Source organism: Dendrobates tinctorius, unplaced genomic scaffold (assembly GCF_039654945.1).
Source record: "Dendrobates tinctorius isolate UK_male_01 unplaced genomic scaffold, ASM3965494v1 ptg000060l, whole genome shotgun sequence".
In the NCBI taxonomy this organism is placed as follows: domain Eukaryota; kingdom Metazoa; phylum Chordata; class Amphibia; order Anura; family Dendrobatidae; genus Dendrobates; species Dendrobates tinctorius.
In genome coordinates, this window is record NW_027361728.1 from 79,699,303 (window position 1) to 79,771,391 (window position 72,089).

General features: G+C 44.7%; 1 long non-coding RNA gene across 1 annotated transcript; it reads left to right on the plus strand.

The window, feature by feature from the left end:
* Positions 1–17,469: 17,469 nt before the first annotated feature.
* On the plus strand, positions 17,470–45,506 carry LOC141092801 (uncharacterized). Its single transcript, XR_012232927.1, has 2 exons — positions 17,470–17,555; positions 44,571–45,506. It is a non-coding gene; the product is annotated as an uncharacterized lncRNA (long non-coding RNA).
* The last annotated feature ends 26,583 nt before the right edge of the window (positions 45,507–72,089 follow it).

Sequence of the window (72,089 nt, forward strand, 5' to 3'; positions counted from 1 at the left end):
TGCCAAAATCCAGTAGGCCCCAGCCTGCTCCTCGCCTAATCCTGAGCTCCAACAACGTCAGTTGGTGTTCAGAAGTGTCGTCTCCACAGAGCCAAACACATTCGTTCAAGTGTTAGTGGGGTTCAGCACTGCCAGCTGTTCCCCTGCTGTGGAGATGGCAAGTCTCCTGCTGCATTCACCTGCCAAAATCCAGTAGGCCCCAGCCTGCTCCTCGCCTAATCCTGGGCTCCAACAACGTCAGTTGGTGTTCAGAAGTGTCGTCTCCACAGAGCCAAACACATTCGTTCAAGTGTTAGTGGGGTTCAGCACTGCCAGCTGTTCCCCTGCTGTGGAGATGGCAAGTCTCCTGCTGCATTCACCTGCCAAAATCCAGTAGGCCCCAGCCTGCTCCTCGCCTAATCCTGGGCTCCAACAACGTCAGTTGGTGTTCAGAAGTGTCGTCTCCACAGAGCCAAACACATTCGTTCAAGTGTTAGTGGGGTTCAGCACTGTCAGCTGTTCCCCTGCTGTGGAGATGGCAAGTCTCCTGCTGCATTCACCTGCCAAAATCCAGTAGGCCCCAGCCTGCTCCTCGCCTAATCCTGAGCTCCAACAACGTCAGTTGGTGTTCAGAAGTGTCGTCTCCACAGAGCCAAACACATTCGTTCAAGTGTTAGTGGGGTTCAGCACTGCCAGCTGTTCCCCTGCTGTGGAGATGGCAAGTCTCCTGCTGCATTCACCTGCCAAAATCCAGTAGGCCCCAGCCTGCTCCTCGCCTAATCCTGGGCTCCAACAACGTCAGTTGGTGTTCAGAAGTGTCGTCTCCACAGAGCCAAACACATTCGTTCAAGTGTTAGTGGGGTTCAGCACTGCCAGCTGTTCCCCTGCTGTGGAGATGGCAAGTCTCCTGCTGCATTCACCTGCCAAAATCCAGTAGGCCCCAGCCTGCTCCTCGCCTAATCCTGGGCTCCAACAACGTCAGTTGGTGTTCAGAAGTGTCGTCTCCACAGAGCCAAACACATTCGTTCAAGTGTTAGTGGGGTTCAGCACTGCCAGCTGTTCCCCTGCTGTGGAGATGGCAAGTCTCCTGCTGCATTCACCTGCCAAAATCCAGTAGGCCCCAGCCTGCTCCTCGCCTAATCCTGGGCTCCAACAACGTCAGTTGGTGTTCAGAAGTGTCGTCTCCACAGAGCCAAACACATTCGTTCAAGTGTTAGTGGGGTTCAGCACTGTCAGCTGTTCCCCTGCTGTGGAGATGGCAAGTCTCCTGCTGCATTCACCTGCCAAAATCCAGTAGGCCCCAGCCTGCTCCTCGCCTAATCCTGAGCTCCAACAACGTCAGTTGGTGTTCAGAAGTGTCGTCTCCACAGAGCCAAACACATTCGTTCAAGTGTTAGTGGGGTTCAGCACTGCCAGCTGTTCCCCTGCTGTGGAGATGGCAAGTCTCCTGCTGCATTCACCTGCCAAAATCCAGTAGGCCCCAGCCTGCTCCTCGCCTAATCCTGGGCTCCAACAACGTCAGTTGGTGTTCAGAAGTGTCGTCTCCACAGAGCCAAACACATTCGTTCAAGTGTTAGTGGGGTTCAGCACTGCCAGCTGTTCCCCTGCTGTGGAGATGGCAAGTCTCCTGCTGCATTCACCTGCCAAAATCCAGTAGGCCCCAGCCTGCTCCTCGCCTAATCCTGGGCTCCAACAACGTCAGTTGGTGTTCAGAAGTGTCGTCTCCACAGAGCCAAACACATTCGTTCAAGTGTTAGTGGGGTTCAGCACTGTCAGCTGTTCCCCTGCTGTGGAGATGGCAAGTCTCCTGCTGCATTCACCTGCCAAAATCCAGTAGGCCCCAGCCTGCTCCTCGCCTAATCCTGGGCTCCAACAACGTCAGTTGGTGTTCAGAAGTGTCGTCTCCACAGAGCCAAACACATTCGTTCAAGTGTTAGTGGGGTTCAGCACTGCCAGCTGTTCCCCTGCTGTGGAGATGGCAGTCTCTCCTGCTGTCACCTCATTCAAAATTCAGTAGGCCTCTGCCTACACCCTCCTATTTCCTGGGCTTCAACACAGCCAGTTGTAGTTCGGAAGTGCCGTCCACACGGAAAGAGATACTTGCTCCCGTGTCTCAGTGGGGTTCAGTAACGTCAGCTGATCCCCTGCTGTGTGGATGGCAGTCTCTCCTGCTGTCACCTCATTCAAAATACAGTAGGCCTCTGCCTACACCCTCCTATTTCCTGGGCTTCAACACAGCCAGTTGTAGTTCGGAAGTGCCGTCCACACGGAAAGAGATACTTGCTCCCGTGTCTCAGTGGGGTTCAGTAACGTCAGCTGATCCCCTGCTGTGTGGATGGCAGTCTCTCCTGCTGTCACCTCATTCAAAATACAGTAGGCCTCTGCCTACACCCTCCTATTTCCTGGGCTTCAACACAGCCAGTTGTAGTTCGGAAGTGCCGTCCACACGGAAAGAGATACTTGCTCCCGTGTCTCAGTGGGGTTCAGTAACGTCAGCTGATCCCCTGCTGTGTGGATGGCAGTCTCTCCTGCTGTCACCTCATTCAAAATACAGTAGGCCTCTGCCTACACCCTCCTATTTCCTGGGCTTCAACACAGCCAGTTGTAGTTCGGAAGTGCCGTCCACACGGAAAGAGATACTTGCTCCCGTGTCTCAGTGGGGTTCAGTAACGTCAGCTGATCCCCTGCTGTGTGGATGGCAGTCTCTCCTGCTGTCACCTCATTCAAAATACAGTAGGCCTCTGCCTACACCCTCCTATTTCCTGGGCTTCAACACAGCCAGTTGTAGTTCGGAAGTGCCGTCCACACGGAAAGAGACACTTGCTCCCGTGTCTCAGTGGGGTTCAGTAACGTCAGCTGATCCCCTGCTTTGTGGATGGCAGTCTCTCCTGCTGTCACCTCTTTCAAAATACAGTAGGCCTCTGCCTACACCCTCCTATTTCCTGGGCTTCAACACAGCCAGTTGTAGTTCGGAAGTGCCGTCCACACGGAAAGAGACACTTGCTCCCGTGTCTCAGTGGGGTTCAGTAATGTCAGCTGATCCCCTGCTGTGTGGATGGCAAAGTCTCCTGCTGCCTACACAGTCGTACCACTACTGATTTTTAACCGTGCTCCAATTAGGCCTGTGGCTCCACTGTCTCTCGTATTTCCCCTGTCCTCCAACCCCGCCAGTTACAGCTCCGAAGTGGCGTCTGCACAATCCACACTTGTTCCTGTGTTACAGGTGTTCAGTCCGGTCAGTTAATCCCCTGATGTGTGTCCGGCAATGTCGCCTGCTCTGTCCACATTCCCATTATCGGAATGTGGACAGAGCAGGCGACATTGCCGGACACACATCAGGGGATTAACTGACCGGACTGAACACCTGTAACACAGGAACAAGTGTGGATTGTGCAGACGCCACTTCGGAGCTGTAACTGGCGGGGTTGGAGGACAGGGGAAATACGAAAATCAGTGAAGCCACAGGCCTAAGTGGAGCTTGGTTCAAATTAGTAGTCTACAACCGATCTTAAAATTTCTTCAATGCAGCCTAAGCCTGCTCCGTGCTTGTCCCTGGGCTTCAACACAGCCAGTTGTTGCTCGGAAGTGCCGTCTTCACAGAGTAAAACACTAGCTCCTGTGTTTGTGGGGTTCAGTAACGTCAGCTGTTCCCCTGCTGTTTTGATGGCAATCTGTCCTGCTGCCTCCCAATTGACAGCACATCAGGCCTCAGCCTGCTAAGTGCTTGTCCTGGGCTCCAACATCGCCAGTTGCTGCTCATAACTGACTTTGGCACGGGTACTCCCTCCTGCCCAGCTTGGTTCCAGCCCTGCCTGCTGTTTCCGGGAAGTGTCAATGTCAGTTTGCCACCCCAAGTTGCCATGTCGTGTTGCGGTTGGGTTAGCCGAGGCTAGGGTGCCAGCAGTTTAGGTGCTTCCTATGTGGACTGCGGGTTCTGGTAAGAAAGGTTTGTTCCATAGTGCCAGTAGGACAAGCACCCCCTGTAGGACTGTGTGATTCGGTAACTGCGGCCAGCTTGCGGCATGCCAACTTTGCTTTTCAGGGGTAACTTCTGATACCCCTCCGGGTTCCAGCACCGTCAGCTGGTTCTCATCAGAGCCTTTGGCCTAGGTGCCTCCATCTCGGTATCCGAGTTCCGGCAACGTCTGCTGGTCCTTGGTAGTGCTTTGTAGCACAGGTACCTCCTGCTTAGTAACCGGGTTCCAGCACCGTCAGCTGGTCCTCGGTTGTGCCATTGGCTCTTATTCCTTCTGCTGCCCCTCCGGGTGCCAGCACTGTCAGCTGGTCCTCGCTATTTCCATTTGCTCTTGCAGCTTATGCTACCCCTCCGGGTTCCAGCACCGTCAGCTGGTTCTCGTCAGAGCCTTTGGCCTAGGTGCCTCCATCTCGGTATCCGAGTTCCGGCAACGTCTGCTGGTCCTTGGTAGTGCTTTGTAGCACAGGTACCTCCTGCTTAGTAACCGGGTTCCAGCACCGTCAGCTGGTCCTCGGTTGTGCCATTGGCTCTTATTCCTTCTGCTGCCCCTCTGGGTGCCAGCACTGTCAGCTGGTCCTCGCTATTTCCATTTGCTCTTGCAGCTTATGCTACCCCTCCGGGTTCCAGCACCGTCAGCTGGTTCTCGTCAGAGCCTTTGGCCTAGGTGCCTCCATCTCGGTATCCGAGTTCCGGCAACGTCTGCTGGTCCTTGGTAGTGCTTTGTAGCACAGGTACCTCCTGCTTAGTAACCGGGTTCCAGCACCGTCAGCTGGTCCTCGGTAGTGCCATTGGCTCTTGTTCCTTCTGCTGCCCCTCCGGGTGCCAGTACCGTCAGCTGGTTCAAGAGGACAAAGAACAGGAAGACAACCACCAAGATGCAGAACAACAAGAGAGAGAAGACAAAGAAGCATAAAAAAAACAAAGCAGAAGAACATTAAGCATAAGACTAATACTCTGAGCAAATGATATTATCTTATTTATAAGCAGAAGAAGACTAAGCAGTGTATGGGGGTGAGTCCGTTCCTCCTCGTGGTGCCCCTGGAAAAGGCCTGCTTCTGCAGGCCAAACTGAACGCGGACAAATCCTGTTGTAAATCTTTTGTGACAGGCAGAACGGAAGGTGTAAACTTCTAACTTTTCTAGATAACAACTACAGGAATGCCTGACACAAACAAGAATATGATGAAGAAGAATAGGAAGAAGATGAAGAAGCTGAATATGTAGAATAATAATTGTTGAATAAGAAGAATATGAAGAATGTAAGAAAAGGAAGAAGAAGAAGAAGAAGAAGAAGAAGAAGAGGAAGAAGAAGAAGAAGAAGAATGTAAAAAAAGGAAGTAGAAGAAGAAGAAGAAGAAGAATGTAAAAAAAGGAATAAGAAGAAGAATGTAAAAAAAGGAAGTAGAAGAAGAAGAAGAAGAATGTAAAAAAAGGAAGTAGAAGAAGAAGAAGAAGAATGTAAAAAAAGGAAGTAGAAGAACAAGAAGAAGAATGTAAAAAAAGGAAGTAGAAGAAGAAGAAGAAGAATGTAAAAAAAGGAAGTAGAAGAAGAAGAAGAAGAATGTAAAAAAAGGAATAAGAAGAAGAATGTAAAAAAAGGAAGTAGAAGAAGAAGAAGAAGAATGTAAAAAAAGGAAGTAGAAGAAGAAGAAGAAGAATGTAAAAAAAGGAAGTAGAAGAAGAAGAAGAAGAATGTAAAAAAAGGAAGTAGAAGAAGAAGACATACATGTCTGGCAAAATATAAATGAGGCTAACATAGTCAATATCTTTGTAACTCCTAACATCTTTAAAAAAAAAAGTTTAATTCCTGCTATTCCATTTGATTGGGCTAAACCTCTATGGCTTTAATGTCTCCTCCACCTCCCACAATACATTCTACATTATTCTTAGTTGTTTTTCTTCATGTAGAATTAACCTACAAGGAAAGAAAGGGTTTTTTTTAATTCCGATATTTTGGCCCCATTGACTTGCATTGGTTCCCGGTATCGGAATCGGCGATACCGATACTTTTTTTAAAGATCGGCCGATCCATTCCGATCCGATATTTTCAAGTATCGGCTGGTATCGCTCAACTCTAGTTGGTACACAAAATGAGAATGCTGTGTAAATGGGTAAATAACTGGCTTAGTGATAGAAAGCAGAGGGTGGTTATAAATGGTATATTCTCTAACTGGGTCGCTGTGACAAGTGGGATACCTCAGGGGTTGGAGTTGGAACTTATTCTCTTCAACATATTTATTAATGATTTGGTAGAAGATTTACACAGTAAAATATTGATATTTGCAGATGATACAAAACTATGTAAAGCAGTCAATACAAGAGAAGATAGTATACTGCTACAGATGGATCTGGATAAGTTGGAAACTTGGGCCGAAAGGTGGCAGATGCGGTTTGTTCTGCCCTCTGAATAGGGCAAATATGTTTGTATTATGTGCTGGTTTAGTTATAGCACCATCTAGTGGTGGCTGAATTTATAGCTGTGTCTTAAATAGCATTTACAGCCTGTGTCTTTAACAGAAGTGTTGCACTGTGGGATTGAAGCAATGCATTGTGCCATTTTATTCTGTGTATTTCATAAGGACACACATGTTTATCTGTCCTCCTGTAACTCCCCTACTTGAGTTCGTTATCCGGGTAAAGCATATCTGGTAAGATTAATATATTTCTTGCATTGCAGTTTTGTTCAGAGATGTTATTAACTGTATGGCAGCCAGTGCACAGCAGATGTAATTAGACACCTGTGTATTTATTTCTATGTAAACTTGTATCACACTGTATACTTCCTGTAATTGTGTTAGCTGTGTGATCATCTACCCAATACTTACTTATGTTGTTTGTATTCTTTATAGTTTTACCGCATGTTCTATACTCTTCACCAATAAACAAGTTAGACTACAGAAAACCGTCTTCTTATTTTGGTAGATAGAAGGTGGTTTATGTTGTTTGCTAGAGTGCACACCATGTCAAGGTGTATTAACGCAGAACACGGTTTAACAATGTTAAATGTAATTTTATACACAAGGGAAGAAGGAATCAATATCACCATTGCACACTGAATTGGAAACCACTGGGTAACTCTGACATGGAGAAGGGCTTGGGGATCCTAGTTAATGATAATCTTACCCCCAGCAGCCAGTGCCAGGCAGCGGCTGCCAAGGGAAACAGGATCATGGGGTGCATTAAAAGAGGTCTGGATACACATGATGAGAGCATTATACTGCCTCTGTTCAAATTCCTGGTTAGACCGCACATGGAGTACTGTGTACAGTTTTGGGCAACGGTGCTCAGGAAGGATATAATGGAACTAGAGCGAGTACAAAGGAGGGCAATTAAAATTAATAAAGGGGATGGGGGAACAACAATACCCAAAGAGATTGGCAAAGACGACTGAGGAGCGATCTAATAACCATATATAAGTATATAAGGGGACAATACAAATAACTCTAATAGGATCTGTTTACACCAAGAAAGGTGACAGTCACAAAGGGGCATTCTCTGCGTCTGGAGGAGAGAAGGTTTTCCACCAACATAGAAGAGGTTCTTTACTGTTAGGGCAGTGAGAATCTGCAATTCCTTGCCTGAGGAGGTGGTGATTGCAAACTCAGTCGAGGGATTCAAGAGAAGCCTGGATGTCTTCCTGGAGCATAACAATATTGTATCACACAGTTATTAAGTTCTTTAGAAAGACGTAGATCTGGAAATTTATTCTGACAGAATATAGGCTGAACTGGATGGACAAATGTCTTTTTTCGGCCTTGCTAATTATGTTACAATGTTACCATGAACAATAGGCAGCGAGTAATAGAATGGTATTTAACAGGGAGAAATGCAAGATTCCAGATCTAGGCAAGAAAAATGAAAATTACATCTACAGAATGGGAGGAATAGAATTAAACAATACATGTGAAAAAGACTTGGTTATACTAATAGATCACAGACTGCACATGAGTCAACAATGTCATGCAGCAGCAAAAAAAGACAAAATGTTTAGCTTGAAAAAAAAGGTTAAGAGGAGACTTAATAGCTGTCTACAAATCTCTGAAGGGATGTCACAGTGTAGAGGGATCATCCTTATTCTTATTTGCACAAGGAAACATGAGAAACAATGGAAAGAAATTAAAAGGGAGAAGGTACAGATTAGATATTAGAAAAATCTTTTTGTCAGTGAGAGTGATCAATGAGTGGAACAGGCTGCCACGAGAGGTGGTGAGTTCTCCTTCAATGGAAGTCTTCAGAGGCTGGACAGACATCTGAGTTGGCTTAGTGAATCCTGCATTGAGTAGGGAGTTGGACACGATGACCCTCGAGGTCTCTTCAAACTCTAACATTCTATGGTTCAATGAATAATAACTGTAGAGTGCAACAGTATACTATTATGTAATTGGCCCAATAAACAAGATATACATATAATATACAAATTGGACAATTAGAGTCTGCCCATCATACGCAACAAGATGTACCGTTCTTTGATAGGACCATAACCATATCTATCTCATATGCCTCTCTCAGGCCAGAAGCTTATATATTTAAATGGTAATGCTAATTAAGCCCTTAATGACCCTGATACACCTTTTAACGGTGGCAATTAAGGGTACATATTTCTCAGCACCACTTTTTAATGGCACTGAGAAATAAGATTGTAGCGCCCCCAGCATTGAAATCATGTTCTACGAGGGTCAGTTTTTATCATCCCCAGTCTCGTGATCGCCGTTATTCATGAAATAACGGCAATCGCAAAAAAAAAGTCTGATTTCCCATTTATTTCTCTCTCCTCTGATATGATCTAGCATACCAGAAGAGAGAGAAATGGGGTCCCCCAAGCCCCCCCCAGTACTTCCGGTGTTATTGGACCCTCCGGCTCTGTCCCCCGGCGTCTTCTTCCTGGAAGAAAATGGCGGCACATGTACAGTTCACCCGCTGAGATCTGCCGGCTGGCGCCCGGCAACAATAGGAGATTTTTCCTATTGGTTCATTTGACATGGCGCCCCCACTCAACATTGGCTCTCCCTTATGACCCTGAAGGGAGAAACTAACAGAAAAATATCACCAACACCAATACTAATAAAGTGCTATAGTTAGAGTTGAGCGATACCGTCCGATACTTCAAAGTATCGGATCGGAATGGATCGGCCGATCTTAAAAAAAAGTATCGGTATCGCCGATTCCGATACCGGAAGTCCCATTCAAGTCTATAGGACTTCCGGTATCGGAATAAGAAAAATCCTGTTTTTCCCTTGTACAGCCTCTCTGGGGTCTGTACGGGCCTTTCGGGGGGCTGTGCCGGCCTGCCAGGGGGTCTGTGCAGGCTCCGGTGGGCTGTGCCGGCCTGCCGGGGGGCTGTGCCGGCCTGCCGGGGGGCTGTGCAGGCTCCGGTGGTCTGTGCCGGCCTGCCGGGGGGCTGTGCAGGCTCCGGTGGGCTGTGCCGGCCTGCCGGGGGGCTGTGCCGGCCTGCCGGGGGGCTGTGCAGGCTTCGGGGGTCTGTGCAGGCATCGTCCGATGGGACTACAAGTCCCATCGGGTGATGCCTGCTACCATGACAGTGATTGACACATTAGCCAATGATGGGACAGTAGTAGTCCCATCATCCGGCTAATGTGTTGAATGTAAAAAAAAAAAAAAAATTACATGCTACATACATACAACATGCATACTACATACATGCTACATTCATACTACATGCTACATTCATACTACATATATACTACATGCAACATACATACTACATATATACTACATGCAACATACATACTACATATATACTACATGCATGCAACATGCATACTACATATATACTACATGCTACATACATACTACATATATGCTACATACATACTACATATATACTACATGCATGCTACATACATACTACATACATACTACATATATGCTACATACATACTACATGCATGCTATATACATACTACATGCTACATACATACCACATATATACTACATACATACTACATGCATGCTACATGCTACATACATACCACATACATACTACATACATACTACATACATACTACATGCTACATACATACTACATATATACTACATGCAACATACATACTACATATATACTACATGCATGCAACATGCATACTACATATATACTATATGCTACATACATACTACATATATGCTACATACATACTACATATATACTACATGCATGCTACATACATACTGCATGCTACATACATACTACATACATACTACATATATGCTACATACATACTACATATATACTACATGCAACATACATACTGCATGCTACATACATACTACATGCTACATACATACCACATATATACTACATACATACTACATGCATGCTACATGCTACATACATACCACATACATACTACATATATACTACATGCTACATACATACTACATATATACTACATGCATGCTACATACATACTACATGCTACATACATACTACATATATACTACATGCATGCTACATACATACTACATGCTACATACATACCACATATATACTACATACATACTACATACTACATATATACTACATGCATGCTACATACATACTGCATGCTACATGCATGCTACATACATACTACATGCTACATACATACCACATATATACTACATACATACTACGACGATCTTGGGTAGAGAACTGCAGCAATGGCATAAAGTGAGACTAGGGACTTTTTTTTTTTTAAGTGGCGGAGGAATACAGTGCGGAAGGATACCTACCTTCCGTCATTGGATTCCTGCAGCCCGTAGAGAACGGCAGCAACAGCTGATGCTGCAGTTCTCTACCCAAGATCGTCGTGGGACACACTCGTGGACTGCTTCGGATCGTGGGTGAGTATTTTTGTGGTTTGTTATGTTAATATTTATTCCGTAAAAGACAATGGCTTCGGGGAACAATGTGACAAGTATTGGTAAGTATGTTACTCTATGTTATATGTACTGTATGTCTATGTATGTATTGTATTAATGTATTGTATGTAGTATGTATGTAGTATATATGTGGTATGTATGTAGCATGTAGTATGTATGTAGTATGTATGTAGCATGCATGTAGCATGCAGTATGTATGTAGCATGCATGTAGTATATATGTAGTATGTATGTAGCATGTAGTATGTATGTAGTATGTATGTAGTATGTATGTAGTATGTATGTAGCATGCATGTAGTATATATGTAGTATGTATGTAGTATGTATGTGGTATGTATGTAGCATGCATGTAGTATGTATGTAGTATGTATGTGGTATGTATCTAGCATGCATGTAGTATGTATGTAGTATGTATGTAGTATGTATGTAGTATGTATGTAGCATGCAGTATGTATGTAGCATGTATGTAGCATGTATGTAGTATGTATGTAGTATATATGTAGTATGTATGTAGCATGTAGTATGTATGTAGCATGCATGTAGTATATATGTAGTATGTATGTAGCATGTAGTATGTATGTAGTATGTATGTAGTATGTATGTAGCATGTAGTATGTATGTAGTATATATGTGTTATGTATGTAGTATGTATGTAGTATGTATGTAGTATGTATGTGGTATATATGTGGTATGTATGTGGTATGTATGTAGTATGTATGTAGTATGTATGTAGCATGTAGTATGTATGTAGCATGCATGTAGTATGTATGTAGTATGTATGTAGTATTTTTTTTTTTAACATTTAACACATTAGCCAGGTGATGGGACTACTACTGTCCCATCATTGGCTAATGTGTCAATCACTGTCATGGTAGCAGGCATCGCCAGATGGGACTTGTAGTCCCATCGGACGATGCTTGCACAGACCCCCGGACATCAGCACAGCCCCCCGGCAGGCCGGCACAGCCCCCCGGCAGGCCGGCACAGACCCCCACAGGGTGCACAGACCACCGGCAGGCCGGCACAGCCCCCCGGCAGGCCGGTACAGACCCCCACAGGGTGCACAGACCACCGGCAGGCCGGCACAGCCCCCCGGCAGGCCGGTACAGACCCCGGGCAGTCCACACAGCCCCCCGGCAGGCCGCCACAGCCCCCCGGCAGGCCGGCAGAGACCCCCGGAAGGCCCGAAATGACGGCGCATCATGATGCGCACACACCGCGCATCATGATGACGTCAGGCTGTCAATCAACTTTGAACTTCCGATTCCGATGCCGACTTCCGATATTGAAAAAATATCGGAAGTCGGTATCGGAATTCCGATACAGCAAGTATCGGCCGATACCCGATACTTGCGGTATCGGAATGCTCAACACTAGCTATAGTGCAATACAATGGCTTAAATCTATTTGGAGAGATCATATAGACAATGGTTCTCGCTATAGTATAAATTCTATGGCATCAGTCAAAAAAAGACCACATAAGTTTATAGCAGAAAGTAATAAAACTATTGGTGATTTTTTGTCAAATAGCACCAATAGTAGACCAAAACAGGGGATCCGACGCACACAATATCAGGGTCACCAACGGTTGAAAGGAACCTTTTTAACATATAAGGGAATCAAGCATAATGCACTAATTCTTAGCCATGGCATTTATGATACATAAATATGAAATGGACAATAAAGAAAACCCCTTTTTTATAAAAAAGTTTCAGATAGATACAGGCACTGCAAAAAAATGATCCATAAGGTTCCTGAAAGGAATCAAAAGATTGTGGTAAATAATGAAGGATGCTCTTCCATTCAACGCGTTTCCCCCAGGAAAATAGACCAGGATTCATTAGGGGACGAGGAAGGCTTGTAAATGGGAAGCTACTAAAATGCGCAGCATCCCTTAGTGACTGCTTAAAAGATTATTTACTGCAATCTTTAAGGGCAGTATGGAAAGAATGGACCATGTAGACCTTGAAGATTGTGGGTAAATTCAGCAAAATTTGATTTATTTTTTTCTGTTTGATTTTAACGATTGGTAAGGATTCAGCCATGTTGAACAAGAGGACCAAAAATCAAGCTAAAATTTCCTTAATACTATTGGTCACACATAGTGCACTTTAAGAAATTAGTTATTTTGTAATTTACAGAAATATATAAATTTCACTCCAGGAATCATAGTTTTGTTGTTAAATATAATGTCTACAAAGAATACATCACTAAGGCTTAGATGACAGAGCAATAATTTATATCATGGATATTAGTATAAGATGCAGCAACACTTTTTTCACAACATGCAATGATAGCGTTAAATCAGCATCTGACATTGTGTATTCTGCAAAATATTTTTAAATAAACGTTCGCTAACGTAATTTGAAGTAAGAAGAGCCTATAATCACAATCAAAATATTAATTATTTCCTTTACAAATGTGTTCTCATAAGGCAACCGGAAAACCTGCAGCATTAAATAATGTGACAAGATAATGCTAAAAGCCACAACTTGTTCCCTTAGAAACATAACATTGCACAATTACGCTGTTCATTTGGCCGCAGTTGTTTGATTTCAAGGAAGAAACAGCTTTACGTTGTAATTATGGAGTTTAACAGACATCTCTCTCTAATTGCCAGAGGCTGGAATTAATTCTTCCCTAAATGGTATTTCTCGATTTCTCTCATAAATTCTCATCAGTGTGGCACACACTTGTTCTTCAACTGTCAGTGAGCATTTCTTGGAAACACCTCCTCGGTAAAGCTAATAACTAGGTAGATATCTTCGTAGACACGCATCTAATGAAGCAGAAAGGCACATCAACGGTTTCTTACTATTTTTTCTGGTTGGCAGTGTATTAGAGACAGTTTATATTTATTAGTGATGTTACTAGGGAGATTTGACTACATGTTGTACATATCCATCACATGGGCATACCCAGGATCAAGCCATGGTCGTTCAGGCTGTAAAATTTTAGAACGAAAAAAGGGAATGAAACTGCTCCATACAGTATAATGAGCCCGATACCTGGATATACATCATCACCAGCCCCAGGCACTGAGCCCAGCACCTGTGTATATCATCACCAGCCCCAGCTGACTGATCCCAGCACCACCTGTATATATATCATTACCAGGTCCAGCCCCAGCCAACTGAGCCCAGCACCAGCTGTAAATACATCAGCCCAGCCCCAGCCAGCCCCCAGCCCCTGTATATACATCAGCCACAGCCAGCCCCCAGCCCCTGTATATATATCAGCCCAGCCAGCCACCAGCCCCTGTATAAACATCAGCCCAGCCAGCCCCCAGCCCCTATATATACATCAGCCCAGCAAGCCCCCAGCCCCTGTATATACATCAGCTCAGCCAGCACTCACCCAGACCCGGCATGATGTCACTGACTGAATAGAATAACAGCGATTGCCTCAGGAGCACGCAGGTACTAATGTGGTGCCCCTGAGGGTCCAGTCGCCACAGAGGTACAGTACTGCACCTCATCCAGAGGTGTGGTATCTCACTCTCAGGTAAGGAAGGAGCACTACCCAGAACTCTAATACTCGCACCCAACACACACCAGTTCAGTCAGGGCATCTGGGTGTACCCTTGAGGAGAATAGCCTCATCCCAGGCTGGCTAGGAAAGGGTGTTGGGGAGACAGTGGGGAAGGTAGGAAAAAGGGGAGGAACTTAGAAGGTGAGAGTGAGTGAGCAGTGACAGTTAGTGGGAGGAGTTAGTGCTGAGGTAAGAAGATTGTTCTGGAAAGATTCAGTGAGTCAGAGGGGAGTGAGAAAAGGAGTGAGGGCTGACAGGGTCTGAGGAAAATTATTGCGACCATGAGGAGATGGAGAAGTAGAAGGAATGCAGTAGGAGGAGCTAGAGATAGAGTTGTGAAGGGAGCCTGAAGGAAGCTTCCGGAAGGTCAGAAGGTGTCCTTGGGGCACGGGAAGTGCGGAAGCCACACGTGGGGCCGGTATGCAGAAGTGGATGGACCAGGTCACAGTGGGTAAGCTGGCCCCTAAGACTAGTGGAGGACTACAAGACTCAGCTAGCAAGCCAGAGGCTGAGGTAACTGTATGTACCTCAGCTGCAACCACAATCATTCACCAAAAAGGCAGCCATATAGGAGCAAGCAGACTCAGAGAATGTTGCCCGAAAAGGTCTGTGGCTGCTGGCTTGGGGAGGCTGTTTGTGAAGGTGCTGGGCAGAAGATGTAGAAACCAGTACAGTGAGACAGCCAGGAGAGACATACATAGAAGGGAGTCCTGGAAAGGTGTAACCCAATCTACCTGGGAGTTTGCTGGACTCCTCACCTGGAGGACACGGCACTAAGCAGGCACCTATGCTCAAAAGAACTGTGAGTAAAATATACTGCTCCCTGCTGTGTCATCTGTGTCATTCGCGTCTCACCTGCCCTGCACAGCAATCAGTACAACAGCCACGATCTTTACTTAGAACAATCCTAACTGCCCTGGAACACAGCTCTACCCATGGAGAGCTTAACCATCTTTGCTGCGCTAACACCATCCCAGAGGATCTGCATTGCAGCGTCGGCTACCCTTGCTGCATACCATGGGTGGCATCATGACTAAATCCCCTATAAACTACCCCATCATCATCATCTTTTATTAATTTTGCTGGACGCCCAGGGCCATGGACCGGGTCACTGCTGCCATGATATTCCCTTTAAGAACCATCTGGCCCGGTACCGAGTAACCCCCGATCCTGCGGGGCGCTCCACTAGGAGCTCCTCTGGATACCTGACCTGATACATTCAGCGGCGCGCTGCAGGAAGGGGCAGGAGACAGGGAGAGCAGAGCGTTCTCTCTCCACCCACAAAGAACGTCCTGACGTTCAACGTCAGGCGTTCTTAACCCCTGTGTGCCCCTATGTGGCCACTGACTCACTGATGCTTGCGCGAACGCACGCACCTGTAAAGCCGCCGTGCCCAAAGATTTAAAGGGCAGGAAAACAGCTGGCCTCATTATGATAGGTGCGTTCCCCTGCTTTTGGGGGGGAAGCTGCCACCCCCTGCCCCACGGTGGGTACGCCCAAGATCCATCATGTTGTTAGCATTGTAGCACCAGACTAACACATCATAATATCCATGGAAAGGTTTGATGACTTCACCCCACTAAAACAAAATGCCTGTTAGGGGCTGGCGGAACGCACCAAATAATAAAGATGGTATTTAGGTGCGTTCACAGCCCGGGGTCCACCGTGCAGAGGTGTTAACTGCTGCTCGGTAATGGCGGACAAAATATGGCAGTATAATAAAGGGACACACGGGGTTAACCTCACCCAGTCTGTACAGAGGCAGACTCTGTTACCTCACAGAGCCGCACAACCACCAAATAATAAATGCCGTAGCCTGTTTGTACTCACAGAGCTTGGCTGAGTGAGCGCTAATTAGCGGTCACAGAGCTCTGTCCTAGAGGCACAGGACTAGAGCTCCTCTAGACCATTAGCGCTCAGCGCCGCGGCTGCAGTGCCAGCAAAAGATAGGAATATATATATAAACGTGCTAAGTGTGCACAGTACCGCTTCGGCGGACGCCACTAACCACCCAGGGTGGGGAAGAAAGCGCTAGAGGTGTGCACAGCGTCGCACTGGTGGTTACTGCTACCTGGTGCGGTACGACAGTGCCCTGGACAGGAAGGCACAGTCGGACGCTAGATAGTGCAGAGGACTGAGATGCACTGTGGCATATAGCTTAGTCACTGACAGGCGCTGACTCTAACCTCTTTCCCTAACAACAGTCACAACCCAGGGTAGGGGTTTCATAGTGAGTCAGTCACCAGATACATGCATCCATCATCATACACACCATAAGCCATCAGAGTCTATACTAGCGTATGGCCGTGCGGCCATGCGTCTCTTTTATAGCAGCGTCCTTCCGGGACCTTCCTGACCTTCCTGATGGTCCAATCCGAGCTGGAGAAGGACCTGGGCATGTGACTTCCCATCTCCAATGAGAGATTGTCCCAAGAGAATGCTCAATGGACCGAGAGGAGGACTTAGTCCCTGGAGTAGCTCGCTGCTGACCAGCATGCGTTGCTATAGCTGGACCAGAGGTGGCAGCAGCAACCAAACCTACAGAGCTGGTCTGAGCAGAGCGCCTGGATCGACGAGTCTGCTGAGCAGCCTCTTCTGCAACCAGAGAGAAATGGGAGACTGCCGAATGCAAGGCTTGGGATCTCTGCTGTGCAGCTACAGAAACCCGACACCTAACAATGCCTGTAATATACATTAACTGAATAGTGAGTTTACCTTTCATATGTAAGTTTTTTTGAATTTTTTCTTATGTTAACTGATCAGATTTAGTGTTAGTGACTCGCAAAATCTGGGGATCCTGGATGTTTGGATTGCGAGCTTATCTGTCTTGGCCAAAATAGTAACTAATACCCCATGTCTTTTTATCTTTTTGCGCTTTTTATCATTTTTGCAGGATGCAGCTAGGCCTCTTTATGTTGGCTTGTTTTTTTCTGTGTGATGCATGTATATAGTGCTGAGCAGCCTGCCTGCTAATACTATGGGCGTGATCAATAGGCTGTTCAGACACTTTGCACCGCACTGTGTGACTGATGTCCTATGCAAGCCTTACCTGTGTGCATTTTTCCCACTAGGCAGCCAGCCCCTCCTTTGCTGGGTTACTGGCTGTCTTCATCAGTGGGTTGCACCTGTGCTGCCCTAAGCCTTTATCAATGGAGGTCTGCTGCAGCCTGCTAGTGCATCAGTCAGGGTTTGGTGAGTTTATCTTTCATATGTATGTATGTTTGACTCTAAAATGATGCATACTTTTAGAGCCCCCTGCCTGCTGTCCAGGATTGCCAGATCTCTGCTTACATGTGCGTATAGGAATAGACCTGTCAATCCAGGGCAGTGGTAGTAGCTGGTGGGGACATACCTGCCCATGGTGCTTCATTCACTGCGGTTTCTAAAGTATGTTTTTCCCTGAAACAACATAGCATTTCAGAATCAAACATACTTGGTTGAGATCATACAGCCGGTGCCTGATACATGCTGCCTCAAAGTGTGCACATGGTTTTATACTGCTAGATTTATGTGATTGTGAATTCCTAAAAATGCTTGCTCATGATAATTTTCAGTCCAAACATCCTGCCGATTACTCGATGAATGAATAAAAAAGGTCATTTGTTGGGTGAAATAATCTTTTGTGCTTATTAAGAGATCATAGTTTTCTGCAGCGCCTCGTCCAATATAAACTATGGTTGCTTCTGCGCACTGAACAATGTAGTATAGATCGTTCAGTGCACATCTGATGCAGGGTTGGCCTGTGTAGACAGGCTACTAAACAACTGCCAGTCAGCAAACAAGAAGCTAATCGGCAGTCGTTTATTACACCAGTTCAGCCCATATAATCAGACCTTATGACTCTAAAGACCAAGACAAGTGCAGTGATGGGTCAAACAACATAAATCTGGTAAATAAAATGCCTGCCATTGGTTATCTCAAATCCATACAGCAAGTTGTTTATGCTGTTGTGTATAGCTATTGCTCATTCATAGGTCATGCTGAAGCAAAAAATACATTTACATGCCGGTGTAAAATATAATGCATATATTGTTTATCTTGCAAGTGCACAATGCAGAATATAGCACACCAAATAGTTGATAAACTGCAGCCAATTACGATTCTCTACAATTTCTTGCACATTTTTGATGTTATGCTTCTTTTTAATTTATTATATAACCAGCAATATGAATGTTATATCAAACGTTATATTGATTGTGTGTTCGACGGCTGCCTACTCTCCTCAACTACGGAATAATTCTGGTTTTAGTTACAGTCACATTGTCCTTGAGTTCTATTTTGCATATACAGGGGAAATCCTTGTACCTATAAGCTATCAGATTGTCCCTTCTTGCCAAACTTTAGGTCTTCCAGTTTGTCTAGTAGGTTAATTTTTTTCACCCCTCTATGGCTTCTCTACTTCTACTAGATAAAGTTTGCAAAAGTACTCCCTTTAGGTGGGAGCTTTGTAGATATCACAGGAGAGTTGGCAAGTATTCTGTTCAGCATACATTTGGTCAGTGTATCTGAACTGAAAAGTGGCAGAAGAAAATGTACCTGCAGTCATATGCAACTGTTTAAGGGCTTTTGTTTAGAAACAATTTATTAAAACAAGCATTCCAAATGTTATATTCAAACATAATGTGAACAAATCAAAAGATCTAGATCCTTTGTCCGTCTCTGATTTCATACAGAGGTTTTAAAATAATTTCTAATTTTGTCCTTTACACTTCAAATTACAGTAGGGCCATTAGGCATGACGGTTTACTAATAATAGGGACGGGCTTGGTCATTGCAGTTTAACAGTTTTTTAATTTGGCATACCGTGATATTCTACATTGATGACATCAGCCTAAACACTCACAGATTTGGGACAATTACTGCACATACATTCATACTGATGCATAGCTGTTGGAATATGTTTAGTGCAACAACTCCATTCCTGTCTATGAGTGTTTAGTTGTTAGACTTGTAGATTGTTTTTAAAGTTAGAACAAAAAAAAACTCCCAGAGGCTCACACAGGGAGAGCATGTTACTGTATTTCCTGTTTTTCCTGTGTCTGTGTATGAGAGAAGCAGCCTGCTGTAGATGCTGCACAGATAGAGACACACAAATAATGTATTCCTGATTTATTAAGCCTATCATATATTGTTCCTGTTTGTTCCTGAATAAAGAAGTTCTGTTGTCACACGCTTGGAGAGTATTCTGAATAATCTGCTGCCAACAGGTTATGGGCCCAGAGTGACATAGAACCCTAGAGTGACATGGCTACAGAGGCCCAGATTGTGCATATATACAAGTGTGCAACTGCAAAGGAGATGTGGAATACAGAAAGTGCATGAAAGATCAAATCTCAGCAATAAGCTTTATCTCTTGAGAAAGCTGTATCAGTCTAAGCTAAGTGATGGACAGAATATGCAGGACTATATAAGAGACACCCTAGAAATTGTGGAGCATCTCAGGGGTATTGGAGAAGAAATTAAAGGTTTTTATGTTGCTGCACTTCCATTAAGTGGTCTTCCAGAAAGTTATGACACACTCATGACTGCACTAGATGCACGGCCAGATGATGAACTGACACTAGAGTATGTTAAAGACAAACTTGTGGATGAATTCAAGAGAAAAATGCAGTATGTAAGCAGCAATAATGAATCCAGAGCATAAACAGCATTAAAGACACAGAATTTCCCTAAATGTAAGAGCAATCTAAGAGAAACTCGTGAATGTTTTGTCTGTAAAAAGCCCGGCCACCTTAAAGCAGACTGCAGTATTTGAAAAGCAAGAATGAGTCAGCTTAAAAAGCAGAACAGTCATCAAAGGGATAAAAAGCTGAAAAGAAGATTCTGCATGTGTTGAAGATGCATTTAATACCAGTACAGGTCTATCTGCAAAGTGCTTATGGTGTATAGATTCTGGTGCAAGTAGTCATATGAAAAATAACAAGGATTTCTTTACTGACCTTAATGGAAGCAAGTCAGAAAAAGTCATGTTAGCTAATGGTCACCATATTACTTCAGATGGAGTAGGAGACGGCTACCTTCACTGTCCAGTTTCCTCAGCACAAAGGAGAAAGATCCCAATAAAAGATGTTCTAAGTGTTCCCAGCTTTGAAAGCAATCTTCTGTCAGTAAAGAAGCTGGCACAAAAGGAGGTCTGAAAAAATGTCTGCGTTTGTAGACTGTGAAGCTGGAGTCAGTATGGTGGATGCTGAGTTTGCTAGAACTCATGGTTTTGTCTGCTCTAACTTGGCTTATTCGTGCCATCGACTCAGCACCACTTGCACAGAGAACACAGATACAAATTGTTCATACCATAAGATTGAAGGTGAAGTAATCCCTTGTTATGTCCTGAAGGGTCTCCACACTCCAATGGTTCTGGGTTTGCCCCGGTTGGTGAAGCATAATCCAACTGTGGATTAGCAATGCAGAGATATTGTAAAGTGGGGAGATTACTGTCATGGTAACTGCCTAAACATTTCCCCTTCTGCTGTATCTACATGGTCCTTACCAGCATTTTTGTTGGGCAATTTTGCAGAAGAGGGTAGGCATCTCGGCCTTGAACACTGACCTGGAGGGTGAGGTGTTGGAGGCTCAAGGGGACACCCCTGTCTCCTGCCCTTCAGGGGAGAGATTATTTGTGCAGTCTAAATTGCACCACAAAGTAATTAGAGAATTTCATAACTCTGTACTTGCTAGCCACCCAGGTGGCAAGTAACCACGGATGTCCTTTGCTGCCATTTCTGGTGGGCAGGGTTGCATCAGGATGTGGTTGAACAAGTGTCTTCCTGAAGTGTTTGCACACGTTCTAAAGTACCACACACCCGTCCATCTAATTCTGTTTCACCACTACCTGTTCCTAATAGGGTCAGGGGAGACAGATATAAACATATGATTGTCAGTAAACGTGTGCTCGGTCTGGAATTGAATGTGAATGACTTTGTGTGGTTGTTTACCAGGAATTTCAAGTTGAGGGTTCCTTCCTGGAAGCTGGGACCTAGATTTATTGGTCCCTATAAGAAAACCGCTGTCATTGATCCAGCAGCATATACAGCTACCTGGGGTTTTTAAGATCTACAATGTTTTTCACAGGTCTTTGCTCAAGAGATATATGGAACTTTTTGAGCCCTCACCCCTACCTACTCCCTTAAAATGTTCGATGGAAACTTAGAGCTTCAAATTTAGAGGAATGTAATTTCTCACCTCCGACATCGTTTCCTACAATACTTGGTGCATTGGTGGGGTGATTGTCCAGAAGAAAGTATGTGGGTTTCTGCATCATAGGTGAACGCCCCTAGGCTGGTTCGTTCATTCCACACCTCTTATTCTGAGAAATCTGGTCCTGAGTGTCCGGAGGCCACTTGTAGAAGGGGGTTTACTGGCACGGATGTGTCAGAAGCTGCAGACCTTTGCACTGCATCTGTCTGCAGAAGATCTCAGTAGTTTTCTTAGCCACCTCCCTGGTGCTAATGGCCACACCTGGGGTGTTGATATACATTCCTTCCTGCTTGCTGTTGGCAAATGCGGGTGATATTTCCATTTGTATTTCCCCATTGAGGCTTGAAGCTGTAGCAGATGGCTATTGTCTTTTTTGGAATTTGAAGGATGTTGATGTGTCTCTCTGAGCGTACTCAAGCTAAGTGTTACCCTTGTTTCTTTTGTATATCCCAGTTGTCTTTAGAGGTGATGGAGATTTACTGGTATCATCCTGTCCTTCCCTATGCAGGACTTATTGCCAGGGTAAGGCAGGGAATAGGATACTGCTCGGCGATAGGTGCAGAACCTATGTAGGGGCGTTAGGGTGACATTAGATCTGCCAAGGGGTCTCCACTCCCTTCTTCCCCAGTGTTGGGCACCATTTCCCCTTATCCATTTGTGTTGTACTTATTCCGTCCTACACTTTGCGTGACAGCAGGTCTTTTTGCATTTTGTTGCCTTAACTAAATGCCTAAATGTGACCATATAATACTAGTCCCTCCCAAAGGAAAACAGAAACCTACAGAGAGAGGGAATAAGCAGCCAAAACAAAATAGATATCTTTACTGAAAAATACAAATGAGGTAAAAATGCATAAAAAGAAAATGTCAGATGGAAGGCTAAAGCCACACTAGAGGCCCTATTCTGACTCCATAACTAAGCTGAGTATGTGGGGTGCTTGATAGACCATTTCTGTGGCTCTTTCTGTACCGTTACTCACAAAGTGATTTCATCAAATAGCTTAAACTCAACTGCAGGAGGCTTCGATGAAGATTCCAGTAGAAAGTTTATTTTCCAGCTGAATTCTTGTAGTTATGCACAATTACAGTAGGTAAAAAGAACTTATTCTGTCTGAACCATAGATTCAGACACATGTGCTTCTTAACATGGCTGATATACAAAATGAGAAAGAAGAAGGGAGGGGTTACTGACATCAGAGCTACATAAGAGTCACATTGAGAGAGGGAGATCAACTTCTAAAAGGGGAAAATCCTATTGCAAGACAGCATAAAAAGAACACAATGATAATACAATACTGTCTGCATGATTGCTGATACAAAGAACATGACATTTCCTGTTTGAAATCTTTAGATTTCATGATAATTCCATTTTTACCAGTTGTCTTCCAACAATGTCCGCTGCCATTCTTGGGACCTGAAAAACAAAGAAAAATCAAACATGCAACAATAAAAGTTGGTGGCCTGTAGTCCACAACAGTTAGATAATTCATGTTCATTCGGAAACCCAAGTCTGGATGGGGAAGCCGTAACATGCAAACTCTTCCACCAACCCAACAATCCAAGTGGTGAAAGTTTGAGGTTCTGACACAGCTGGACTTATGTGGAAGTTTGCTCCCTGCAGCATCTGGTAGAAGTATCCTTGTTTCACATGATGCCATCTCGTATGGAACGCCGAGTGATATGAATCAAACGAACAATGACCTGCATGACAGATGACCAGTTTGTGAAGTGTCAAAAGGGATGAAGCCTCAATTTCAATCTTGGTGCCATTAATCTGCAGGGCATAGAGATGGCTGGCTTGATCTCTCCATCGGTGTCTGGTCCCTCAAGCTCATATGCTCTGCTGACATCAATAAAACAAGGATCCTTGTGTAAGCTTGAAAGTGACAGCCAAGTGTTGTCGCTAAGGCTAGATGCAGCCAAGAGTCCTGCTCCACGATTAGCTGGACCCAGGCCAGTGGAGATATGATACCGCTGTCCAGAAATGACATCAGCAATATCCACTGCCAGAACAGCAGCACAAGGTTTAAGCCTTGGCACAGAGTGAGTGGGTTCTGGTTGTACTAGACATGTGTGGGTAGAGGTTTCTCCATATTGTTCTCAAGAGACGCTACTATAAGTCCATTGGCTCTTCTCCCTGAGACCTCTGTAACACCATTGCAGGTGCCTAAGGTGTAAGGGTAAGGCTTTCCCTTTAAATTGAACAAATAAAAGAGTTCTGACCTAGCAAGTCATTGGTTGCTCTGATTGTCCAGGATGGCACACGCTATTACGATTTTCTCTGGTTGACCCTTGGGATACACGTTCAACAGGCAGGTCTTCGCACACGACTTGTCCCAGAGGCCTTCTCAGCGTGAAGCGAGGCCTTCTAGGCATGAAGAAAATACTGTGGTAGGACTCACTGCATGATCTGCATCCTCACCGCCATGACTTGTGGTGGGTAAGTGAGGTGTAAGCAGAGGAGAGTTAGGTTGGGATGGATGAGGAGCTTAAGCGTGGTCCTCACTGTTGCACTCCAAACAGTGAATAGTACTTTTGCAGTATTTAGCAAAGTGTTCAATAGAAGCACAACATCTGTAACAAGCCTCAAACTTCTTTAGAAGTTCCTTGTATTACTGAAGTGGTTTCTTTCTGAAGCTGATCCACTTCTTTAGGGGATGTGAATTCTTATGAATGGGACCCAGTCTATTAGGGTTTTCAACCTTTTCCCCTATGTCGCTTTTGTCTGGAGCTGGTGAAGGTGTGGGAAGAACTTCAGTCTTTTTCATTGACACTGGACTACTGTGGTTTCTGTTGCTTGAACGTGAATTCTCATACTTATGAGAAGAACCAGGGCCGCTGCGTTCCCCGTAGTGAAAGCTTGGATCAGTTTTATACTCTATTAACCTTGATAAACTCAGAGAAGTAGGTAAATGAGGAAAGGATATTTGATTTTCTCTTTTGTATATTGACCCAAGTTTGGTCCACTTTTCTTTAATATTGTAGTGCAGCTTAGAGACTATTGGGTGTCCAGGTAGCTGAGGCCAGGTAGGTGTGTGTCTTTCTTGGCCAGCTGGAACTCTAACAGGAGGTTCCAGAGCTCTTGGAATTTTGAACTGTCCTTACTGGATATTTTTGAAAAATCCTGTAGAAGCTTGAATAGTGCATTTTCTATGGCTGCAGGACTGACAAAGCTTTGTTCTAGTCTCTCTGATGCAGTCTTGTGACCAGTCGCTTGATTACTGATGTGGACAGATCTGAGTCTCTTGACCTGGTCTATGGATTGTGGCCCGTGCCACCTAATCAGCAAATCTAGCTCTTAAGAAGCAGTGATGCTGAGGTCACTAATTATGGTTTTAAAGGCACATTTCCAACGGAGTTTTAAAATAAAAAAAAACGCTTGGCCTGCTACAGATGACCACATATTTTTTACCAAAAATTGATTATTATCATCCATACATTTAATATGCTTTGTGTGAAATTGTGGTTCCAAGTTTTTAAAACAGCTTGGCCTGCTACAGGTGATCAAATTTTTATTTTATTTAAAAACATTTAGTTTCAGTTAATCAAGGAAATTTGGTTTCCAGAGGCATATCAATAAGAAAATGCATAGGGACTTGCTGATGATGGTGCACACAGATGACGAGTGTGTGGGGCAGGTGCGACTGTGCCTTTTGCTGGAGCACAAGCAACACGCCCATACATGACACATGCATCCTGTCCCACTTTGCAGGGAGGCACAGAACAATACTCCTGAAGCTACACCAGTGTTAACAGGTGGTCGGCTGGATATCAGATAGTGCTTCCAGAAGGCTTGCCAGCACCACCCAGTCTTCCACATGGTCCAGCATCACCAGCCAAGAGTCTGTATCACTTGATCCTCACCCTGATTCTCGTTCCTCCTATCAAGTCAAGAGACCAGTGATCCAACATGATGACAGCTGGCCCTACTTCTATAAGGGTTTCCTGCACTCCCCTCTTCATCCTCCATTACCAATTTGGTATCTCAGAGCACGTCGTCCACATCAGCTGGAAGCTGGAAGTTCTGCAGCACTGCCTCAGCAAAGCGGCATCAGGCTCTGCTGAAACTAATTTGTCTAGGAGACAGACTGCACACCATGGCAGAGTTATTGAATGAAATAACAGACCAGACAGGTCTTTGGCTCTCATCGGTAAATCTATAATCAAGCATGGTCATGTTTGATAATGGCCATAACCTGGTGACGGCTGTGAAGTTTGGCAAGCTCGCACATGTACCATGCTTGGTACATGTGCTCAATTTGGTAGTCCAGCTGTTTCTGAAACCCTACCCAGATTTGTCAGAGCTTTTGGGCTAGGTAAGCTGTGTCAGTGCCCAATTCCGTAAGTCAGCTACAGCTGCTGCCACTCTGGCAGTGCTGCAGCAGTGCATGCAAGTGCCAGCTACCGACTGGTGTGTGCTGTGACCAACAGCTGCAACTTCGTACTGCACATGCCTGCAGGGTTTTGTGAACAGCAGAGGCCAGTTGTTGAATACCAGCTGCAATACGCCTATTGGTATTCTGGTCAGCCTCCGCTAATAACTGAAGAGTGGGCATGGATGTTTGACATATGTGCGGTTCTCCAAAACTTTGAAGATTCCACAAAGATGGTGAGCTGTGATGACACAACAATCCTGGTTCTGTGCCTACTTATATTGTCACTGCTCACAAAGGGATTGAAGCTTGATGAGGATAATTTGCATATTCCAGGTGCCTTCTAGGAAAAGTGAAGAGTCTCCCTCAGCAAGAAAATCATTGGATACAGCCAGTATCAGCTGCATGGAAAGCATCGCCAAAACCAGGGATTGAAGCTTGAGGTGGACAATTTTCATATTTCAGGTGCCTTCTGGGAAAAGCAAAGAGTCTCCCTCAGCAAGAACATCATTGGGTACAGCCGGGATCAGCTGCTTGGAAAGCATTGTCAAACCGCATGCCTTACGGTGTGCAAATTTTTGCCTCTAGGACATTATTACAAGAAAGCTTCGCTGATTGAGTAGATTACACAAGAAGGAAAAAACACAGCAGATTACATAAGAAGGTTACACACAGTAGATTACACAAGAAGGAAGACACACAGCAAGTCAGCAGGATCTAGGAGCAACATGGCAGATGTGACAACCTACATGGTGAGCTGCAACATTTGCTACATGTTCACAGATCGCCCAGAAGAAGAATCTAACTTCACCTGCCAGAAGTGTAGACTACTGGCCCTTTTAGAAGAAAAGGTACTGGGTCTGGAAGAAAGAATTGCAACTTTGAAACTCATCAACGAAAATGAAGACTTCCTAGACAGAACAGAAGCATCTCTACTGGTCACAGAAGATGAAGAAAGTGTCAGAGAACCTACAAAAGCAAACGAGTGGAAGCATGTGACCAAAAGAATCAAGAAGACCATGGATACATCACCAACCACACAACTGAGAAATCGATACCAAGGCCTTGTGGAGGACGAAGATGGCACACCTAAGGAAGAGGCACTACCAGCAAGCAAAGAAAAGGGCACAGAGCAACACCCAGAATTGACAGCAAAAAGTGCAGCCAAGAAGCAAAGAAGAGTGTTAGTGGTGGGAGACTCACTACTGAGAGGCACAGAAGCAGCCATCTGCAGACCGAACATAACCGAAAGAGAAGTATGCTGCCTCCCAGGTGTGAAGATCAAGCACGTGACTGATAGGATACCAAAGCTCATCAGTTCCAAGGATGTCCACCCATTTCTTCTGATTCATGCTGGCACCAATGACACGGCAAGGAAGGACCTACCAACATTCTGCAAGGACTTTGAAAAGTTGGGGAAGAAAGTAAAGAAACTGGATGCACAGGTAGTTTTTCTATCCTTACAGTAGACGGGCATGGCACCAGGAGATGGAACAGGACACTTGATGGGAACAACTGGCTAAGACGATGGTGCAGACAACAAGGATTCGGATTCCTGGACCACGGTGCAAATTACCTGTACGATGGACTCCTCACCAGAGATGGACTATACCTCAACAAACTTGGGAAACACACATTCACCAGAAGACTCGCTACACCCATCATGAGAGCATTAAACTAGAAAAAGAGGGGATGGAAAGAAAAATGTTGGATACGAACATGAAGCCAGAAAATATACTGATGAAGGATATGAGGTGTGGCAAAGAAGACCCAAGACAACATACTCGGAAGGGAGGTAAGAAAATTTCTAAACAAATCCACAGGGAGAAGATTGAAACAAAATGAAATCCTCTAAACTGCATGCTCACAAATGCCAGAAGCCTGACAAACAAGATGGAAGAGCTAGAAGCAGAAATATCTACAGGTAACTATGACATAGCGGGACTAACAGAGACATGGTTAGATAAAAGCTATGACTGGACAGTTAGCTTACAGAGTTACCGTCTGTTTAGAAAGGATGATAAAAATCGGAGAGGAGGAGGTGTTTGTCTTTAGGTAAAGTCTTGTCTAAAGTCCACTTTAAGGAGGATATTAGCAAAGGGATTGAAGATGTCGAGTCTATATGGGTCGAAATACATGAAGGGAAAAATAGTAACAAAATTCTCATTGGGGTCTGTTACAAACCCCCAAATATCACAGAAATCATGGAAAGTCTACTGCTAAGGCAGATAGATGAAGTTGCAATCCATAATGAGGTCCTTGTTATGGGGGACTTTAACTACATGGAAATTAACTGGGAAACAGAGACCTGCGAAACTCATAAAGGCAACAGGTTTCTGCTAATAATCAAGAATTATCTTTCTCAATTGGTGCACAATCCAACAGGAGGAGCAGCACTTTTAGACGTAGTACTATCTAATAGACCTGACAGAATAACAAATCTTCAGGTCGTAGGGCATCTAGGTAATAGTGACCACAATATTGTACAGTTTAATTTGTCTTTTGCTAAGGGGACTTGTCAGGGAGTCACAAAAACACTGAACTTTAGAAAGGCAAAGTTTGACCAGCTTAGAGATGCACTTAATCTGGTCCCCAGAATCTATGTCTCCAGAAATAAAAATACAGATAATAAATGGGAAATGTTTAAGAACATCCTAAATAGGCACTATAACCAGTTTATACCTTGTGGGAATAAAAGGACAAGAAATAGGGGCAATTATCAGTAAAAAGAAAGCAAAATTAATAAAGGGGATGGGGGAACTACAATACCCAGACAGATGAGCAAAATTAGGATTATTTAGTCTAGAAAAAAGACGACTGAGGGGCGATCTAATAACCATGTATAAGTATATAAGGGGACAATACAAATATCTCTCCGAGGATCTGTTTATACCAAGGAAGGTGATGGTCACAAGGGGGCATTCTCTGCGTCTGGAGGAGAAAAGGTTTTTCCACCAACATAGAAGAGGATTCTTTACTGTTAGGGCAGTGAGAATCTGGAGTTCCTTGCCTGAGGTGGTGGTGATGGCGAACTCAGTCGAGGAGTTCAAGAGAGGCCTGGATGTCTTCCAGGACCGTAACAATATTGTATCTTACAGTTCTTAGGTTCTTTAGAAAGACGTAGATCTGGGGATTTATTCTGACGAAATATAGGCTGAACTGGATGGATAAATGTCTTTTTTCGGCCTTACTAACTTTGTTACTAAATAAATCTGAAGCTTTGCATGCGTATCAGATGGAGTTAAAGGAAGACATGAGACAGGGAGATATTACCCAGCCCAGCCTCATCTCATCTACTCAGTGCGGTTTGGTAACAATAAGGAGCAGGAGTCACAGGAGCTGGTTTCTAGAGCAACAGAGGCGTAATGAGGAGGATGAAGAGATGAAGAGAAATCATCATGGTGGTGACAGGGAAGTGCAGGCTGTAGGGAGCTTGGCAAATCTGGCCGGCTTAATGTACCACTGCCTTTCCCTTGACCCTAGCATTGCATTTATCTTGGCAAAAAAAGACTACTGGATGTTCATCCTGCTAGACCCATGCTACAAGGAGAACCTTGCCTCTCTCCTTTCTCAGATGGAAAGGTCTACTAAAGTGGTGCTATACCAGAAGGCCATTGTGAAAAATATGTTGAAAAAATTCCCATCAGACAATGCTAGCGGCAGGGGGCAATCAAGGAGGAGAGGTGAGAGAGACACAGAGCAGGTACAGTAGAAACAGGGATACATTGTCAAAGGCCTGGGCCAATTTCATGATGCCCTCTGAGTTCCAGGCCTTGATGAACTCGTATTTTTGACAAGGAGGGAAATGTTTTTAAAGATGGTCAACAATACCTGGCTGACAAAACCAGCATACTCCTTAAATGGCCTGTCACACTAAGCGATATCGCTAGCAATATCGCTATAACGTCACTGGTTTTTGTGACGTTATAGCGATATCGCTAGCGATATCGCTATGTGTCATACTTACCTCCGACCGCTCCCCCGCTGGTTATCGCTGATCGCGCGAGAACGTCCTGGGCCGTTTCTCGTTGTCAGCTTCCTGCTGGACTTCCTGTGCGCCGATGAGCGACGCGTGGACGCGGGTGGGAAGACGTCAGGATCGCCTCGTCTGACAGGTAAGTAACGGCCCCCGACCGCTCCTATGTCGCTGGTGAGACCTGCCTGTGTGGCAGCTCACTAGCGACCACTTAGCGATGCACCAGCGATCCTGAACTCGTCATATCGCTGGTTGGGATCGCTGGTGCATCGCTAAGTGTGGCAGTACCTTAATTCCTCTGGGACCTTCAACTATTGTGTCTCAAAGCTGGACATCTGGGCTGTGGCATCAAGGGGCCCCGGGCGAGCTGCCAGGTGGAACCGACCCCTATACATGGACCGTTAGGAGCAGGCCCAGGGGTTCAAGTAGCACGGTAGCCGGTACCGAGAGGGGCGGCTCAGGATGGACTGGAGTAGGAGTGAGGAACTGAAGTGTAGATGGCAGAACAGAGCTGGCACACAGGAGACAGGAGTGGAGTAAGACTGTAGACTGGAACGTGGAGGGATAGAAGTGTAAATGACAGGACGGAGCTGGAACACAGGAGATAGGAATGGAGTAAAAGAGTAGACTGGAACGTGGAGGGATGGCTGGAGCAGGAACACAGGAGACAGGATTAGAGGAGGATGGAAGGACTGGAGCAGGATGGAACTGGAACACCGGACGCAGGACTGGAGTAGGACGGAAGAACTGGAGCAGGATGGAACAGGAACACCAGAAGTAGGACTGGAGTAGGACAGCAGGACTGGAGCAGGATGGAACAGGAACACCGGAGGCAGGACTGGAGTAGGACGGAAGGACTGGAGCAGGATGGAACAGCAACACCGGATGCAGGAGTGGAGTAGGATGACAGGACTGGAGCAGGATGGAACAGGAACACCGGAGGCAGGACTGGAGTAGGACGGCAGGACTGGAGCAGGATGGAACAGGAACACCGGAGGCAGGACTGGAGTAGGAAGGCAGGACTGGAGCAGGATGGAACAGGAACACCGGAGGCAGGACTGGAGTAGGATGGCAGGACTGGAGCAGGATGGAACAGGAACAACGGAGGCAGGACTGGAGTAGGACGGCAGGACTTGAGCAGGAGGAGAGACTGATAGCAGGACTGCGAGGCTGCTGCAGGGAGAAGTGCCTCTGGATGTGTCTTAACAGGCAGATTCTTTTGCCTGTCAACAGAAAATGCTGACAGGCTTACTCTGATAAAAATGAAAGCCTGGATTAGCCACGACTTTTCCACACCACCTGATGACAGTAGCATATAAAGTGTTTCTAATCTTCAATATTTGAATGAGGTCCTCCGGTTGTGGCCTTCCAGGGTGTATGGATGGCCCTCCTTATAATTTTTTTCTGGCTTTGTACTGTGCACCGAGACTTTTTGAGTGTAGAACTATCACAACTACACTTTCTTAAATTTTTTTATGAGGCACTTCAGTTGGTGCCTTCCAGGGTTTATGGATGACCCTCCTTATATTTTTTTTCTGGATTTGCACTGCGTGCAGAGTCTTTGAGTGTAGAAGTACCACAACGACACTTTCTTAATCTTTGAATGAGACTCTACAGTTGGTGCCTTCAAGTGTGTATAGATGACCCTGCTTGCATTTTTTGTCACGCTTTGCACTGTGTGCAGAGCTTTTATGTGTATGAGTACCACAACTACACTTTTACAATATTTGAGTGACATGCTACAGCTGGTGACTTGAAGGGTGTACAGATGATCCTGTTTGTAATTTTTGACAGGCTTTTCACTAAGTGCATAGCCTTTATGAGTCTAGGAGTATAACTACATGACAATTTGAACAGAATGAGTATTAGACCCTCCTTTATGTCTAATACAGGGTGTCCCTCTTCCATTAAATTTTTGGCAGTTATTGTTTCCTTCAGAAATTATGCACAAATTTCCAACTTTTTAATAAATATTTCAATTTTGGCTTAAATTATTATTTTTTTAAGTCCTGTTTGAATTTTGGTTAATATACAAGTCATTATACAGGAAAGAATGTTTCATAACATTCTTTTTCTTTTAAACTCCAATTTCTCTTCGATTTTGAATGTTTAATTGTCAGTCCTTTAAATGGAGTAAAAGTTTTACATCATTGCTCTCAGTAGCTGTTTGGGAGTCAGAGATGCTTACAGTGTCTTCCCCATACTATTTTCCTTCCATTCTTTACTTTTTCCATCCATTTCAACATTTTCATTGCCCCAGACCTCCTAGTCAGATGTGCTGGAAAAATGCTTGGATTTCCCATTGACTCTCATTATACTCCTTACTTGAAACAAGCACCTGAACATTAGAAATTGCTTGGTTCAAGTAACGAGCATTTGAGCATTTTAGTGCTTGCTCATCACTACTGGAAAGCTATTCCTCACAACCCCCTTTTCACATGAACATGGTCAAGTGTGCAGTCAATGAAGCATGAGGAATAAACCTCTGTCAGAAAGGAGTCTAGCAGGGGCTAATCTAACCCAGGGAAAAGGATTGGACATCTTAAATTAAAAGTATTTGGATCTGATTCATTATGGTGTTTTCAGCACTTTTTTGATGTAAAGCACCTTTAAGGCTACTTTCACACATCAGTTTTTTGCCGTCAGGCAGGATCCGGCTATTTTTAGAAAAAACGGATCCGGCATAAATTTTGGAGAACTGTAGAAACGGATCCGTTTTTCTGCCGGATCCGTCTAGCAGGTTATATCTGTTTCCTGGGGGCTGGCCAATTGGATCTGAGCATGCGCAGACATAAAAAAACGGATCCGGTGGCTGGATCCGTCTTTTTCTGGATCCGGCGCCCATAGACTTTCATTGTGGCAAAAAGCTGGAAGCGCCGGATCTGGCGCTTCCGGCTTTTTCGCCGGAGACAAAAAACGTTACAGTAGCCGTTTTTTCCAGACGCCGGAATGAGACAAGTAGCCGGATCCGGCAAAAAACGGATGAAACGCAATGCCATCCGGCGCGATCCGGAGCTAATGCAAGTCAATGGGGAAAAACTGGATCCGGCATTGCATTTCGCTGGATCCGGTTTTACAAAAAAAAGCCGGATCGCGCCTGATGGCAAAAAACTGATGTGTGAAAGAGGCCTAAGCCTGTACGTGTAGTGACAGTTTTCTCACGTACCGGAGACACTGACACATGTAGACCCATTCAAATGAATGGGTCTATGCAGATCATGTGCCATGCACTGTCCATGTGCAAAACACGCAGACATGTCCATTTTGACCTGGACACGGGCTGCAACACCTGCAACACACGTGCACACGGAGAACAGTGTACACTCTCCTCCTTGAGCACAGACGGCCACCAGGGAAGAAGCGCTACTGTAAGCCGCTGTTCCCCTTATATTACTTTCCCCAGGTCATTTTTTTTATTCAATCTTCCATGCTCGCGCTGTTGCCGGCACAGCAGGTAGAATGACAGCCACGTTCAGCACCACACAGAGGGGAACAGCGCTTACTGTAGCGCTACTTCCCCGTTAGCCATCCGTGTGGTACTGATGCGGCACACGTGTGCCACACGGATGTGCCACACTGATATCTCCGGAACCGTGTTTTCCGGTACCGGAAATATCTGGACGTGTGAAACTGGCCTTAAATGTAGAACATCTTGAAATATTGCAATTTTTTAATGCACATCAAAGTTTCACACCAGTACCAAAGTGAGCACAGTTGGGTAGGATGGGGCATGGTGAAGTCCTCCTGTGAAATACATTACAATTTACAATACATTAGTGCCATAAATTATCCAAGAAATATTCACTAACCCCAGGCCTGAGCAGCATTAGTGGCGGAGGTGCGCTGCCATTGTATGATGTGTCTAATTCATTAAAATGCAAAAGCTACTTAATGAATTAGAAGCATCTTACTCCATCACTACCTTCAAGAAAACTAGCATGGAAAATACCAGTCTTAATGAATTGAATCTTTCTATCCTAGACATCTACTGTTTGAGGAAAGTTAGGACACTCTCATACACAGTAAAAGGTGAGCTGGTCCAGTCAAAATTGTCAAGCAGCAAAAAAGGCAAATGCAATTCTAGGATGTATTAACAGAAGCATACAGTCTAGATCACGTGAAGTCATTATTTCCCTCTACTCCTCTTTGGTCAGACCTCATCTGCAATATTATGTCCAGTTTTGGGCACCACATTTTAAAAAAGACATCAACAAACTGGAGCAAGTTCAGAAAAGAGCGACCAGAATGGTGACCGGTCTGCAAACCCTGTCTTATGAGGAAAGGTTGCAGGATTTGGGATTGTTTAGTTTGCAAAAGAGAAGACTGGGAGGAGACTTAATAGCTGTCTACAAATATCTAAATGGCTGTCACATTGTAGAAGGATCAACTTTATTCTAATTTGCACAAGGAAAGACTAGAAGCAATGGGATGAAACTGAATGGGAGGAGACACAGATTAGATATTAGAAAAAACTTTTTGACAGTTAGAGTGATCAATGAGTAGAACAGGCTGCCATGAGGGGTGGTGAGTTCTCCTTCAATGGAAGTCTTCAAACAGAGGCTGGACAGACATCTGACTTGGATGATTTAGCGAATCCTGCTTTGAGCAGGGGGTTGGACCAGATGGCCCAGGAGGTCCCTTCCAACTCTATGATTCTATGAGGTTAGGTCACTTCTAGTATTTTTGGACACCTTAACGGAAACTGGAGATCTTCTAAAGTTTATAAATGAGATATCTTCACTCATGTGCTGTTATATAATGGGTATTTTTTTGCCTTGAAAAGGGTAATCAATGAAAATGTATGCGATAATAATTTTTTCATAATCTTTTAAGAAAGTTATACAAACTATTGTAAGGCTATGTTCAAATGTAGCTTAATCACTGTGGACCCACTTCATCAATTCGCAGGTTTTTTTAAGCTACTTTTCTTCTTTTCTCATGGTAATCATTGACATTTTTCACTAAATTCTTCATACATGCTCTTATTTGTGACAATTTAGCACAAAAAAAATATTTCCTGCTAAACTATCTCTATATTTTCTCCAAAATTTTGAGCTTACAAAAAATTCACTCCAACGATGACCTGGAGTACATCTGCGCAAAAATTTGTCAACTATGAAAAAAACGCAATTGATAAATCAGCCAAAAAGCATTCAATCTACGTCCACAATGACAAACATAAAAATCAGGTCAATATATATATAAATATACATATATATTAGACCTCAAAATAAGTAAAAATTAAAAGCGCAAATTAAAAAATGAGTCCTGTCCTGTATTTTTTTCACTGTGTTTTTTGTGCAATAAATCCGCACGCAACAGTTCAAAGTGGATGTAATTCCATGAAAACTGATGTCTGCTGTACGTTTAAAGATACTGTGGAATTGTCCTTTTTTTCTGCTATTGGCTTCTATGTGGAGCCTGAAAAAATGCATGCAAAATCCACAAACACGTATATTATTGCAGGCTCTCATTGTTTCTAGAGTTAAGAAAAGAATTTTCATAGGATGATGTGCTTCCAATAAGGCCGGCGTCACACTAGAGAGAAATTCAGACGAGTGAGAGGCGTTAAAAAAACACATTGCACACTGACTAATGATTCTCTATGGGTCAGCTCCCATCAGCCATATTTTTCTCGCATATTTTTTACCGGCCAATAGTAGTAGTACGCCAATGCCAGTCTACGGCTGCGCAAAAATGCATTACACTCGGACCAGATGTGTGACTTGCGAGAAATACGCACCCGGTGTCCTTTAGAAAAGCCGGCAATTCAGTGAAATCACACTGACAGGTGTGATAAAGAAACGAAAGACTAGATATAGACACATAGAATACATATATGCTAGTTGAAGAGCCCAGTGCTGCCTGGGCATAGTAACCAACTGTGGTTAGTTCTAACAAATTATAATGATTATATTGCACATAAAAACCGTGCATCTAATCCTATCCTGTGTGATACTGACTGCTGAGCCATGTATCTAATACAATTCTGTGTGATACTGTGTGCTGAGCTGCGTATCTATTCCTATCTTTTGTGATACTGTCTGCTGAGCCGTGTATCTATTCCTATCCTGTGTGATACTGACTGCTGAGCTGTGTATCTAATCCTATCCAGTGTGATACTGACTGCTGAGCTGTGTATCTAATCCTATCCAGTGTGATACTGACTGCTGAGCTGTGTATCTACTCCTATCCTGTGTGATACTGGGCTCCCCCTGCAGTCTGTGTCAGAGGGTGGTCTGTGTTGGCACGGTAATAAATTGTACTATTTTCAGCTTTACAGAAGGACGATAACACCATAGAAATGATAAGAATAATAGGCCTCAGTTACCACAACTGTCTACAAAGAAAACTGTTGCTGATAGCAACCAATCACAGCTCATTTTTCATCTTTTAAACAGCTCTGGGACAGCGTGGCGAGTTTTGAGTGGCGACTTTTGTGTTTCGACTTTTATGTGGCGAGCTTGGTGTATGTGTGGTGCAATGTGTGCTGAGGGTGGTATATGTGTTGAAGCACGTGGTAGTGTGTGGCGCATTTTGTGTGTGTTCATATCCCCTTGTGTGGTGAGTATCCCATGTCAGGGCCCCACCTTAGCAACTGTACGGTATATACTCTTTGGTGCCATCTCTCTCATTCTTTAAGTCCCCCTTGTTCACATCTGGCAGCTGTCAATTTGCCTCCAACACTTTTCCTTTCTCTTTTCCCCATTATGTAGATAGGGGCATAATTGTTTGGTGAATTGGAACACGCGGGGTTAAAATTTTGCCTCACAACATAGCCTATGACGCTCACGGGGTTCAGACGTGTGACTGTGCCAAATGTTGTGGCTGTAGCTGCGACGGTGCGGATGCCAATCCCGGACATACATACATACACACCCACATTGAGCTTTATATATTAGATATATATGCATTCTATGTGTCTATATCTATTCTTTCGTTTGGGATTAAACCTGTCATAGGGCTCCATTATATGTCCATTTTACAAGCCTGCGAGAAATTCTCGGCATACGGATGCCATATGGATTACGTACGGATGTTTACTTGGGAAAAATATGCGGCCACGCCCTGACAACGGATGACATATGGGATCACTATTTAGGGACCATTTATGCTTATTACGGCCGTACAATACGGTCCGTATTTTTATACTTTGTGTGTGACGCCGGCCTAACAGTGATTTTTAAGCCAGCATTTTGCTCTTCTGTCGGGTGTTTGCTGTCCTGTTTAGATGGACCAAAAGCCAAAAATGAGCATACCTAAGGAGTGCTCGTTCCCCAATTATTAGCTCGCAGAAATGGACCCTCAAAAACATTTTTAACCCCTTCCCTCCACAGCCAGTTTTTGTTCCTGAGCTTTCATTTTATCTTCTCCTTTTCAAATAGCCATAAGTTTTGTTTATTTTGGCACTGACATGGACATTATAAAGATTTGTTTTTTTGTTTGTGAGTTTGTGGTTTGTTTTACCATATAGCGTAAGGAGAAATGGCAAGCAAATTCCAAGTGCGGTGAAATGGAGAAAATGAGCAATTCTGTCATTGTTTTTGGTGGTTTTATTTTTCCACTATTAATTAGGCAATAAAATGCACCTGAAAACATGATTCACCAGGTCAGTGCAATTATGGATACACTAAACATGTATGGAGTTTTTTTTACCATTCCATTGGTTTAAAAAAGTTCAGAATTTTGTAAACTGAAAAAAAAATTTGTGTCCCCATTTTTTTAAGACTTATTACATTTTTATATTACCATCACTGGAGCTGTGTAGTGGCTTCTTTTTTTTCATGGCAAACTGGTGCTTTTATTTATACAATGTTGGAGTAAATACATGTATTGATTACTCTTTATTGCATTTGTTTTATGTTATTCTGGCTAAAAAAATAACTCCCGCAATTCTGGTGTTTTTTCACCTTGCAGCATTTACCGATCGGCTAAATTACATTTATGTTTTGATAGATCAGACTTTTCTGAATGGAGTGATATCAAATATATATACAGTCATATATATATATATACATACATTATATATACAGTCATGGCTGAAAGTGTTGGCACCTTTGAAATTGTTCCTGAAAATGAAGTATTTTTCCTAGAAAATTATTGCAACTATACATGTTTTGTTACACATGTTTATTTCCTTTTTGTGAATTGGAATACAAAAAAAAAACAGAAAAAAAAGAATTGGACACAATTTCACAGAAAACCCGAAAAGTAGCCTGGATGAAATTGTTGGCACCCTTCACTTAATATTTGGTCGCACACCCTTTGGAATAAATAAGTGCAATTGATTTCTTTCTATAACTTATCAACAAGCTTCTTATACCTCTCAACTGGAATTTTGGATGATTTTGTTTTTGCAAACTGCTCCAAGTCTTTCATATTTGAAAGGTGCCTTAATTTTCTGGAACAATTTCAATGGTTCCAAAACTTTTGTCAATGACTGTAAATATGTATGTATATAAACAAGGAATTTGTATGTTCAACCTTCATTTGTGTGAAAACATACATGTGTGTAACTTAACAGAGAATATTTAATTTACACACGTGTGTGTGTGTGTGTGTGTGTGTGTGTGTGTGTGTGTGTGTGTATATATATATATATACTGTATATAATTGTTGATATCTCCTTACTGTTAACTAGAGAGGCAGGGATAGTCAAACATTTTAATTTTTTTTCAATTTTTTAACATTTTCTTTTCTACTTATTTTTTTGTCTCTTACCATATTTGAACCTGAGATGGTCTGATCACTTCTACTGTCTACAACAATACTAAATTCTACTGGGTGGGCCATTTATATGGATACACCTAAGTAAAATGGGAATGGTTGGTGATATCAACTTCCTGTTGGTGGCACATTAGTATATGAGAGGGGGGAAACTTTTCAAGCTGGGTGGTGACCATGGTGGCCATTTTGAAGTTGGCCATTTTTGATTCAACTTTTTTTTCCAATGGAAAGAGGATCATGTGACGCATCAAACTTATTGAGAATTTCACAAGAAAAACAATGGTGTGCTTGGTTTTAAAGTAACTTTATTCTGTCATGAGTTATTTACAAGTTTATGACCACTTATAAAATGTGTTCAAAGTGCTGCCCATTGTGTTGGATTGTCAATGCAACCCTCTTCTCCCACTCTTGACACATTGATAGCAACACCCCAGAAGAAATGCTAGTCTATGGGGGTCAGATTCCTTGTAGGAATGCTCAGACCTGACACCCATATTGTGGTGGTGCACCATCTTGCTGGAAAAACTCAGGGAACATGCCATCTTCAGTGCATAAAGAGGGCAACACATCATCATGTAGCAATTTCAGATATCCAGTGGCATTGAGGTTTCCTTTGATGAAGAATGGCCCCACTATCTTTGTACCCCATATACCACATCATACCACTAATTATGGGTGCCAGGTCCACGCATTGCTACATGAACAGTTTCCTGGAAAGTGGATTGGTCATTGTGGGCCAGTTAAATGGCCACCTAGTTCTCCCGATCTGACCCCCTTAGACTTTTATCTTTGGGGTCATCTGAAGGCAATTGTCTATGCTGTGAAGATACGAGATATGCAGCATCTAAAACAAGGGATACTGGAAGCCTTTGCTAGCATGTCTTCTGCGGTGTTGCTATCAGTGTTTCAAAAGTGGGAGAAGAGGATTGCATTGACAATCCAACTCAATGGGCAGCACTTTGAACACATTTTATAAGTGGTCATAAACTTGTAATTAACTCATGAAAGAATAAAGTTATGTTAAAACCAAACACACCACTGTTTTCCTTGTGAAATTCTAAATAAGTTTGATGAGTCACATGACCCTTCCCATTGAAAAAAATAAAGTTGGATCCAAAATGGCTGACTTCAAAATGGCCACCATGGTCACCACCCATCTTGAAAAGTTTCCCCCCTCCCAGATACTAATCTGGCACAAACAGGAAGTTGATATCACCAACCATTCCCATTTTATTTGGGTGTATCCATATAAATGGCCCACCCTGTACATATTGTAAAAATGAAAATCTCCTATGATGCTCGGGCACAAGGCACACGTATACAAGAGGTCACTTAACTCAGCCGAGGGCAGGAGTACAACCGACACCGGACCCAGGTCCAGCGAGCACCAAACAGCCCCCCTCCACCAGAGAGAGGCAGCACAATCAACCCATAGTCTAACCAGGACGGGCCAAAGCGAAATCCCGTCCTGGACCATGACAGTACCCTCCTCTCAATGGGGGGCCACCGGACCCCCGGTCTCTCAGGGTACTTGGCGTGAAAGGCTCGGATCAACCGATCCGCATGAACTGATCGAGCAGGAACCCACGAGCGTTCCTCAGGACCGTAGCCCTTCCAATGTATCAGATACTGAAGGGCACGACGGACCAACCTGGAGTCGACAATTCGTTCCACCTCGTACTCAGCCTGCCCGTCTACCAAAACCGGTGGCGGGGAAGATGATGATCCCTCCCCACCGGACCTCACAGGTTTCAAAAGGGCCTTATGGAAAACATTAGGGATCCGTAGAGATGGCGGGAGACTCAACCAAAAAGCCACCGGGTTAACTGCTTCAGTAATTTCATAGGGATCTATAAACTTGTGTCCAAGCTTTGCAGAGGGGACCTTGAGCCTTATATTTTTGGTGGATAGCCATACCTTATCCCCGACCTGAAACACTGGACCCACGGATCGTTTTTGTCCTCAAAAAAATTTAAATTTGTCCTGGGCCTTCGTAATGTTATTCTGGACCTCCCGCCATACCTCCCCCAACCGCTGGATCATCTCATCCGCCCCAGGACACCCAGAATTCAAACGGGAAAATTCTCCAAAATGAGGATGAAACCCATAATTGCAAAAAAATGGAGATGTACCCGTAGACTGGTTAATACGGTTGTTAAATGCAAACTCAGCCAATGGTAACACAGAACACCAATCATCCTGTCGGGCTGAGGTAAAAAAACGCAGAATTTGCTCCAGAGACTGATTGGTCCGCTCAGTCTGCCCATTAGTCTCTGGATGGTAGGCGGATGAAAAGGACAGACCAATACCCAACCTCCTACTAAAAGCTCTCCAAAATCTGGACACAAATTGCACTCCCCTATCGGACACCACATTCAAGGGTACCCCATGCAACCGCACCACATGCTCCACAAACAATCTGGACAATGTTTCCGCATTAGGTAGAGCTGCCAAAGGTACAAAATGTGCCTGCTTACTAAACCTGTCCACTACAACCCAGACCACGGTATTACCCTTGGAGGGGGGAAGGTTGGTGATGAAATCCATGGACAGATGAGTCCATGGTCTCTCAGGAATTGGCAGTGGTACCAATTCCCCGGCCGGTTATGGGGAGTTTTCGCACGGGCGCAAACCTCACATGCAGACACATACTCCCCAACATCAGAGGCTAAAGAAGACCACCAGAATATTCTAGCAATGGCCTTCCGGGTGGCTGAGATCCCTGGATGTCCACCCAGAAGTGAGTCATGGAACTCCTGGAGGACCTTGAGACGAAACTGAGCTGGCACAAAAAGTTTATCCCCCGGCTTAGCTGGAGGTGCAAGAGACTGGGCTTCTCGAATCTCCCGCTCCAACACATTAAAAATATCTGCCACATGACCAATGTGAGCCTGTTTATCAGGAGAGTAGATTAAAATGTCATCCAAATACACCACCATAAAATGTCCAATCAAATCAGAGAACACATGATTTATGACATTTTGGAAGACCGCTGGAGCATTGGTCAGGCCGAAAGGCATGACCAAATTTTCAAACAACCCTTCAGTAGTGAGAAAAGCGGTTTTCCACTCATCTCCGTTCCGGACTCGGATAAGGTTATACGCTCCTCGTAGATCTAATTTTGAAAACCACTTAGCTCCGGACTACTGATTGTATAAATCAGGAATAAGTGGAAGGGGATACGTATTCCTCACAGTTATTTTATTTAACTCACGGAAATTGAGGCATGGGCGCAAACCACCGTCTTTTTTCTTTACAAAAAAGAACCCCACTGCCACAGGAGATACAGAAGGACGAATATGTCCCTTACGGAGACTCTCGGAAATATATTCCTTCATCGCAGCCCGCTCCCGACCCGAGAGGTTATACATGCGGGCTTTGGGCAATTTAGCACCTGGAACCAGGTTAATGGCACAATCAAATGGGCGGTGTGGTGGTAAAACCTCAGCCCCTTTTTCGGAGAAAACGTCCGTATAATCTATCAGGCACTCCGGAATACCTTCTAGACCCACGGACGACACAGACACAGAAACAAGACATTTCTCAGAGCAATAGGGACCCCATTTAACAATGTCCCAAGATTCCCAATTAATCACAGGATTATGCAGATGTAACCAGGGGAACCCCAACACCAGTCCCGCAGGCAGGTTGTTCATTACAAAACATGAAATACGTTCCTGGTGCAAGGAACTCATTTTAAGGAGAAACTCTTCAGTACGAAATATAATGTCATTCTTAACCAGTGGTGTTTTGTCAATAGCAACAATGTGAATCGGAATCTCCAACCTAACTGTCCCTAACTTACACCTGGCCACCAAGTCAGAGTCAATAAAGTTCAATGATGAACCGCAATCCACGAAGGCAGAAGTGGATGTGGAGACACTCCCACAACAAAGTTCCACTTGAAACAACATTTTAGAGAAGGCAGAAATGGATACCTGAGAGCCTGGGTGACCTCCACGATAATCACCCGGGCTCAGTCGCTTGTTGGTTAGTGGCTGGGAGGGGCAATCCTTTTTCCAATGTCCAGACTCGCCACTGTGAAAACAGCATTTTCTCACGTGCCGTTGTCTCCTTTCTTCCTCCTTAAGGTCGATGGTTCCCATCTCCGTGATTTTCAATGTAGAACTGGCTCCCCTTCCTTGGGAGAATAATGATGCCTCGGTTTGTATCACTCCCCTTGCCCGCAACCTGCCATCCATCCGGACGGCCTGTGTCATAGCCTCCTCCAGGGAATCAGGTGGGGGGTGGAGAGCCAAGACGTCTTTCAGATGCTCAGACAGGCCTCTACGGAACAAACCCCGGAGGTTGGCATCATTCCAGCAGACCTCAGCAGCCCAGCGTCTGAACTCGGAGCAAAACCACTTGGCTGAGTGCTCACCCTGGTAAACATTCATCAACATGTCCTCAGCCATACGCATCCGATCAGGCTCATCATAAATATGCCCCAGGGCCTCAAAAAATGCATCTACAGTCATACACTCAGGGGCCGTGGTCGGAAGGGAGAAAGCCCAAGCTTGGGGGGCTCCCCTTAACAGGGATATAATGACCCCCACTCTCTGACTTTCATCCCCAGAAGAGTGTGCATAGGATCCATCACCCACACAGGTGAATGGGAGCAGAGAGAAAAAAAAAATGGTATGGGTCAGTTATAATGTCAAGGACACCGCACTACACTTGCTCATAGAGCCAGTGCGCATGTCCTGAGTTTAGAAGCAGTGCTAAAAGTTACCTGGGGAGCAGGGCAGCAGAGGTGACCAGGCGTGCTTCAAGCTAATAGTGTCAGGGTCCAGTCAGCGCGGGAAAGTAAAGAGGCACGGGACCTGAGGACACTGAAAATGAGCAAGCTGGCACAGGACCTATGGTCATGTGACTGCAAGGGGGCGGGGCTTAGCGTCCTGCTTTCAGATATGACAGGACACCATACAACAACTCAGGCAAAACGGAGGTCACAACAGTACAGGCAAACGAGGTACAGGAGGGACAAACAGACGGGTAGTCAGACAAAGCCAAAGGTCATACACAAGAGGGCGACGTGGTACCAAGGGGACAAGCAGAGAGAAGTCGGGTCACAAGCAGAGAGTCATACACGAGAGGTAGCGCAGTACAAGAGGGTCAGGCAGAACTCGTAACAGGGACAGAACCAGATCACAACCAAGCAGGCAACAAGTTATCAGGCACAAGGCACACGTATACAAGAGGTCACTTAACTCAGCCGAGGGCAGGAGTACAACCGACACCGGACCCAGGTCCAGCGAGCACCAAACAGCCCCCCTCCACCAGAGAGAGGCAGCACAATCAACCCGTAGTCTAACCAGGACGGGCCAAAGCGAAATCCCGTCCTGGACCATGACAATGTCGTTATCAGATTGTGGTGCCTAAATGCCATTGCCAGTTATTGACTGGGATGTTTAAGAGGTTAACAGCAGCAATTGGCAGGAGCGCCAATCACTGCTACTAGAGGCAGATGCAAAAAAAACCCCAAACATTATGTAGTAATCATGGATACAGCGGGAATGAAAAAAGAGCAAAAACTGAACACTTTCGATTTGGCGACAGATCCTAAAATTGGCTTTGTACTTTCTTCAACAAGGCTACCCCATATGTAGCATTCAGAAAGCAACTACTATATGTGCATACTGAGCACTTTTTAGACATGAAATCTTACCTACATATGTCTATGAGTAGGAAGAATGACTGTGGGGTTTTCTAGAGATACAAATTAAAAAAAGCCGAAGACTATCATAATAATTGCAATACTAATATACAAATTGTCTTGTTAAATAGCAAAACAGAACACAAGCAGAAGGTGGCACTGCTTGTAAAGCAATCAAAGAGAGGCAAGGTCACAACGTTTGTTATATAACGGTTATAGTGAAATTCTGAAGCACCAGTTAATGTAATTTTCTCTTTATGCTATTTTCAACTTTTTGTGTAGTGTTGACAAGACGCCCAGTGCTGATTTACCGGCACAATGAATCCCTGCCCTGAAGAGCATTCAAGAGCCAAAGAAGACAAACGTGATGTGCCAAAGGTTACCGAGGCTGCTGTTCTTGGGACTCCAGCCAGGATTATGCTTCTAGTCAACGTCCTAACCAGCGAGATAATCCTTAAACCCATATTGTAGAAAGATGTCCACAGGGGAAATGTCAGTAATTACTAAGAAACATTAATAAGCATTAAATAGCACAAAGGACAACACTGATATCCAGTGGAGCATAAAATCACGAGTACAGGTGTCTCAACAAAGTGTGAATCAGAAACCTGACACAGTGACTGTGATGACAGATCCCCTACTTGGTTATCAATACCTTGGAATTACTAACTCTCTGGATAATTGCCAACAGGGATTGCAGATTGCTTACAAATAAAGCATGTATAACGATAATTCTTTGTGGGAAACATCCAGTTCATTATTGAGAACAGAAGAATTGTTGTCAGAAGGTATTATGATCGCTGTCACAGACATCAGTTACCCCACAGCACTTACTACACCTGGAAATGGTTCATGGCAGACAGAATAACAAAGCCGTACTACCGACAGTGGATGACTCACAGCAAAGCTGGGATTGGACAGAAATCAATCCATTTTCTCTGTGTGTGACTTCACCCTCCATTGTGTGTTTGTTCTTTCTTCGTCAAAGTAACGGATGACAGTGGGATTAGTTTGTTGAAACGGTGATTATTGAAATATTGGTCTGCAAATGTAAATTTACGTCTGAAGCATTGTAGGGCTGCGATTCATATATTGCATGTCAATAATGCAACTTGAGCAGGTAAAATCAGGGGAGAAACTACAGAAACTTTAGGTGTGGCATGTCTTATCAGAATGTATTTGCTTTTGCCCCATTTTATTAAACAATACAGATATTCATGGAGCATTAGGCTACATTCACGTAGGTGGCTTGTGGATTTGTCCTAGTGATTTTTATTGTTTACAAAGTGTTGTCGGGGGAGCTATTTAGGGAGGGCTAAATTAACCCTTCACGGTTGATCCAGTGATTTCCAAATTAATTCACAGGGCGTTGCTAGCAACTGGAATGACCACACGGAGACGGGGTCACTGTACGGGAGGATCGAGACAGATCACTAAGCCCCTTTATTGAATCTCACATTACAGTACATAGCATCCTGCTTAATTATGCAAAGTATACAGCTACCAATAGAATCGTAATACATTTAAGCCAAAAGTATTGCAAGAAAATCGGAATATGTCCCTAGCTGCGTGATGTAGAATATAGAACAATAGCACATTCTTTTAGGGTCTCATCTCATATCTGCCATCACTGCCATCTTTCCTTATAGTTCATTATGCCGTCTTTCAAGGCATTGTAAAGGGGTTGCATTATGCGGGATGCATCCGTATCCACTGACAATAAGTACATAAGAAAACGCTGGAGTTCAGTTTCATCTTTTGGGAAAGGAAGGGAGCTGACAGCTATTTTTCTTTCTTCTGCGAGGTGTCTGGCACCCTGAAGGAGACAGTGACCCAAGAATATCACTTGACCAAGGCAGAACTGAAGTCTCGAGGCCGAAACCCGACAGTTCAGTGCTGCCAGATACTTAAGGAGGCTAACAATGGCAACAATGGCAACAATGGCAAAAGACACCTGATCATACTTTTTTTTTTTTGCAAACTGGTTGGGACTGTTTTGGGCCCCTTATGGCATAACTGTCCATGTTAACTGTTGCCCTGATAAGTGAATGCAAATAGAAACTGGCAGTCTGGGTGTAATGGAATGCTAAAGAAGGCATTGGTAAGATCAATAACTGTAAACCAAGCAGCATCCTGGGGTATTTGGGACAAAAGAGTATGTGGATTAGGCACCAGGTTTGAGAAACACTTTTACTGGTTCTACAGGCATTTTCCTATATCATTTGGCCCTTTTGACCAGAGTTTAGATGGTATCTCTGAGGTGTATGGGGTGAGTCGTTGATCCTCAGGCAATATTGGGGGTGGATCTGGGCCTATCAGGGTCATCATAACTGTGGGAAGGGCATGCAAAATACAGATTTCTTCACTGTCTTCATCTACAAAGGGATTATATAACGTAAGAACCATCTGACCATCATCTTGGAATTGTATTCTGGAGCTGAACTGTGATAATAAATCTGCCCCTAGTAAATTTACTGGACATGTGGGAGAGATTACAAACTGAATAGTAACCTCGGGGAAGGGTTTTATGGGGTTTATAAAAGTATATTAATTGGGTCTGCCATCTACTCCGATTAAAATAGCGGCCTGTATGACAATCTCTCTGAAAGTGTCCGATCGGGCATAGCGCCAGAATTAGCAGGGAGGGGCTGAGGAGCAAGGTTTCCAGTAGCTGAAGTCTGAGGGGGGGCGAGAGTTTGCTGTGTGGGCTGAAGGGCACACTGTGTGCTCGCAGCTGCGGTGGGGGCTGCAGGCTGCTGCTGGCTGCTAGCTTGCTTTTTTTTCTCTCTCTCTGCTGAACAGAGCAGGTTAAAGTCTTCTGAAAACTTTTTTTTTTTTTTTTTCCTCTGGATCTGGTTAACCACTACTAAGGCTGGCGGCTGATGATAATAGGTGCCGTCAGCTGAGGTCGGGGCTGCGACTCTCGGTCTCCTTGTACAATCGTCATCTAGCAGGGAGACCTCTTCTTTCAAATCATCACTTTTAACTATTTGTCTGCCTGACACATTAGTATGAATCTTAGTTCCTTCTTAACCAATCACTTTCTCACACCACAGTCACTTTCTTGAACCACAATACATCCCATCCTTGCCATAATAGACAATTTTTCCTTCTTTAACATAGCAGTCACAGAAACAATCAGAATTCACTTCCTCTGTTCTTCCTAACACCTTCATCACACAATTCATGTGCCAAGCCACAAAATTCTTCTTTTCCTTCCACGGATTCTCTCATTTAGAGCTAAATATCCTTACTTCAGTTGTGCACAATACTGGAGCGGCCGTCTCAGTTTGTTCCACCGGGTCAACCTCCTCTGGGAAGCCCAAAATTCGCAGTACTCAGTGAAAGGAGGAGGGCGTCTCAGACTATCCCTCCGGACACCTCTGGTTATATATATATATATATATATATATATATATACCTAAGTTACGTATCCTACCCATCTTCGATCACTCACCACGCCTGATTACTAATAGTGAATTCAGGATTTCAGGATATTTTGACTATAAAGAGAGCCATAATCACTGGTCAATCCGGGGTGTCCATCCCTTATGAGGTACGGTTCGAGCACTGGGCCCCCAAACGGGACTGCACCTCTATATGATTCCACCCATGAATCACCCCACCAGAGGACAAACCTCAGATCCTCCTTGCAGCAACAAGCATAGGAAAACCACACCAACGGTCAGTCTGAACAGTATAACTGCCAACTTACCGTGGTTGTCATGGGGGATGATCAGTCCCAATTTTCCAGCACCTGTGTCCGCTCCGAGGGTCCTTTGTCTTGTTGTCCTCCGGGGGCAGAGGCGTCCCTATTCGGGGCCCCGCGTTGGGTGCCAGCTGTCGGGGGAGCTATTTAGGGAGGGCTAAATTAACCCTTCATGGTTGATCCAGTGATAACCAAATTAATTCACAGGGCGTTGCTAGCAACTGGGAATGACCACACGGAGACGGGGGTCTCTGTACGGGAGGATCGAGACAGATCACTAAGCCCCTTTATTGAATCTCACATTACATAGCATCCTGCTTAATTATGCAAAGTATACAGCTACCAATAGAATCGTAATACATTTAAGCCAATAGTATTGCAAGAAAATCGGAATATGTCCCTAGCTGCGTGACGTAGAATATAGAACAATAGCACATTCTTTTAGGGTCTCATCTCATATCTCATATGTTGTACAAGCTGGAACAGTCTGGTTTCATAACAGCCGTGAACTTTCATCTAGTTAAGTTACAAAATTTAACTCGTAAACAACAAAATGGTGTCGCAAGCACAAAAATGGATCCCGGAGAACAAGATGTCCCGTACATCTGAATACTGTACTTCACAGTGTCAACAAACATATTAATTCCAATTTGGGGCACAATTTAAGTAAAATTTTCTTTGTTAAGTTACACACATGTATGTTTTCACACAAATGACGGAAGACCATACAAATCCCATTCAGAGGTTACAGTACTGACCAATGTAGCAAATAATAATAATAATAATAATAATAATAATAATAATAATAATAATAATAATATCTTGTGTATTTTAAGGTTTTGAAATTTGTAAGAGCTGCAGCAAGAACTGCCTTAGCAAAACAAAAAAATAGGATCCCAAACGCTGAAGAATGGTAACAAAAACACTCATATAATCTGTCACAATCACCTTACAAATACTAATATTACCACCATACAGCAACAACACAGTGACGGATACCAATTCCACACCGGTGCTATGCAGAATATATAACTAAATGCAGCAGAGGTAAAGTCAAGGGAATCATCTGACTGCAGCTTAGGCATTGATATCGACACTTTCCTGAATTTACAGTTACGGCCGAAAGTGTTGGCACTTGGCACCCTTGAAATTGTTTCAGAAAATGAAGTATTTCTCACAGAAAAATATTGCAATTACACATGTCTTGTGATACACATTTCTTTCCTTTGTGTGTATTGGAATAACACAAAAACACAGGGACAAAAAGGCAAATTGGGCATCATTTCACACAAAACCCCAAAAATGAGCAGAACAAAATTTTAACTTTTCCAAAATTGTGAGTTAATATCTTTGTTTCAAGCATGTAATGCTTATTCAAACTCACCTGTGGCAAGTAACAGGAGTGGGCAATATGAAAATTACACCTGCAACAAAATAAGAAGGTGAAAAGTTGACTCAATTTTTGCATTGTGTGTCTGTGTGTGCCACATTAAGCATAGAGAACAGAAAGAGAAATATAGAACTGTGTGAGGACTTAAGAACCAAAATCGTTTAAAAATATCAACAATTTCAAGGTTACAAGTCCATCCCCAGAGATCTTGATGTCTCTTTGTCCATGGTGTGCAACATAATCAAGAAGTTTACTACTCATGGCACTTTTACTAATGTCCCTAGACGTGGACAACGAAGAAAAATTTATGAAAAGTTGCAACCCAGGATAGTTCATCAACATTTGAATGAAATGAAACAATATGGCAGGAGACCAAGGAAGGCCCCACTGCAGACACAGAGACATAAAAAAGCTAAGCTGCAGTTTGCCAAAATGTACATGAATAAGCCAAAATTCTTCTGAGAAAGCATCTTGTGGACAGGTGAGACCAAGATAACGCTTTTTGGTAAAGCACATCACTCTATTGTTTACCGAAAATGGAATGAGGCCTACCAAGAAAACAACTCAGTGCCTACAGTCAAATATGAGGTTCAAAGATGTTTTTGGGTTGTTTTAGGGTGCCTTGACAGTGTGCTAGACATCATGAAATCTAAAGATTACCAAAGGATTGTGAGTAGCAATGTAGTAGCCCAGTGTCAGAAAGCTGGGTTTGCGTCCTAGGTCATGGGTCTTCCAGCATGATAATGAACCCAAACATGCTTCAAAAAGCACCCAGAAATGGATGGAAACAAAGCACTGGAGAGCTCAGAAGTGGCAAGCAATGTGTCCACATCTAAAACCCATTGAACATCTGTGGAGAGATCTTGAAATTGCTGTTGGGAGAAGAAACCTTTAAAATGCGAGATACCTGTAACAGTTTTAAAAAGGAGAGTGGTCAAAAATTACAGTTGAGAAATGTAAGGAGCTTGTTGATGATTATGGGAAATGATTGATGCAATTATTTATTTCAAATGGTGTGCAACCAAATATTAAGCTGAAGGTCCCGACAATTTTGTGTGGCCCATTTAGGGGGTTTTGTGTGAAATTATGTCCAATTTGCCTTTTTTCTGTTTCTTGTTCCAATACATACAAGGGAAATATAGGCGTATAACAAAACATGTGTAATTGCAATCATTTTCTTGGAGAGATACTTCATTTTCTGGAACAATTTCAAGGGTGCCAACTTTTCGGCCATGACTATATTCTATGTTCACATTATACTCCTAATGGTGATGGATAGTACTGCAAAAACAAATTTTTATGCAGCAATCCTATAGTATCCCTCCATGCTACTGAGAAAAGGACTCATGGTGTCTTAACATTTTTAGTGGATTGTAGCATATAAAACTTTATTTTGAATAATTAACTGGATAGAAAATATTTTATTTTGTTATTTAAACAAAGGTAAACTAGGGGAATCCAGAATGCCATTTTGTTATTATCTTTTTAAAATGTAATCTTTTTTTTTTATTATTAGACCTCCTATACAGACTTGGATTTTTAGAAGGGCAAAGATCACAGACATGGAGGAGGCCTTCAGTAGACTCCTGTCGGTCATGACAACTGGTTGCCTATATGATAGATCTGTGAACCACACTGACTCATTGTACCTCTAAATGTGGATTGTCTCTCCACTTTTTGTGACAAGTGTATCTTCCATGAATCATGGCTAGTGTTGAGCATTCCGATACTGCAAATATCGGGTATCGGCCGATATTCGCGGTATCAGAATTCCGATACTGAGTACCAATACTTTTTGCATATCGAATACCGGAATCGGAAGTTCCCATAATGCTATGAGCCAGTTTGATTTGATTCAGCCAATGAGGAATCCTAAGAAGTGTGGGCACATCCTGTTAGGCATGTAGGCATGTTAACTAATGGCATGGCTGTGATTGGCTGCTGAAATGATGTCATGATGCACTGTAAAAGCCGCCGCCGCCATTTTGGGTTTACTCTGCTGTGAATTCAGCTAGGGACAGGATGCTGCTGTTCAGACTCTGAGGGACAGTTAGAGATAGCGATTTTCTATATAGTGTTTTACCAAGGCTACTTTATCAACCGCTGTAGCTTTCTTTTGCCTTGCAGCGCTGTTCACAGCTGTCTGCAAGGTCTGTGTGTGTGAGTGCAGCTCACGTTGTAGTGTGTTCTGCAGCCACCTCTGGTTGTAGTCCGCTCAGCGTGCATCACTGCCTCATACACAGTCCTTTTTTTGTTTTATTGCTGCTCATTTTTCCTGATTTCTCCTATTAGTGTGCTTCCATCTTCCATCCGTATCCATCTACATTGGTTGCAAACACTACATAGGAGTAGATAGCGGAGCATTTCTGCAGCCTTTCAGTGCTAGTGCACAGTTCTCTGCACTGTTCACAGCTGTCTGTGAGGTCTCTGTGTGTGAGTGCAGCTCATGCTGTAGTGTGTTCTGCATCCACCTCTGGTTGTAGTCCACTCAGCGTGCGTCACTGCCTCATATATTGTCCTTTTTTGCTGTAGTGCTGCTTATTTTTCCTGAATTTCTCCTATTAGTGTGCTTCCATCTGTATCCAGCTAGATTGATTGCAAATACTATATAGGAGTAGATAGAGGAGCCTTTCTGCTGGCTTGTGCCCTGCAGCCCCAGCCAGGTTAGTATTAGCCTATTTTTTGTAGCCTCATTTATTACATTGTAGGTTACCTTCCTGCATTGTAATAGCTACAAAAAGTTTGTGATACTATCGCTTTTACATCTTTGGTCACATCCTTTTTTTTGTGAAAAAAAACACGTAAAAAAAGTTCACCAAACACTCCACTGTACAGTTGTGTAGGCCACATTAGCTCATATTAAAGTGTAGTCCACACTTTGTAAAATTAGTGTTTCTTATGCCTGTTAGCAGCTGTTCAGGAATAAGCACACTAAGCCCTTAGTACTTTTCTGCCTATCTTTATCAGTCTACCAAGATGAAGAAGGCAGGGAGTAAGGCACGTGGTCGTGGGCGTGGAGTTTCAGCAGGGAGAGGATGTGGGGATTCTGTGCCTGCTGCGGGCACCAGTGACTCAGCATCCCCCAGTTTTCCCAGGGAACAGTCCTTTATGCGCAGCTTTGTAGGAGCTCGCCTTACCCCACTGCTGCGGGAGATACAAATTGAAGCTGTAGTCGGATGGATGGCAGCTAACGCATCGACTTCAATTACTTCCACATCCTCTCAGGTCCAGAGCACTGAAGAGCAAACATCTGTCTCTTCACCACCTGCCAAATTGCCCAGGCAGTCAGAGAGCCCTGGACAGGAGTCATCTCTACTTCTGTTCTCTGAATCTCTTGGCTTGGAAAGAGGGGGCCAGCCAAGCAGCATTCTAGAATGTGAAGAAGAGGGAGTATGCACTGATGCGCAACTGCTTTGTCTGTTATGAATGAGTCACCGTAGGAGGCAAAAACAGAAATGCTAGCTAAGTCCAGAAAACCAGAGAAGTTGGCAGCTATCGGATTGCAGACCCCTGAACCTATCAACAACAACTAGCAGTAGCCGTGGGGGGTTCCTACAATGCCCTAGACTCCTCGATCACAGCCGGAGAACTGCCTAGCCTAAAGATAGAAAGGGAAATCTAAACTGGCCCAGAGCAGACCCCAAAGCAATAGGCAGCCCCCAACATATAATGACGGTGAAGCAAGAAGAAAAAACACTAACACAGATAGAAAGATAGACTGAGTAAATGATGGGGCCCAAGCGAACTAGATAGGACAGGATAGGAAGGCTGCTGTCTGCAATCCATGAAAAACCCTATCAAAATAAGAGCCAACAGACTGACAGGGAAAAAGGCCCTGAAGACGCTAGGCTTCAAAAAGACTATGTCAGTACTCAGGTATTTTCTGAAGACAGAGCAAACCGACAAAAAGGAATTCAGCTCACCCCAGCAGGGAATGGCAGAATCCAGAAAAGCAAGGCAAACTAAAACCAAAACACAAATGCAAAAAGGCAAAGCAGAAAACTTAGCTTTTGAGGAGCAGGAATCAGACTGGTCTCCTAGAATTCCACAGAGAAATCACCAGTGAGGCAGAAGGGCGTCGGCTGCCTTATATCCAGTCAGAGATCCCCGTCGCCCAGTCATCCTCTCCCAGCTCAGGTGCTTGGTAATCAGCCTCACTACCTTCCTTCACCAGAAGAGGGAGTTCATCAGACCTCAATGGTGAAGGGGAAAATGAACTCATAACAGTACCTCCCCTTTGAGGAGGGGACACCGAACCCTCATCCACGCCACCAGGGCGATCAGGGTGAGCCCCATGAAAGGCACGCACCAATCTTTTGGCATGAATATCAGAGGCAGAGACCCAGGAATTATCCTCCTGACCATAACCCTTCCACTTAACCAAATACTGGAGTCTCCGTCTAGCCAGATGGGAATCCAGTATCTTCTCTACCTCATGTTCCATGTTACCTTCAACCAATACAGGGTCCGGAGGTGCCACCCCAGGAACTACTGGTTCAACAAACCTCTTCAACAAGGACTTATGAAACACATTATGGATTTTAAATGTGACAGGAAGAGCCAACCGAAAAGAGACCGGATTAATGATCTCCAAAATCTTGTAAGGCCCAATAAATCTAGGCTTAAACTAAGGAGAAGCTACCTTCATAGTGATATTTTTTTGATGATAACCAAACCATATCACCCATCTTAAACTGGGGACCAACGGTCCTATGTCGTTTGGAAAACTGCTGGGCCTTTTCCTGGGAGAGAGATAACTTATCCACCACTTGGTCCCAGATCTGGTGCATTCTCTCCACCACAGTGTCAACACCTGGGCAGGCAGAAGGCTCCACCTGCCCTGAAGAAAATCTAGGATGAAACCCAAAGTTACAAAAAAAAGGTGACATCAAAGTGGCAGATCTAGCTCTATTATATAAAGCAAATTCGGCCAAGGGCAAAAATGAAACCCAATCATCCTGATCAGCGGAAATAAAACATCTCAAATACGACGCCAAGGTCTGGTTTGTTCTCTCCGTCTGCCCATTGGTCTGAGGGTGAAACGCACAGGAGAAGGACAACTGAATTCCCAGCTTGGAACAGAACGTCCTCCAAAATCTAGACACAAACTGAACTCCTCTGTCAGATACAATGTTCTCAGGAATCCCATGCAAGCGAACCACCTGTTGCAAAAACAGGGGCACCAACTCAGAAGAAGATGGCAACTTAGGGAGTGGTACAAGATGAACCATCTTAGAGAACCTATCACAAATTACCCAAATAACAGTCATTCTCTGAGAGACAGGCATATCAGAGATGAAATCCATTGAAATATGGGTCCATGGCCTCCTGGGGACCGGCAAAGGCATCAACAACCCACTAGAGCGAGAGCAAGGTTTAGACCGGGAGAAAGTCCCACAGGACTGCACAAAATTCCTGACATCATGAGACAAGGCGGGCCACCAAAAAGACCGACTCACCAGATCTCTAGTACCAAAAATACCTGGATGACCAGCCAATGCAGAGCAATGAACTTCAGACATCACTCTCTTCTTCCACTGGTCAGGAACATACAACTTTCCACTGGGACAACAATCAGGTTTGTCCTCCTGGAACTCTTCCAGAGCACGTCTCAAATTGGGTGAGATGGCAGAAAGAACTACCCCTTCGCCTAAGATGGTAGCAGGCTTGGTCACCACAGGAGAATCAGCAAAGAAGCTCCTAGAAAGAGCGTCAGACTTGACATTCTTAGTGCCTGGAAGAAAAGAGACCACAAAATCAAAACGTGTAAAAAAACAAGGCCCATCTAGCCTGTCTAGAGTTCAAGCGTTTGGCCGACTCCAGGTAAATCAAATTCTTGTGGTCAGTGAGGACCACGACTTGATGTTTAGCTCCCTCCTACCAATGTCTCCACTCCTCAAATGCCCATTTCATGGCCAACAGTTCCCGATTCCCCACATCATAGTTACGTTCAGATGGAGAGAACTTTTGGGAAAAGAAAGCACAGGGATTCATTTTAGATGTTTCAGGATCCTTTTGGACATAACAGCTCCTGCACCAATCTCAGAAGCGTCCACCTCTACCTGGAACGAGAGTGAGGCATCAGGTTGCCGCAAAACCAGGGCAGAAGTGAATCTTCACTTCAGCTCCTGAAAGGAAGAAACAGCCTCCGGAGACCAATTCAACACATCAGCACCCTTCTTAGTCAGATCAGTCAATGGCTTGGCAATACTAGAAAATTTTGCTATAAATTTCCGATAAAAATTAGCAAAACCCAAAAACTTCTGAAGGGCCTTCAAAGAAGTGGGCTGAACCCAATCATAAATGGCCTGTACCTTGGCCGGGTCCATTTCAATAGTTGATGGAGACAAAATAAATCCCAAAAATGAAATCCTCTGTACCCCAAAAAGGCATTTCGATCCTTTGACATACAGGGAATTCTCCCTCAAGATCCGGAACACCGTCCGAACATGTTCCACATGAGAATCCCAATCCTTGGAGAAGATCAAAATATCATCCAGATAGATAATCAAATATTTATCCACAAAGTCTCAGAAAATGTCGTTCATGAAGCACTGGAAGACAGAAGGGGCATTAGTGAGCCCAAAAGGCATCACCAGGTACTCAAAATGTCCCTCTGGAGTATTAAACGCCGTCTTCCATTCATCCCCATGCTTAATGCGGATAAGATTATACGTCCCCCTGAGGTCAAGCTTGGTAAACCAGCAAGCACCTTTAACTATGGAGAATAGATCCGAAATCAGGGGTAACGGATACTGATATTTAATAGTAATTTTGTTGAGGGCACGATAATCAATACAAGGCCTTAATGAACCATCCTTTTTGGCCACGAAAAAAAAAAACAGCACCTAATGGTGAAGAGGATGGTCTAATATGACCCTTCTCCAACGCCTCCTTAATATAGGATCGCATAGCCTCGTGCTCGGGTACAGATAAATTGAAGAGCCGACCCTTGGGAAATTTACACCCCGGGCTCAGTTCAATTGCACAGTCATAACTCCTATGAGGAGGCAAAGATGCAGACTCATTCTCACTAAATACATCATAAAAGTCCGCCAAATAGTCAGGAACATCATGCGACTGAGGAGAGATGGAAAAATCTGGAGCCTCACTAAGGGCACACCGACAACCCCAACTCACCACAGACACAGATTTCCAGTCCAAAACTGGATTATGAATTTGCAACCAGGGAAACCCCAGAACAATGGTATCATGCAAATTATGCAACACCAAAAATCTGCAATTTTCTTGATGGTTTGGGGCGACCCGCATTATCACCTGGGTCCAAAACTGAGGTTTATTTTTCACCAAAGGAGTAGCATCAATCCCCCTCAATGGGATAGGCGTCCGCAGAGGTGTCATAGGAAATCCACAACGTTTAGCAAAATCCAAGTCCATTAGGTTCAGGGCTGCTCCCGAATCCACAAAAGCCTTGGTGGAAAATGTGGACAGGGAGCATATCAGAGTAATTGACAGAAGAAACTTAGGTTGAACACCACCCACAGAAAACGTGTGTGCAAAACGTTTCTCTCGTTTAGGACAGACAGAAATAATATGCGAGGCATCTCCACAAAAAAAACACAGCTTATTACGCTTTCTGAACTCCTGACGTTGCTCCCTGGACAAAACTCTATCACATTGCATAGGTTCAGACACTTGTTCAACAGGTGGCCACACCTCTCGTGCAGTCCTACATTCACGTAAACGCCGATCTACCTGAATGGCTAATGACATAGAATCGTCCAGACCAGAGGGAACAGGAAACCCCACCATAGTATCTTTTACGGCTTCTGACAAACCCTTCCGAAAGAGAGCTGCCAAGGCATTATCATTCCAGGCAGTAAGGACCGCCCACTTTCGGAATTTTTGACACTACAATTCTGCAGAATCTCGACCCTGGCTCAATGCCAACAGTGTTTTTTCAGCCTGATCAATAGCATTAGGTTCGTCATACAACAACCCCAAGGCTTGAAAAAATGCGTTCACATTAGTCAGACTAGGATCATCAGGTTTCAAAGAAAACGCCCAATCCTGGGGATCGCCACGCAGCAAAGAGATGACAATTTTAACCTGCTGCGCGGAGCTCCCTGACTAGTTAGGCTTCAAGGCAAAGAATAATTTACAGTTATTTTTGAAATTCAAAAATTTAGACCGATCCCCAAAAAACACATCAGCAGTAGGGATCTTTGGTTCAGCAGCATGTGAATGAGCAAGGTAGGCGGAAATTCCCCGCACTTCCGCAGCGAGCTGCTCCACACGATCAGACAATTGCTTTATCTCCATTGAGAGAAAAAAAAATTCCCCCAATGGCCTCAGAGATATAGGGGAAAAAATATACACACTTTTTTTTTTAATTCTTTCCTGCTATAGAGTACCCTAGGATCTGCGTAAGGCTGGTGATTCTGTTATGAATGAGTCACCGTAGGAGGCAAAAACAGAAATGCTAGCTAAGTCCAGAAAACCAGAGAAGTTGGCAGCTATCGGATTGCAGACCCCTGAACCTATCAACAACAACTAGCAGTAGCCGTGGGGGGTTCCTACAATGCCCTAGACTCCTCGATCACAGCCGGAGAACTGCCTAGCCTAAAGATAGAAAGGGAAATCTAAACTGCCCCAGAGCAGACCCCAAAGCAATAGGCAGCCCCCAACATATAATGACGGTGATGCAAGAAGAAAAAACACTAACACAGATAGAAAGATAGACTGAGCAAATGATGGGGCCCAAGCTAACTAGATAGGACAGGATAGGAAGGCTGCTGTCTGCAATCCGTGAAAAACCCTATCAAAATAAGAGCCAACAGACTGACAGGGAAAAAGGCCCTGAAGACGCTAGGCTTCAAAAAGACTATGTCAGTACTCAGGTATTTTCTGAAGACAGAGCAAACCGACAAAAAGGAATTCAGCTCACCCCAGCAGGGAATGGCAGAATCCAGAAAAGCAAGGCAAACTAAAACCAAAACACAAATGCAAAAAGGCAAAGCAGAAAACTTAGCTTTTGAGGAGCAGGAATCAGACTGGTCTCCTAGAATTCCACAGAGAAATCACCAGTGAGGCAGAAGGGCGTCAGCTGCCTTATATCCAGTCAGAGATCCCCGTCGCCCAGTCATCCTCTCCCAGCTCAGGTGCTTGGTAATCAGCCTCACTACCTTCCTTCACCAGAAGAGGGAGTTCATCAGACCTCAATGGTGAAGGGGAAAATTAACTCATAACATTTGTCTCTCTGAATCTGAAGAGGCGGGTGGGCCAGTGCCTATGGTTAGCACACCTCAGTACGCATCTGATGATGAGACTCAGGTGCCACTTTCTGGTGCGTACTGTGCTGGCGAGACTACCCAGGAGAAGCAGGTGTTTGAAGAGGGTAGTGTAGATGATTAGGTCCTTGACCCATCATGGCATGAGGAACAGGAAGGTGGTGGGAGCAGCTCTGAGGAAGAGATTCCCCGAACGGCCAAAACAGAAGGGAGAGGGAGGGGGCAGACTTGGTTGCCTGTAGCCTCCACTTCGGCACCCATTAGTGACATTCCTCTTCCAAAACCCAAAACGGGCGCTCCCAGGACTTGCAGTGCGTGGTCCTTTTTTGACATAGTTGCAGATGATATTTGCTTTGTCAAATGCAAGCTGTGTAATCAAAGTCAAAAGAGGGAAAAGTGTCAGCAACCTCAATACCACAAATATGTGGAAACATGTGCGGACCAAGCACGTGGTGGAGTTACAAAGACACACTCAAGACGTAGGCCAACCTACAGCACCACCTACCACCTCTTCAGCTCGTGTTGTAGCCTCTTCCTCCAGCTCACACACAGCTGGTTCGGCTTCCTCACAGGATCGCCATGGAAGAACCTCTGGCACTGTTGTACAGAGACCCAGTGTAATTACACCCACAGCACCACGTTCCCTGTCATCCTCACACTCCCAGGCCACTCTACAGCCATCGGTAGCACAGGCATGGGAGAAAAGGCGGCCATACTCGGCAAACCATCCCTGAGCACAGACTCTGAATGCTGGCATTGCAAAACTACTGTCCCTTGAAATGCTCTCATTCAGGCTGCTGTAGACTGACACCTTTTGTAACTTCATGGCATTGGCAGTCCCACAATACAACATGCCCAGCTGCTTTTATTTCAGCAGGCAAGCCGTCCCTGCCCTGCAAAAGCATGTGGAGGGAAAAATTAAACATGCGCTACTAAACGCCATCAGTAACAAGGTCCACCTGACCACCGATGCGTGGACCAGTAACCATGGACAGGGACGATACCTTTCCCTCACTGCCCACTGGGTAAATGTTGTGGAGCCGGGTGCAGATCTTGAGAGTGGTGCTGTACGTGTTCTGCCATCTCCAAGGATTGCAGGATTCCAGTCTGTACACATTGACTCCTCCTCATACTCCAGTTCCTCTGAATCAGTGCTGCAGGAGCCATCATGGTCTACCTCCACATGGACCCGTGAAGGCTTACCTGTTTCGACCGATATGAGCACAGCCATGGCCAAACGTCAACAGGCCATACTGAAATTAATTTTTGGGGGGAATCGAAGCCACACAGCGCAGGAGCTCTGGAATTCCATCAAGCAGGAGAGCGACGTGTGGTTTGTGCCAGCGAATCTCCAGCCAGGCTTGGTAGTGTGTGACAATGGCCAAAATCTGGTGGCAGCTCTGGTCCTAGGCAACCTCACTCACATCCCATGTCTGGCACATGTGCTCAACTTTGTCGTGCAGAGTTTTTTGAGGAACTATCCGGATCTTGATACACTGCTGCACAAGGTCTGCATAGAGTGCGCTCACTTGGCAAGATCGCGCATTGCAGCTCTGCAGCGCCGATTCCGCCTTCCGGAACATCGCATCATATGTGACCTATCCACCAGGTGGAATTCAATGTTACATATGTTGGAGCGGTTGTGTGAGCAGCAGGCAGCAATAATAGAGTACCAGCTGCATCAGGCGCAAACAAGTCGCACTGCGCACCGTTCACACTTCACCACCACTGAGTGGGCCTCTATGAAGGACATCTGCCACGTTTTGCATGCCTTCGATGATTCCACGCGGATGGCGAGTGCAGATGATGCACTAGTCAGCATGACTGTCCCCCTTATCTGCCTGCTTGAAAAAACACTGCAAGCACTAAGGGGGTTGTGGAAGAGGTGGAGGATGAGGAGTCACAAATGCCATCTGCTTCTGGACAGTCTGCGCAACGTGGTTCCTCACAAAGGCCTAGGTGGGGGACACTTTGTGAGGAGGATGAGGAAGAGTCAATGGAGGAGGAAGACATCTCTCCAGAGGAGGGAGGTAAACAATGCTCTAGTAGTCAGTATGTAGGGCGAGGGTGGGGTGATGCAGAGCAGGCAGAGATGACGCCTCAAGCAGGGGACAGCGATTCTTGGCGAGTTGGGAGTCTGCAGCACATGGTTGATTTCATGCTGCAGTGCCTGAGAAACGACCGCCGCATCGCCCACATTGTCAACACGGCTGATTATTGGGTGTACACCCTCCTAGATCCTCGCTACCGGGACAACTTACAAAGCTTCATAACACCGTTGAACCGGGAGCGTAAAATGCGGGAGTACCAAGACACACTGGTGCATTCCATCATGTTCTCCATTCCATCCAAGAGCAGTGCTGCTAGTGCTTTACAAAGCAGCTCAGTGCATCGAGGCAGTGGAGGAAGCTCTGCACAAAGAGGGAGCAGAAGCAGCGCCTCAGCACAAGGCAAGACCAGTATGGCCCAAATGTGGCAAAGTTTTGTGTCCCCACCACAAATGTCTACACCATCACAGACGGCTCCAGTCAGCAGGAGGCAACGTTTCCGTCAGATGGTGACAGACTACATGTCTTGCCCTGTCAGTGTACTCCCAGACTGCTCTTCCCCCTTCAAGTTTTGGGTCTCTAAGCTGGATACATGGCCAGAGCTTAGCCAGTATGCATTGGAGGTGCTGGCTTGCCCTGCTGCTAGTGTATTATTGGAACGCATCTTTAGTGCCGCAGGTGGTGTACTAACAGACCGTCGAATGCGACTATCCTCCGATAACATTGACCGGCTTACTTTTCTGAAAATGAGCAAGGCCTGGATCTTGCTGGAATTTGCCAGTCCTCTTCCAGATTAAATAATTGATTGTCAACAGTATCCAGGTCTCCTGTTGTGTTCATGTTTCTACCACCTGAACTGTAATCCCTGGGCTCCAACACTGCCAGTTGCTGTTCAGAAGTGCAGTCTGCACAGAGAAAAACACTAGCTCCTGTGTTAGTGGGGTTCAGTATCGCCAGCTGCTCCCCTGCTGTGTGTCCGGCAATATCTCCTGCTCCGTCCACATTCACACAACATCAGATATTAAAGTTGCTCCAATTAGGCCTCAGCCTACACCCTGTCATGAACTCATTTTCTGCTCCACCAGTTGAGAGTTCCCCTTCTGTTCTCCCTCTGGTGGTGACAGGAGGTAGTGCGGTTGGTTTAAGTGGTAGTGATCTGCCACCTGATGAGGAAGATAATGATTGGATCTCTGGAGTATCAGACTGGATATAAGACAGCCGACGCCCTATCCGGGTGCTGGTGATTCAGTCTGCTTCTCAGGTCCTGGACTTCAGCTCTCTTCCAGTCTTCTCAAATTAAGTTTGCTTTTTTGCTAATGTTCACACTTGCGCTTGTTGGTCAATTCAGTTTTTTGTGTAATCAGCCTGCCCCTACTGGGGCTATGCAGAAATTCCACTCCTATTAATCAGTTTTGCCAATCTGCTTTTTGTCCCTTATTAGATTGGCCTCTTTTTTGCTCTGTCTCAGAATATTTCAGAGTGCTGATATAGGTTTAGAAGTCTAGTGACTTCAGGGTTAATTTTGCTATCAGAAGTGTTGGACAATATTTTTGTAGGTTTTTTTTTTGGCAGATTGCAGTGTCTTTCCTTTTCTGTCCTTTTTAGTTAGCCGGGCCCTATCGTTTGCTCAGCCTATTTTCCTGCCTTTGTTTGTATTTTCATCTTGTTTCACTGTCAATACATGTGGGGGCTGTCTTTCCTTTGGGGTCTGCTCTGGGTCAGTTAGTTTTCCTCTTTTCCTGCTTTAGGCTTATGTAGTTCTCCGGTTGTGACAAGGCGTCTAGGGCCAACGTAGGAACGCTCCACGACTGCTGCTAGTTGTGTGGTTAAGATCAGGGATCTGCAATCTGCATAGTTACCAACTTCTCTAGTTTTCTGAGACTTAGCTTGTTGTCTTTTTTTCCTCCTCGGTTTCCCATTCATAACACCCTGATTGACCCTGGGCTCCAACACCGCCAGTTGCTGCTCAGAAGTGCCGTCTGCACAGAGAAAAACACTAGCTCCTGTGTTAGTGGGGTTCAGTAATGTCAGCTGCTCCCCTGCTGTGTGTCCGGCAATGTCTCCTGCTCTGTCCACATTCACACTACTACTGATTTTAAACTTGCTCCAATTAGACCTCTGGCTCCACTCTGTCTCTAGTATTTACCCTCGGCTCCAACGCCGCCAGTTGCTGCTCAGAAATGCTGTCTGCACAATCAACATTTGCTCCTGTGTTACAGGGGTTCAGTAACATCAGCTGATCCCCGGCTGTGTGTCCAGCAATTTCTCCTGCTCTGTCCACATTCCCACTAGTGGGAATGTGGACAGAGCAGGAGAAATTGCCGGACAAAGAGCAGGGGATTAGCTGACGTTACTGAACCCCAATTACAGAGGAGCAAGTGTTGACTGTGGAGATGGCACTTCTGAGCAGCAACTGGCGGTGTTTTAGCCCAGGGTAAATACTAGAGACAGAATGGAGCCAGAGGCCTAATTGGAGCAAGTTTAAAATCAGTAGTAGTGTGAATGTGGACAGAGCAGGAGACATTGCCGGACAAACAGCAGGGGATCAGCTGACGTTACTGAACCCCAATAACACAGGAGCAAGTGTTGACACTGCAGACGGCACTTCTGAGCAGCAACTGGCGGTGTTGGAGCCCAGGGTAAATACTAGAAACAGAGTGGAGCCAGAGGCATAATTGGAGCAAGTTTAAAATCAGTAGTAGTCTACAACAAATATTAATCTTGATCCAATTAGGCCTCTGGCTCCACTATGTTTGTAGTATTAAGCCTGGACTCCAACACCACCAGTTGCTGCTCAGAAGTGCCATCTGCACAGTCACCATGTGCTCCAGTGTTATTGGGGTTCAGTAATGTCAGCTGATCACCAGCTGTGTGTCCGGCAATTTCTCCTGCTCTGTCCACACTCACACAACTACAGATTTTAAACTTGCTCCAATTAGGCCTCTGTCTCCACTCTGTTTGTAGTATTTACCCTGGGTTCCAGCACCACCAGCTGGTTCCCGGCAGTGTCTTTTGGCAGGGTACTCCCTCTTGCCTAGCCGGGTTCCAGCACGCCAGCTGTATCTGGGTAGTGTCAACGTCACTTTGCCTCCAAAACTTTGTCCTGTCATGTTGCGGTCGGGTTAGCTGACTCTATGGTGCCTGCAGTTTACGTGCTTCCTATGTGGGCTGCGGGATCTGGCAATAAAGGCTGATTCCGTAGTGCCAAAAGGACAAGCACCCCCTGCTGGACTGTGGGTTTCGGTAACTGCGGCCGGCTCGCGGCCTTGCAACTTTGTTTTCCATGGGTACCTTCTGCTACCCATCCGGGTTCCAGTACCGTCAGCTGGTCCTCGGCAGTGCCTTTGGCTTAGGTGCTTCCTTCTCGGTATCCGAGTTCCAGCAATGTCTGCTGGCCCTTGGTAGTGCGTTCTAGCACAGGTACCTCCTGCTTAGTAACCTGGTTCCAGTACCATCAGCTGGTCCTCCGTAGTGCCATTGGCTCTTGTTCCTTCTGCTGCCCCTCTGGGCTCCAGCACCGTCAGCTGGTCCTCGGTAGTTCCATTGGCTCTTGTAGCTTCTGCTACTCATCCGGGTTCCAGTACCATCAGCTGGTTCTCGGCAGTGCCTTTGGCTTAGATGCCTCCTTCTCGGTATCCTAGTTCCAGCAACATCTGCTAGTCCTTGGTAGTGTTTTCTAGCACAGGTACCTCCTGCTTTGTAACCGGGTTCCAGTACCATCAGCTGGTCCTCGGTAGTGCCATTGGCTCTTGTTCCTTCTGCTGCCCCTCCGGGTTCCAGCACCGTCAGCTGGTCCTCAGTAGTTCCATTGGCTCTTGTAGCTTCTGCTACCCATCCAGGTTCCAGCACCGTCAGCTGGTTCTCGGCAGTGTCTTTGGCACGGGAACTCCCTTCTGCCCAGTCTGGTTCCAGCACGCCGGCTGTTTCCGGGTAGTGTCAACATCACTTTGCCACCAATGCGTTGTCCTGTCGTGTTGCGGTCAGGTTAACCGATTGTCAGTATCTAGTCCTGGAATCTGTTTCTCTTGCCCTTAGACTTGCCCTTAGTTAACATGGATCTTGATGTTTCCACGTCGGCCATCTTGCTTCCTGTCAAAGCTGTATATAAAGCCAGCACCTGCTCTGATTCATTGCTTGTGTATTATGTATTGGACTTTGTGCCTCTGCAGTCCCAAGCCTGGACTTACTATCCCTGTTGGTCCTCTCTTAACGGCGGAGTCCTCTGCCAACCTGCACGTCTGGATCCCTGCCTGCTGACCGAGTGATTGCTGAACACTTGACTTCAGGAACCTCTGCCTGACTACACCTGCGGTGAAGTAAGAACTCCAGCCAGCTAGTGTGTTCCTCCGCTCTGCAAGAGTCTGTGTCTTGTGCCCGCATTGCTCAGTGACTTTGCTTGCTGTGTCGCAGAGTATCAGCTCTGCTATTGCCATTTATCATATTGACTGAACATTTATCTGGACTTATATGCTATATTGCATTCAGATCATTAATACAATATTGCTTGCGCAACCCACTGTGTCTGTAGTCTCTTTGACCTAGCCACTGGTGTCCAGTTGTATCCACTAGTATCGTGACACCGATTCTATGATGCCTGCAGTTTAGGTGCTTCCTATGTGGGCTGCGGGATCTGGCAATAAAGGCTGGTTCTGTAGTGCCAATAGGACAAGCACCCCCTGTAGGACTGTGGGTTTCGGTAACTGTGGCCGGCTCGCGGCCTTGCAACATTGTTTTTCATGGGTACCTTCTGCTACCCATCCGGGTTCCAGTACCGACAGCTGGTTCGCGGCAGTGCCTTTGGCTTAGGTGCCTCTTTCTCGGTATCTGAGTTCCAGCAACGTCTGCTGGTCCTTGGTAGTGCTTTCTAGCACAGGTACCTCCTGCTTAGTAACTGGGTTCCAGTACCATCAGCTGGTCCTGGGTAGTGCCATTGGCTCTTGTTCCTTCTGCTACCCATCCGTGTTTCAGTACTGTCAGCTGGTTCTCGGCAGTTCCTCAGCCTTCTTGTACCTTCTGCTACATTTCCAAGTTTAAGCTTTTTGAAATGGTTTTTGGTAATCACTCTGGATCTCCCTGACGACGACCCTGAAGACGACGACCCTGAAGACCACCCCGAAGAAGACGACGACCCCAAAGATGACCCTGAAGACGACGACCCTGAAGACCACCCCAAGGAAGACCAAAAAGATGACCCTGAAGAAGATGACCAAGAGGACAAAGAACATGAAGACAACCACCAAGATACAGAACAACAAGAGACAGAAGACCAAGAAGCAGAAGACCAAAAAGCAGAAGAACATTAAGCATAAGACTAAAAATCAGAGCAAAAGATATTATCTAAATTATAAGCAGAAGAAGACTAAACAGTGTATGGGGGTGAGTCCGTTCCTCCTCCTGGTGCACTGAACGCGGACAAATCCTGTTGTAAATCTTTTGTGATAGGCAGAACGGAAGGTGTAATCTTCAAACTTTTATAGCTAACAACTACAGGAATGCCTGTCACAAATAAGAATATGATGAAGAAGTAGTATAGGAAGAAGATGAAGAGGTAGAATATGAAGAAGAATAATAGTTGAATAAGAAAAATATGAAGAATGTAAAAAAAAGAATAATAGGAAGAAGGTGAAGAAGAAGAAGATGAATAAGGTGAAGAAGAAGTTGATGAAAAAGATGCTGCTCCTGCTGAGGATCATGATCACGTGTGGGAGAAGTAAAAAAGAAGGTGAAGAGCATGGAAGTAGTGAAACATACATATCTGACAAAATATAAAAAAAGTTAACATAGTCAATATCTTTGTAACTCCAAACGTCTTAAAAAAAATTAATTCCTGCTATTACATTTGATTGGGCTAAACCTCTATGCCTTTAATGTCTCCTCCACCTCCCCCAATACATTCTACATTATTCTTAGTTGTTTTCCTTTATGTAGAATTAACCTACAAGGAAAGAAAAGGTTTATTTTAATTCAGATATTTCTGTCCCTTTGACTTGCATTGGTTTCCAGTATTGGAATAGGCGATATCCGATACGTTTTGGGTATCGGTCCGATTCAATCCGATCCGATATTTCCCGATATCGGAAGGTATCGCTCAACACTAATCATGGCACTTCACAAGCACCTATGAAGATAAAAGAGGCAATATGGAGTTAATGTAAATGAGAAACAGACACACAGAGGTAACTGCAGCTTTTAGTAGGTTTTCATCGATCAGTACTGGGTGCACAGTAGCACTGCTTAGTACTAGTATAATTCATGCCTATATTTTTCTTACTTCACTTCAACTTAGACTATTTAGTGCTGATTAGTGTTGAGCTTTCCGATACCGCAAGTATCGGGTATCGGCCGATATTTGCCGTATCGGAATTCCGATACCGAGTACCGATACTTTTTTCGTATCGGATACCGGAATCGGAAGTCCAAAATGCAATGAGCCACAAAAGTGGCTCTGATTGGCTGCCGAAATGACGTCATCATGATGCGCTGTCTGTGCGCATCATGATGCGCCGTCAGTTCGGGCCTTCTGGGGGGCTGTGCCGACTGTCCGGGGGTCTGTACCGGCCTGCCGGTGGTCTGTGCAGGCTTCGGTGGTCTGTGCCGGCCTGCCGGGGGGCTGTGCCGGCCTGCCGGTGGTCTGTGCAGGCTCCGGTGGTCTGTGCCGGCCTGCTGGGGGGCTGTGCCGGCCTGCCGGGGGTCTGTGCAGGCTCCGGTGGTCTGTGCCGGCCTGCCGGTGGTCTGTGCAGGCTCCGGTGGTCTGTGCCGGCCTGCCGGTGGTCTGTGCAGGCTCCGGGGGTCTGTGTAGGCATCGTCCGATGGGACTACAAGTCCCATCGGGCGATGCCTGCTACCATGACAGTGATTGACACATTAGCCAATGATGGGACAGTAGTAGTCCCATCATCCGGCTAATGTGTTGAATGTAAAAAAGAAATTAAAAAAAAAAATTACATGCTACATACATGCTACATACATACTACATGCATGCTACATACATACTACATACATAATACATATATACTACATGCATGCAACATGCATACTACATATATACTACATGCAACATGCATACTACATACATGCTACATACTACATGCATGCTACATACATGCTACATACTACATACATGCTACATACATACTACATATATACTACATGCATGCAACATACTACATATATACTACATGCATGCAACATATATACTACATGCATGCAACATGCATACTACATATATACTACATGTAACATACATACTACATGCAACATGCATACTACATACATGCTACATACTACATGCATGCTACATACTACATACATGCTACAAACTACATACATGCTACATACATACTACATACATAATACATATATACTACATGCATGCAACATGCATACTACATATATACTATATATACTACATGTAACATACATACTACATATATACTACATGCTACATACATGCAACATACACACTACATGCAACATACATACTACATACATGCTACATACATACTACATACATACCACATGCATGCAACATGCATACTACATATATACTGCATATATACTACATGCATGCAACATACATATATACTACATACATACATATAGACATACAATACATATAACATAGAGTACATACTTACCGTCACTTGTCACTTTGATCCCCGAAGCCATTGTCACCTGAGGGATAAATATCAAAATAAAAAAAACCAAAATATACTTTTTTTTAAGATCGGCCGATCCATTCCGATCCGATATTTTCAAGTATCGGCTGGTATCGCTCAACTCTAGTGCTGATACATCACACACAAATCAGAAAGCAAAAATATTTAAAACAGGTTGTAATGTAACAAAATAGGTGAAAAGCTATGGGAGGTGAATACATTACTAAGTCACTGTAAAATATTGCTAATGCAAACCTAAAGGAAAAAGTTGCTACAGAATAAAAAAAAAGTTTTCAACCTTTTTTTGGAAACATATTTAATAATCCATAATACACAAATATAACATGACCTCTGATGCATTTTGAGCACCACAATGTGTTGTCACTCAAGCAAACATAAATGTGATATATAATGCTCTCAATGGAAGCTAATGCAAACACTTATTACTGATCAATATATCTGTCCATGCTAAAGGTCAGCATAGCTTACAAAGCTCGAATTCACCAAATTGTTTCCTTTTTAGAGGTAAATTTGATTTGCAGCAAAGTTATTCTCTGTGAATTGAATGTTCCCTATTGGGACGGGTGCCCATGATCCGGAATTAGCAGTGCTTTGGACATAGCGTATGCTCGCTGCATCCAAAGGGCTGCCTTCTATTGAACACCGGCAATTATCCCTCTCTACTCCTCCTTGGTCAGACCTCATCTGCAATACTGTGTCCAGTTCTGGACACTACATTTTAAAAAAGACATTGAAAGACTGGAGCAAGTCCAGAGAAGAGCTACAAGGATGGTGAGCGGACTGCAAACTATGTCCTACGAAGAACGGTTAAAGGATCTGGGAATGTTTAGCTTGCAAAAAAGCAGGCTAAGAGGAGACTTAATAGCTGTTGTGAGGTGCCAAGGGGAGAGGTACTAGAAAACAGGTATATTTCTCCCCGTTTCATTTCATATGTCTCCCTGTACTGATGATGAAGCCAGTTTATTTCACTATAATCCAGTCCTGGTTTCCTTAGTGATTAGCATGGAAAGGACTGGTAGTTCCCCCTCCACTTATTCAATCCAGGTTTTGGTCTCCTGACTGGTCCAGCTGATATAATCAGGAGGAGCTGGGATCTCTCAGTCTATCTCGTCTGCTGAGCTGGGAGCTGACACAGTAAGATTACATGGACTTCTTTGCTGTTATATAGGTTTAATTTGTAGTTAGCCTGCTATTGTTAGTTAGTGGCCAGACGGCCTTAGATGTTTTATTTCATGTTTGGCATGTGTAACATTGAATAACAAGTGTGCACAATAAATATGCCGTGTCCATATTCATGTGGAACTTGCTAGTCTGCTGAAGTGACTTCATAGCCACACACTTGTGCCAAAGCAAAGATCCCGGCTGAGCTATCTATTCCCCACAAATGTTGTTTCGAATGCGGGCACTTGTGGCTGCTGGACTGTGACTGCAGAGAAAACGCTGTGTATGTCCTGGCTGAAAGCTTCTGCGCTTTTGAAGAGCCAAGAGTCCAGTAATATGGAGGAACTAGTGAAGCAGTTATTGCAAGCAAATGTTCAACAACAGCAGACTAATACTTGCTTCCAGAAGGCAACACCAGATGCAGCAAGAGCAGTTGGAGGCAATAAAACAGGCCTTGGTTCGGCAACCCCGAGATGAGGGAGACCGTTTACAAAGCGCTGCTAGTGCGCAGAAAGCCGTACAGAAGACTTTGCTTAAAATGACCGCAGACGATGATGTGGAAGCATACCTCACCGTGTTTGAACGTATTGCAGAACGTGAGCACTTACCACTGGACAGATGGGCTGAGGTAGTTGCTCCATTTCTAAGCGGAGATCCACAAAAGGCCTATTACGATCTGAGTGGAGCGGATGCTATGGACTATATCAAACTCAAAGGCGAAATCCTGGCAAGGCTGGGAGTAAACATGTATGTACGCGCACAGAGGGTGCATTTATGGAATTTTGTGGAGCATCAGCCAGCCCGCTCACAAATGCATGATCTCATCCATCTAGTAAAAAAATGGCTGCAACCAGAGGCTTTGACGTCCGCACAGATGGTGGAGCGTGTTGTTCTAGACAAGTACCTGCGGTCCTTACTCGCTAAGATCCAGAGGTGGGTTGGACAGGGTGACCCAACTACCGCTGACCAGTAGGTGAATATGGTCGAACGCTACAATGCTTCTGAAAGCCTACTCCAAGGGACGTTAGCACCCCACTGGCTCCCCAAGAAATCGCTGGAGAGTCCTGCGAAACCTACTTCATCTTCAAAAGAAGAGAACGTCACAATGAAGGGTAGCAGACCTACAAAGGACTATGGAGGTGGTACAGGCTCACATCAAGCCAGCAGACCTCGTCAGGGATCCCCATCGAGGAGAAAAGGGCCTATACAATGTTGGCGATGTCGCGGGCTTGGCCATGTAGCAGCTAACTGCCCAATGACTACAGAGCCAATGGACTGTAACGCTATGAGGCATCTTTCGTTACATGTGCAGTCAGTCTGTGTGGCGGAGACCCTCACGGGAAATGAACAACACGTGTGCCACGTCGAGGTTGACGGTTATAGTGTGAATGCCGTCTTGGATTCCGGCAGTCAAGTAACTTTGGTACATGCCAGTTTGGTGGACTCTAGTGCCCTAACGAACTTAGCCGTGGGCATTAGTTGCATCCATGGGGATACTAAGAACTACCCCACTGCCTGGGTTACTATTGCCACGCCAGTAGGGACCAAAAGACATCAGGCGGCAGTCATAAAGTCTATGGGACACAGTGTAATCCTGGGGAGAGACTTTCCCTTATTTTGGGACTTGTGGAACTTCAAAAGTGGCATGAACCCTCTAGTTGAAGACGGTACTCCAGAGCTAGCCCCTGAACCATTGCAGCAAGATGACAGAGAACCCATCTCAGAGGAAGTACTAGAATCTGCGGACTCTCCTCTGGCTGTGTATGCAGGCGAGGCAGACCAGCTAGAGGATGCTTTAGAAATGCCTGATCTTGAGGTGGCCCGTGGTAAGTTCGGGACCGCTCAGCACCAGGATCCTACTCTAGCAAGGGCGTGGGAAAACATAAAGGTCTCCGAGGGAAGACCATTGTACCCAGGGGCTCAAAATGAGTTTCCACACGTGGCGGTGCAGCAGGATATGTTGTATCACATAGACAAGGTGCGAGGGGTGGTGGTAGAACATCTAGTGGTACCTAAGTTCTTTCGCCAAGTAGTTTTGGAGTTGGCACATAAACATCCCTTGGGAGGACACCTGGCGGTAGAAAAGACAAAACACCGTATTCTGCAACGTTTCTTTTGGCCGGGTCTAGTGGGAGACGTGACCCAGTACTGTCGGTCATGTCCTACGTGTCAATTGACCGCACCTATGTCACATTTTAGAAGCCCCTTAGTGCCCTTACCAATAATAGAGGTGCCCTTCGAGAGGATAGCAATGGATATAGTCAGTCCATTAGTTAAATCTGCCAGGGGTCATCAGTACATTTTGGTAGTATTGGATTACGCCACGCGTTATCCCGAAGCAGTGCCCTTGCGGAATGCCAATGCGAAATCAATTTCAAAAGAGCTGGTTAATATGTTTTCCCGCACCGGCATTCCGAAAGAGATACTTACGGATCAAGGGACCCCCTTTATGTCTCGTATATTTAAGGATTTATGTAAACTACTAAAAATCTCCCATTTGCGTACCTCAGTATATCACCCTCAGACTGACGGTTTGGTGGAGCGCTTTAACAAAACCTTAAAG